The 63,587-nt window shown below is 35.5% G+C and overlaps 5 protein-coding genes and 1 long non-coding RNA gene across 6 annotated transcripts; 1 reads left to right on the plus strand and 5 right to left on the minus strand.

Annotated features, from left to right (window-relative positions):
• The first annotated feature begins 3,783 nt into the window (after positions 1-3,783).
• LOC133784466 (uncharacterized) lies at positions 3,784-5,385 on the plus strand. Its single transcript, XR_009871355.1, has 3 exons — positions 3,784-4,241; positions 4,945-5,181; positions 5,286-5,385. It is a non-coding gene; the product is annotated as an uncharacterized LOC133784466 (long non-coding RNA).
• Positions 5,386-28,667: 23,282 nt separating this feature from the next.
• On the minus strand, positions 28,668-30,596 carry LOC133785984 (receptor-like protein 43). The gene is made up of 2 exons (XM_062225195.1): positions 30,293-30,596; positions 28,668-29,980 (listed from the first exon to the last, which is right to left on the minus strand). Exons 1-2 carry the CDS (start codon positions 30,594-30,596, stop codon positions 28,668-28,670), a joined length of 1,617 nt encoding a protein of 538 aa, XP_062081179.1.
• A 4,723-nt stretch (positions 30,597-35,319) lies between these two features.
• LOC133784467 (receptor-like protein 9DC3) lies at positions 35,320-36,115 on the minus strand. The gene has a single exon (XM_062223804.1). It carries the CDS (start codon positions 36,095-36,097, stop codon positions 35,531-35,533), a length of 567 nt encoding a protein of 188 aa, XP_062079788.1. The 5' UTR covers positions 36,098-36,115; the 3' UTR covers positions 35,320-35,530.
• A 195-nt stretch (positions 36,116-36,310) lies between these two features.
• LOC133785986 (receptor-like protein 6) lies at positions 36,311-37,870 on the minus strand. The gene has a single exon (XM_062225196.1). It carries the CDS (start codon positions 37,868-37,870, stop codon positions 36,311-36,313), a length of 1,560 nt encoding a protein of 519 aa, XP_062081180.1.
• Positions 37,871-38,670: 800 nt separating this feature from the next.
• LOC133783173 (receptor-like protein 9DC3) lies at positions 38,671-39,467 on the minus strand. The gene has a single exon (XM_062222717.1). It carries the CDS (start codon positions 39,444-39,446, stop codon positions 38,880-38,882), a length of 567 nt encoding a protein of 188 aa, XP_062078701.1. The 5' UTR covers positions 39,447-39,467; the 3' UTR covers positions 38,671-38,879.
• A 639-nt stretch (positions 39,468-40,106) lies between these two features.
• On the minus strand, positions 40,107-41,624 carry LOC133785987 (receptor-like protein 6). The gene has a single exon (XM_062225197.1). The coding sequence runs from the start codon at positions 41,622-41,624 to the stop codon at positions 40,107-40,109; it is 1,518 nt and encodes a 505-aa protein (XP_062081181.1).
• Between the last annotated feature and the right edge of the window lie 21,963 nt (positions 41,625-63,587).

Below are 63,587 nucleotides of genomic sequence, written 5' to 3' on the forward strand. Positions count from 1 at the left end.
AGTACCATTAATTTTACTAGTGAATGTTAATTCATAAACTGATTTATGAATTTGAGTTCAATAACTTTTTAGTTCCAAAAGTCAACCCTTAAGAGAACCATTATTTAATTACTCTCGGAAAAGTATAGATTTCATATTCGTATATTATGTCCCCAACCATTTACATTAATGAGTTCTGAAAACAAAAGTTTTCATTCCGATCATTTTTCAACCATAGCATATATGCTAGCCTATGCTTTCATTACTGCAACAGAAATTGCCAAGACAGAACCAAACACTTACACATAAGCCATTTCTTGTAAAGAAGCAACTAACTGGAAGATGGCTATGGGCGAAGAGATGAGCTCACTTGTCAAGAATGAAACTTGGATACTGACTCAAACACCAACAAACAAGAGAGTTGTCAGCTGTAAATAGATTTATAAGATAAAGCCAGGAATCAAGGAAGGGGAATTGCCAAGGTTCAAAGCCAAATTAGTAGCAAAGGGGTTCAGTCAGGAAGAAGAGGTTGACTTTTTAATGAAAGTTTTGCTCTAGTAGTAAAGTATAAGACAATAAGAATCATGATGTCTTTAGTATCACAGTTTGACTTAGAGTTTGAACAAATGGATGTTACTACAACCTTCTTAAATGGAGAATTAGAAGAAGTTATATACATGGAGCAACCAGAAGGCTATGAAGTAGATAAAGAAAATGAGCAAGTTTGTTTGCTGAAAAGGTCTTTAAATGGCTTAAAGGAAGCTCCAAGTTTGATACATCACCAAACAAGGATTTAGACAAAGCATGCATGATACATGTCTTTATTATAAAGGGCCTGATATTATTCAAGCATAGTATTTACTTATATATGTTGATGACATATTGTTAATCAACAAAGATAAACAAAAGATTGAAAGAATTAAAAGAGTTCTTTCTAAGCTCGGAGTTGGAGATGAAAGACCATGAAGTAGCTAAAACAATTATGGGAGTCAATATAAAAATAAACAAAAGTTCTAGTGATCTGTTCCTTGGTCAAAGTGAATACCTGAATAAATTGATAGACGAGTTTGTAATAAGAGGAGCGCTTCTCTACCATTGTCTAGTCAGTTTCAAATATCAGCAAAGCAAAGCCCCAAAACAGAAAGTGAAAGCAGAAAGTGAAAGGAAAGAAATGGAGAAATTCCATACTCAAATACTATAGGATCAGTTTTAGACCAGATTTGTCTTATTCAACTAGCATTCTGAGTAGGTACATGGGAGATCCAGGGAAGCCACATTGGGTAGCTCTAAAATGGATGCTAAGATGCATAGCTATGACTACTGACTATGGTTTAAGATTTAAGAAGAAATATGATACAATTCAGGTTGAAGGCTATGTAGATGCTGACTTTGCAGGTGATAAAGATTCAAGAAAGTCATCTACTTCATTTGTGATCTTTAGCAATTGAATCAAAATAGAGAAAATCCCAAGTAAAGAGAATCCAGCTGATATGGGAACCAAAGTTCTCACACTTAGTTAGTTTCAACATCTTGAAATTACTAAGTATCGATTGAAAAAGGATGATTGTAGAGTAAAGTTTGAGCAGGGATCTTTGAGAAGCTTTTTTTCTTCTTCTAGTTTATATGAATTGTCAAGTGGAATTTGTTGTTGAGTCAGACCTCATATAAACCAATTAGATGGCACAAACACAAGTCACGTAGTGGATCACTCAAGATTCCAAGACCATTATATTAGTTATTTAGGTTCTTTTTATTTGCTAAGGGACTTCAAAGATTACTCTACCTTTGAAGTGTTGATACGAAGACTTATAACAGAGAAATGTTGTGTACTGACAATTATTAGTGATTGTAACTTGTGCCATTGATAGTGAAAGAGGCTGAACTCAAAGGGGGACGTGACCAAATCTTTTCTTTGGTTGAACCTCGAAACAAATCTGTTGTGTTCCTTTTCATTATTTTTCAATTACCTATTCTTGGTTTCTTTTGTTTCTGGTTTGATGTGTTCGTGTGTAGATTAAAGTTGAGGTTGTTGATTCACAACAGTTGCCTATGACGCTAATTTGAGCATGAAAATAAAATTACAAAAGCACTACTAAACATAGATTTTTGATTCAGAGACTTATATTACTCTGTCAATCCTAGGGAATGAGCTATGAAAACAAGTACAATTTTTTTGTTTCAGTCGTATCGGTTTATCATTTATGTTATATTAACATTGCTCTAATAATTGCAACTAATTTCTTACATAAATCGTCTGCAGAGAACAAAAGACTATTAGTCTTGTAAAATGTAAACTTACTCATCTCTAGATCTAGAGATTACTCTTTGATTAGTGAATCCTTACCAAGTCCTGGTGAATCTCAAGCAAGGATGATATTTTATAATGTAAAATGTTCCACGATGCTATATTTTGTTAGTTAGTTTAAAGGAAAAATAATAAAAATATTATATGCAAAATAAAAGCATTTCGATTGCTGCTCTGTTTTCTCTCTGAGTCAAACTCATTATTAGTTATTTGCATAAGATTAAGATCACAACAAGTGCTTAGTTAGGATTATAACATTGCTCTAATAAGGACAAAAGCAGGACACATGTCCACTATAGCTAAAACGGAAAAGGAAATGTAATTAACAGTAATACAAAGTGTAATTATGGTTTAACATCTCCTCAAACTCAGCAGCGGGCATGGAAGCACAGTGAGTTTGGTCCCATTGCCCACGTTTGGTGGTGGAATAATATATCATAAAGTTATATCTCATGAAATCTTTATAGGACTTTTAGAAATATAAATTATAACCCATTGCCCACGTTTGGTGGTGGAACTAATGACATGATGTGTGGTGTTTTTTCTCTTAATGCCTCGATAGTTGTTACATGATGTGTTGTAATTTTCAGTTAGCGGTAGTAAACTTTACTTTTTGTTATAACAGATATTAAAATTGACTTAATAATGTGAGAAAATGCAATTAGTATAATAATCTCATTTTTGTATTGAAGGACGTGCAAGGTTGCTTAATTGATCTTGAAAATTATTTTGTAATGTAAAAAAAGAAAGAAATGAAAAATTAAAGAATTTAAAAAAATTAAGAAATTTTTTTTAAGAATAAATTATAAAAAAATAATTTATTTTAATTCTTTTTAATATATGAAGTGCCTATATTGATTATTGATGTGTAAATATCATTGTTCTTTCATATTGAGTGATTATATTTGCACTTCAAAATTTGATTCACACAGTCTATTTTTATTATAAATTAATATATAACATATATTTTTATCAACTTATGCTTATATTTTTCTATTTTTTTATTTTTCGTATTCTAAAAATTACATATATATAATATATTTTAAATATTTAAATAAAATAAAATTTTAAACAAAAAAATATAACAAACAAGAGTTTTTTTTTCTAAAAAAAATATACATTATTTATAAAAAGAATTTAAAGAATGGAAAAAAAAATACTGAGAAAAAGTGTTAAAATTAATTTTTTTTTAATTAATGGAGTGCCTATTTATATTTTTTGGGTACAAATATAATGCCCCTTTGGAAATTTTTTATGAAATGACAATGATACCACTACAACACTAGTGAGTATATATCACATTGAAAAATGACATTTTTAACAAAGTATTATTAAAAAATGGGCTAATAACCTAAAACTAAACACACGGGAATCCTAATTTTGCCAGTAATAAAATAGTAAAAATTAAATGGAATACCCATTTTTAGAGAGCACCTTCAATTTTTTAACCAGTATTTAAAACTCTTTCATTTATGCCCAATTTTTTAGTGTCTCTTCCCATAATACCCTTTTTCTCACTGAAACTCAGCACCCATCATCTTCCCCAACAGGACATATACGTCATCTTCTTCACCCATCTATGGCGGATCTCCGTCAAGCTGTCGTCCGACTTCGAGACCACGTGCGCCACAAACTGATGGTCTCTCACCGACGCAAGCGAGGCTCAGAAATTTCAAGATCTAAGAAGTTATAATGAAATCCTCACTCACAAATGGCAGCTGCAGCCGCAGCCCCCTCCATCTTCATCTCCTCCGAGTCCTAACCATGAGCAACTCCAAGAGCTGAGAGATCTCCCAGCTATGGCTGGACCTCCATCTCGTTGCCAACCTCCGCTGTGGACTCTGCTACTTCTCCAAGTTCCACTCAACCTGTTACTTCAAGTCCACTGATGGCCACAACAACAACTGGTCATTCGACTATTCTCACCTTAATCTCCCTGTACTCGCTCACCTTGCTGGTACACCCTCATTCTTTATTTGTTTAATTAAGTGGTCATAACACAAAATTGGCACTGGAACTGGGACAAAAAATCTTAAAAATTATTATTAGAAAATATGTTGGGAGAGAAAGAAGGGTGTATCATATTGGATTCAACCCGTAAAGGGAAGAGATTTCTGGATAGCATGCACTGTATTGCAGAAACTGAGCTTGTAGTTGGCAGTGGTTGGTTGATTGCTTGGTTCGTTTAAATTACTATACACTTATTTCATATATATGACCCGTTTAAATTACTTGTAGTATAAGTATATTTATATATGTAAACCTTGTTTATATTATCTTTAACAACGAAAGATTCAATAATGCTTTACTGGTTTGCTTGAGTTGATTTTCATACCCTTTATATGTTTGATAAAATGCCTCAACTATATTTCATGTGTTTGACTTTGATGCTTAAAACTGCTTGGTGTGATACTATCTTTCTACCTTTTGAACACTAGGGAGATGGGTACCACAATAATGTCTTCTCATATTTGTCTCAACTTTTTATGTTGCTAATCTTGCTATTGCTTATAGTATAAGGTGCATGTGCTGTATGCAAGAAAAATGTAGCTAAACAAAGACATAAACTGAAATAAATACAAATAGAACATGAGCAAGAAACAATGAAAAGCCAGTAATACTGGGCCTTTTAACTATTTGGCCTTTTTCTTATACTGTAGCAAAACGTGACATTTCCAGATGACCATACGACCTAGGTCATCATCGCCTCCTCCGATCAGTCGTCGGGCTTCTCTGATCAGTGTTGTACGCCTCTGATTATCCTCTCCACGATCATCCATCTCATCTCAGGCTTTGGCTTCGGGGATTTTCCAAATCAACACCGCCGTCTCTTCCTTCTTCCGCCTCATCAATTCCCTTGGCACCCCCAAAGATACTCTTCAACTTCGAGAAAAACTGTAAACAAACCCTTCCCTCTTTATTAATCTATAACATTTTCATCATCATCATCTTCTGATTTCTCAATTTTTACTAATTATTATTTTTTTAAAAATAAAAACAGACACAAAACGAGGAACCATATCACACAATTGGTGATGGAGACTTCATCCAAACTCAGTCAAGCCAGTGAGGCCGATCACCAACATAATAATCAAATTACTGTAAGTCTTGTTATTATTTTTAATTCATGGAATGTCTTTAATCTCTCTTCTTTCTCATTTAATTTTGAATTTTTTTTTTAATAAATTGCAAACTGACAAGACAATTGCATATGCCAAGCTAGCTAATGATTTTCAGTCACTTCTGAAAGAATTTCAGAAGGCTTAGAGGCATTAAATCATTGATTTAATTAATTTTGGTGTACCGACAATTATTAGTGATTGTAACTTGTGCCATTGATAGTGAAACAAATCTGTTGTGTTCCTTTTCATTATTTTTCAATTATCTGTTCTTGGTTTCTTTTGTTTCTGGTTTGATGTGTTTGTGTGTAGATTAAAGTTGAGGTTGTTGTTTCACAACAGTTGCCTATGACGCTAATTTGAGCATGAAAATAAAAATACAAAAGCACTACTAAACAAAGATTTTTGATTCAGAGACTTATATTACTCTGTCAATCCTAGGGAATGAGCTATGAAAACAAGTACAATTTTTTTGTTTCAGTCGTATCGGTTTATCATTTATGTTATATTAACATTGCTCTAATAATTGCAACTAATTTCTTACATAAATCGTCTGCAGAGAACAAAAGACTACTAGTCTTGTAAAATGTAAACTTACTCATCTCTAGATCTAGAGATTACTCTTTGATTAGTGAATCCTTACCAAGTCCTGGTGAATCTCTTGAGGTTTATATGTGTTTTTAACTTTGCAAGGATGATATTTTATAATGTAAAATGTTCCACGATGCTATATTTTGTTAGTTAGTTTAAAGGAATAATAATAAAGATATTATATGCAAAATAAAAGCATTTCGATTGCTGCTCTGTTTTCTCTCTGAGTCAAACTCATTATTAGTTATTTGCATAAGATTGAGATCACAACAAGTGCTCTTAGTTAGGATTATAACATTGCTCTAATAAGGCACAAGGCCAGTACAGAGTACATAAAGAGACAAAAGCAGGACACATGTCCACTATAGCTAAAACAGAAAAGGAAATGTAATTAACAGTAATACAAAGTGTAATTATGGTTTAACATCTCCTCAAACTCAGCAGCGGGCATGGAACCACAGTGAGTTTGGTCTCATTGCTCACGTTTGGTCTAAGTAATTTAATTATGTTTATTTTGTGTAAATGATTGTTGTCTATTTAGAAAAGATAAAGAGACGTTGGAAAATTGTCCAACATGTGGAACTTCTTGTTGGATGTCAAACAAGCTTACTACTCTACTATTTGTTTTTTTATATATGTCCAAGTAATTTAATTATGTTTATTTTGGGTTCTAATGCAGTTGGTTGTGATGCCATACATCTTCATATAGTTAGGCTCTTGAGGTGTATTTTCTTTTCCTTGTACTCTTTATAATGGAAAATATCTTGTTGGCTTGCTTTAGTAGTATAAACCATGCATGAATATAATATTTATGTCTTTTAACATTAATAGTGCTTTAATATTGTTGTTGTTGTTTCATTTCTGACCAAGACACAGATAGATGGAAACAAATGGAAGGTCATGGCACACATTTTGAGCTCGGCAATAGGCTTTCAAATCTAGTGCAAATAACAAAGCATCAAAATATCTTTAGATTTCGTTGTTCACTTTTAAAGTGAAACATGGAAGTTTTTTCAAATTTTAGCTAAACCTTTTAACTAGAAGTTTATTATGATGACTTTGATTCTCTAAATTTTTTTGAAAGATGGTTCACTTAAGTGAAATATGTATTTAGACTGAGTTACCTAATATGATGATATTGACATTTTTTAAGATCCAATGCTTATTTTTAGGGATTTTTTTATAAATACCTATATATAAAACTTATCATTCATTTATACGGTAAACTAATACTTAATTCAATACTATATAAATAAAAGATTTTAATGCAAAAAGACGGTCTCTCTTATCACTTCTCAAAACTATATGATTTTTTTGTTTTTTTCATTTGCAATGCATGCATGATCATCTAGAGAGAGTTAATTAAAGCATATATATTTATGGTTTTTGTCACATATGATTTACAGGTAGTTAATTACTTTTAAACATATATATATAAATAATGATTATGATGATGGAATTAATATATATTGGTGAAGAAAGAGATGAAAATCTAGTTTTGTTGTAATAAAAACTCCATATATCTTTTAGATTATGCGAAGAAATATTTTACATAAATCAAATTGTAATATATGACAACGGAAGGTGATTTCTTTACTTTTTATTTTTATTTTTTTAGAGTTAAATTACAGAAGTGAGTTATGAGAACAAATCAAGCTTTGAATTTAGCAATGATGATATATATATATTTATAATCTTTCACACACTCTATCTCTCTCTTTCTCTCTCTCTATCTCAAGATTTGGCATTCGTATTGTAACTAAAAATATAAAACTCAAATCAACTTCAAAGTATAAATAAATTACCAATTCATTTTTCTTTCCATTTCCTCCCAACTCCAGTTTTCTATCAACTCTCTCTCAACACCTTTATATATATATATATATATATATATATATAATAAGAGACAAACAATTTCACTCCCTCCTACCACTTTCGTTGCCCCTATAAGATTATAAAGAAAAGTTTGAACTCACTCTATTCGTATAACATCAACGAACTCTTTTTGTCATATGTATATATATATACAACAATTTATATTTATTTTTCCCCTTTTTCAAGATATATTAGAGTGTGAAATCCAAGGACAAAAGAGAATGAGAGATGGGAGCAAATGCATATGTTTGAACCCAAATTAATTTTACTTTTCCTCTAGTAAAGTGCACTATGTATGAATAATATGTTACAGTTCACATGTACTATATATGGGATTGCATTGGATTGTATGACAGTTGCATTGGGTTGCATTTTGCAATTTGCAAAAGAGTTCTTTAAAGTTTTTTAGATTGCAATTACTTGCATGTGATATTTCAGTGAGTTGCTTTAGGTTGCATTGGACTTGCATTTCAGGTTGCATTGAGCTTGCATTTCAGGTTGCATTAATTTCATAAGGATGAAAGAGGTTGCATTTGAGGTTGGAGTGGGTTGCATGAGAATTAAAGTAGAATATTAGTTTTTTGAAGTTGATTTAGATTGCATGAAATTGCATTAAGCTTTCGTTTGAGATTGCAGTAGGTTGCTTGAGTTGCATACAAATGAAATTAGCATGAGTTTTTTTAAGTTGTCATAGTTTGCATTGAGTTGCATATGAATTTTCATGAGTTCTTTTAAGTTTCCATGTCTTGCATTGGGTTGCAGTTAGTTACATGGGCTAACATTTGAGGTTGAAATGGGTTGTTAAATTTTCCAAAAATGCATTTAGGTTGCTTTTGAATTTGCATGAAGTTGCATTAGGTGGTATTTGACATAAGAATTGGGTTGCATTATTTTGCATGTGTTAATTTAGCTTATTTGAGTTGCAGTGGGTTTATTTAGGTTACATTAGGTTCTTTAAGTTGCTTTAGGTACTTTAGGTTGCATTGAGTTGTTTGGGGTTGTATGTGCCTTTTTAGATTGGGAACAGCAGGTTGAATTAAGGTTGTATGGGGTTGTTGCAATGTATGCAACCTCTGTTTCAACTACTTTTGAAACTTTTGTAACTTCTCTCGCCACATCTGCAACATCATTTGCAACATATGCAAAACCTATGAAACATGAGTTGCAACCTCTCAACCTCTGTCACAATATCTGCAACCTTTGAGGTTGTATAGGGATGCATGGACTTGCCTTTAAGGTTGTTTTAGGTTCCATTGGGTTTGCATTTAAGGTTACAATGGGTTAGACGAGTTGGGTTCTTTTAGGTTGCATTTAAAATTGCATTCAGTTGCATTGGAATTGCATAGGCTTGCATGTGTTGCCATGTGTTGCTTTAGGTTGTATGAGGTTGTAGTGGGTTGCATTTGAGGTTGCAGGGAGTTGCATTAAAGTATGTTGCATGATTTGTATAACAATGAAAATAGAATATTAGTTTTTATGTTGCCATGAGTTGCATGGGGTTATAGTGGTTGCATGCATGGGCTTGCATTTGAAGTTACAGAGGGTTCCTTCAGAATGTTTTAAGTTGCATTGGGCTTGCATTTAAGGTTGCAGTGGGTTGCATTTGAAATTGTATTTGGTTTGTATGTTTCTATAGGTTTCATGGGTTTGCATCTGAGATTGCAGTAAGTTATCGTCTGGGATGTTTTGAGTTGCATTATAATGAAATTTCCAAATGAGTTTACAAGTTGTTTTGAGTTGCATTAAGTTGCATGGACTACTATTTAAGATTGCAGTGGGCTCGTGTGCTTCCATTTGAGGTTGTAACGTATGCAACCCATGCAACATTTTTCAAAACTTTTTCCATCTAAGGTAGCTTTTAGTAAGCAACCTATGCAACCTTTGTTGCGATCTCTTTTAAAACATCTTCCATTCATATTTTGATATCATGATCACTTCAATTAGTAATCACTATTCTTGATAACCATTTTTTGTTGAAAGAATTTGGTCATTTTTTAATTTTTTATTTATTTATGTGTGTTATTAAAGAAAATTATTACAAGTATGATTAATAAGGATTGAATTTGCTTAGGCCACTTCAAACCTAACAATTTAATAATTTATGCTAGAAATGATAAGGCTCATCCAACCAAGTATTTGTTTCAAATGGCGACTCTTTTGGCATAATATGCACATCTATTAATTGGCTCTTTCAACATTTACTTTTGGGACTTTGAATTTTTATTTCATATTAATTAGTTATGAATTTGTCAAAGTCTTTTCAAGTAAAACAAAAGTATTGTCATTGTGGATTGGAACATAACAATATGACTTGATCATATCATCAATTATATGAATCTTCTAACCTTATATTTTGGGTTGGAAAATTCTTGTGTCTGAATGCTAATTTGGACGGTGTAGAAGTAATGAATTTGACATCCACATACATTTTAAGGCCTTGTTTGGACCATATTTGTGTAGTTGCAATTCACTGAGAATCAAGAGTAATTTGATTTGTCTTTTCTATTTTTAAGAAATCTTTTCCTCGTACAGAAAAGATAAAAAAAAATGTATATTTTTATAAAGACAATTATTTTTTATGTGATTAATTATCTGATTTGCATATTTCATATGTCTCACTAAAAAGTGCAGTAATTAAGATTGTCGAAAATGAATATGGTTCTTATGGTGAATTAGATTCGTAATTGTTTGTTGAGTCAACTGAGTGAGTTGATCAGGCAAATCATGTTTCCTTGAAATATTGCCTATTTTGATTGTCTTTGATTTTACATAATCAATTTGATTGCTATGAAGGTTCTTGATTAGTTCTTGAAAATGTATATTTAATGTTCTTAATGTTTTAGTTAATATTTTCATGAACTTAAAGTAATATATTTTATTATTAAAAATATTTGATTTGATTTGAGTTTATGTTTATTTTGCATAAATAATAATGCATTATGGCAAATATGAAGAAAGAAATTAAAAAGAAATAAAGATGCAAGCTTTGAAAGAGAAATTGACAATTCTGAAAATTAAAGGCCCACAGAAATATGACATTTTTAGGGAAGAAGCCGAAAAAATAGAAGTGACATTTGTACAATGGATCCCTATATTGATATTTAAGGCTAGTTTGGCATGAATTTCAAAATTTAGAGTTGTTTTAATATTTAATGAGTTTAATTTTATTTTATTTTTAACTTTTTTTTTAAAAAGCTCTTAAATTATTTAGTGGCGTATTTCTAAAATTACAGTAAATGATATTTTCTATCAAAACTAAATCAATATATGTTTTTGTTGATTACAGTTCTTTTAAAAGTTTTAAATGGTATTTTTTTCCCTATATTGAGATAGTACTTTTTCTTACCTTTTTGATATGCATGGAAATGAAATATAAATCTTTTCGAAAAAGAAAACAATTTTTTTTAAAGTAAATGGTAAATAGTTACTTACTCATATCACGAGAACCTCTTGTGATGAGTAAAATGATGTAAATTGTTATATTATTTTATATAATATAATATTAAATTAAACAATGTGACATAATGTGATTTGTCACACCTTTTAATATAATATTGAGAATTACAAAATTTGACATACGTGTATGTCCAAATGTAACATATTTGGAGTTACAAAATCAGTTACAAATTTGTAACTCTCAAATGTTAGCCAATAATATGTAGATTGAGAGTTATACATTTTGTTCGAATTTCACAAAGTCATAATGTGTTATGATTGTTGACGATATGATTCTAACTCCCATTATGTGTATAGAGGTTACAAAATCAAGTGAGAAAGAGTTTGAGACATTTTGGAAAAAGTGGAAAATTTGGAAGGCTAAAATAGCACGCTGGCCCCGGCCACCAGCATCCCAGACTGCGGACTGAGAGTTAGGGACTAGCAACCGCGGCCGTGAATGTCACTGGCTGCAGACGGGTGTGCTGAAAGCCAAATCCCATTTTTTTCGTTTTTCAATTTTGAACGGTTTTAACATCCCAAGTAACTCTCAAAACTTCATTTTAATTCCATAAACATCCAATTAAACATTGATAACAACCAAGCGGGTTAGTGGAATTTGAAATTCAAAGGATATCTCAAAACTCTATAAATAAGAGTAAAATGCTCACTTGCATGAGACACAATTTTCTGTCCACAAAGTGTAACGACCCGACTTTTCTTAACTAGCCCCACCGAAATACGACTGTGACTCTCCGGGTCAACTGGACCCTTATAGTCAACTTTGGTAAAAATCGAACGTTAAGAACTAAATAAACTTTAAAGTAAACTTTAGAAAATTTTACATTGGAGTACTTTGAAATAAAATAGTGTTTGGATGGGATCCCATAGTTTTAAAAATAAAACGTAGTTAAACGTAACTTAAGAAATTGTCTGTGGCCATAAGGCCTTCTTTAAATAAAACTAGTAAACATGAAATTGATAAAACTGTTACTAGACTTAGCAGAAAACTTAAGAGAACCTTGACAACCCTGCAGGTCGGTTGTTTCACAGTATGCATACTTCAGACAGAATCCCCTCCAGCTTATTGCACCGCTCCTTAAGCTTTGCCTTTACCTACACACACAGAGTAACTGATGAGCTATAACGCTCAGTAAGGAAGCTAGCTACAACTTATGATTCTACTAACCAAAAAACAAGCTTTGCATAACGATAATGCACAACTGGAAACTGTAAGCTGAGCAATATGTCTAGCATATTCACATAAGTTAACGTATTGCATAACATACTGAAGACATAACTGAGCCATCGTGTTATCTGTGGGGTCTTAATCCTCGTGTGGCCTTCGCGGCCTAGAGAATACTCACCTCTCGTGCCAAAGGGGTACACTCCGCTAAAACACGATGACTTTACTGACTTGGCAGCTAACCCCACTACACGACTGCATGGGATCCACCCTCACAAGGTTTCCCTTGTAACTGAGTCATCGAGTTATCTGTGGAGTCATGATCCCCGGGTGGCCTCCGTGGCCCAGAGAATACTCACCTCCCGTGCCAAAGGGGTACATTTCGCTAAAACACGATGACTTTACTGACAAGGCGGCTAACCCCACCACACGGCTGCATGGGGTCCACCCTCACAAGGTTTCCCTTGACAATCACAAATATTGCACATTTGCATTCATGATAACTTTATTGTACTAAGCACATTCAAACCTGAAAGATGGGTATTATTATGCACATCTAGTCATATAATCACACACACACACACACACACACATATATATATATATGACAACTAGAATTTAACTGGCAGCATACAACCATGCAAACAATTCACTAAGATCACAACAAGCTAAGTTACTCTTGGTGTATACTTCCTTACCTCTTGTCCTTAACTTTCGCGAATTATGTCTTTGTGAGTATTTTCGATCGCGTTTAGACCCTATAATCATATTGGGACAATATGTCTTAGTTTATGCTTACTAAGATTTTAAATGTATATGTTGACCCACGATTTAGCCAACTGACACGGAGTCAAAATATGAATGATATAGATGAATATGTATAGATAATAACGTAATGACAAAAGTAAAGAAAACACAGTAATTTATAGTGGTTCGGCCCCAGAATCTGGTAATGACCTACGTCCACTTAGAATGATATTGATATGGGATCAAAAGTGTGATCAGAGAACTTGGGTTCAATGAGTTTCAACACTCCTCATAAACAATACAAGTTTTCACAGATAATTTCTATAATCTCTATGATTTCTGGGCTCCAAAAGTCCCTTCCCATGAGCCATCTCTTGCTTTTTATAGGCTCATCGAAGGTTGCCCAATATTGTTACAGTTATTATCCCCTGAATCATCGGATATTCAGAAGATTGCATGAGATAAATTTGGGATTCATAAGATCTTTCCGTAAATGTTGCTTTGCCAGCGGAACCACCGACCAGTCTGGTCGTGGTAAAGACAGGTCTGTCCTGCTTCTGGTGTGTCTCCTGGTCGATACTCTAGCAGACGCTCCAGGTGTCAGCCACGTGTCAAGAGATTATTCGCCACGTCACAAATGCTAATTTATTGGATAACATTTGCCCCCCAAAGTTTATTTACTACGAACAGTAAATAAACTTTGAGCGAACGACCCTTCGGTAACCCCTCCTGACGTGTCAGAGCCATTCGTGCATTTTTGAAAAAAGCGAACCACTCCTGTCTAATCAAGGCTTTTCAGTTTCCCAGAAACAATTTTGATGGCCATTACGCTTCCCCATACTTCGAAAATGGAAAACTAATGATCACGCCTTTTGAATACCAAAGACAAACTTATATAAGGTTACTTGAGGCACTTCTTCCTTTTTACGCACGTCATCTCTTTGTCGAAAAACCCTAAAAACCAGAGCTTTACTCTCTCCGGCGAACCTTCCTTTGTGCTGTAGGATCAGACGGTGGGCTCATTGACTCCCGAAACTCTCACTTCCATCTTCACGACCACTTTCCTTGGTAAGTTACTCTGAAACTCCATGCTTCTAACCTTTCGTGGTGCATGCTTTTAAATGGTGTACTGTTTGAATCTCTTGGTTTCTGATTTTTTGAACGCCTGTAGATAAGATGCTTTTGTAGGCAAAGTAGGCTTTTGAGTAGGTTTAAAACCCAGGATTAGTGCTTTTTAGGACGTAGGATCGAAGTAGCATTTCGATTTTTTAAACCAGTTGGAAATAATTTCTTCCCGTTGTAAGGGGAGTCGAAAAAGCTTTTCAGGAAAACTTTTCACTTTCACCATTTTGGTCCGTTTTTTAAACTGTTTGCACAGAGAGACTTAGTTAGACTGCTGTTATATAAAGGCTTAGCTTTTATACTCGACCAGCGCTACTTTAAGAATCTCCTAGATTCCTCTGACCTCGCCTCTCCATTCTTCTGTTTGCAGATTTTGATGCCAGATTTGTGGGGAGGTGAGAGACCCATCGACGACGACCTCCTCGCCCAACTGCTCGAGGGAGAAGAACAACCAGCTGATCGCATCCACCAGATACCTTTCTCACGAGCCTCATCCAGACCGCACCCTTCTCCTTCAATGGCCCGTTCAAAATCTTCTGGCAAGAAAAGGCCCGAATCTGAAAGTAACCCTTCTTCATCTGCCCAACCTGATTCGCAGGCGGGGGCTCCCTCGACCAGTGGTCGAGAGAATCTTGTTCCTGACCCCAATATCCAAACCAGGGCTCGTCCTCGTCATCGCAATCCGCCTGATGTCGAGTGGTACACTCCTCCAGCTAGTTCGATGACCCTTCGGATGGTCGCGAACTGCTTCAGAAAATACCCCCTAACGGGGGTAACCATTACACGTCCTACTGCGGAGCAGAGGGCTAACCGTCCAGGAGGAGCAAACAGCGCCTGGTCCCGGTATCACATTGAAGCGGGGGCTTATCTCCCTCTTCATCCTTTCTTTGTGGGGGTGGCCAATTATTTCGGCGTCGCTCCCTTTCAAATAACCCCTAACGAATATAGGATGTTGGCTGCGCTCTATGTCCTGTACAAACTTAACAAATGGCCAGAACCTTCACCTCATGAGGTTAACTACCTCTTTGACCTCAAGTCCAATCCTCAACACAACGGGACGGGCTTTTTTCACTTCTGTCATCAAGAAACTGGCCGGACGTTTTTGAGTGGCACCACCCACATATCAAACGTGGGACATTACAACAAGGAGTACTTCTTTACTCTGGATATATCTAGTGACAACTTGGCTTTTGCGAGAGGAGGTACAAATTTGTCTTTGCCTTGGTCGATACTTTATCATATAGTATTTCCTTTCGTAATTTCTCAAACTCGATCTGCTTTTCAGGCCCCTGGTTGCGCCCGACCCCAACACCAGACATGGTGTCGAGGTCTGACACTCTGGCCAAGATGTCCACCGCAACCAAATGTGTCAAGACCTTGACACTAGAAAAGAATTTGAGGTCGTCTGGCCTTCTGGCTCCTCGCCATGACAATAGAGGGTCTGAAACGGACGAACCCACTGCCGGGGGGTTCCCGAGCAGCAACTTCCTGTGCCCTCTCCAAGGAGGAGGCCAACAGGAGTTACGATCAGGGAACCCACGGGCAGCCCTTCTGCAGAAAGGCCTTCTGCTCCCCAAGGCAAGGGGAAAGAAAAGGCCCCAGAACCAGTTGTTGACTTGGAAGAGTCTTCTGATGACAATGGTAACGTTATTTCGCTTTTAAACGGTCTGCCAATCCCCTGTCACATGTTTGACGGGGATGGCAACTTTACATATGCTCCAAATCTAGGGCCAAACTTCTTCATGCCAGAAAATGAGTATATGATTAATAGAGTCAATAGTATAGCGACCAGTAGTTGTAGCTCGGGTATTCACTTTATTATCTTCTTTCTGTTGTATTACTTACTTTCACCTTTTCCTTCCCTTACTAACCTCTTGTGTTTATTTTCATGCAGATATGTCGACTCCCAATATCTTTGACATGTACCAGGCCGAAGAGGAAGAGGAAGTCCCTCAACTTCAACGGAGGTCAAAGAAACGTACTGGTGAAACCAGTCAAGGCCCTTCAGCCAAGAAGAGTCGACCAGAAGACCTTCCTCAGGGCACACCAACTGGGCAAAGTCCTGCGCCAACTGGGCGAACTCCTACCCCTCCTCCAGCTCCTTCTGAACAGCAAAACACCCCTGCTTGGTCCAACCCTCCACCTGCGCCTGCTAGGGAGCATCTTTCTCGCGAAGAGGCTCATGAGGCCAGGCTCGTGAGCCGTACCATCCGATCCGCTAAGGATCGAATTGAACGCATAGGCAAAGGTGAGCGTGTTGGTGCCGCCATGATCCAAGCTGAAGAGCTACCAGTCGATCAGATCCTGAACAGGACTCTGAACGAGATCTCCAGCGTAAGTATTTCTTTATTCCTTGAGTCTTTGTTTTTTCAGCCCTCGGGATAAGTCTTGACTTCTTTTTCTTTCGTTTACAGGCCTTACTTTCGGCCATTACTGCTCGTACCCGAGCCCAGGCCTACTTTGAGCAGATTGAGGCTAAAGTTCTCGAGAAACATCAGGTGAAGGCGGCTGAGGAGCTTTCGGCTGCTGAGGCCAAACATGCTAAGGAGTTAGAGGCGGTGGTCCGAGAGAGGGATGCAGCGGTGACCAAACTGTCCGCGGCTGAAGCTGCAAAAGATGCAGCGGTTAAGCTGAGGGAAGAGTACCGGTCGTACAACAAAACTCATCTCCGCGAAATCAAGCATCTGGAGGGGGTAGTCAAGTCTAAGGACGAGACTATTGCCACTCTCGAGGGCAAGGTGCAGCAGTCGGAGCTTGACAACTCCAAGAATCTGGAAAAGTACAAGAGGACGACACTCTGATGTTTCTATAACTTCTGGAAACACAATCAGGGTGCTGACTTTAGCTACCTTTCAGAGGAAGTCAGAGTTGCGGAGTTGGCTCGGTGCGCTGCTCAACTGGCTGAAGAGGAGGCAAGAGCCGCGATTCCTGCAACCCCAAGCGTCGTTGGTTTGGACGAAGAAACCATCGAGGAAGAGACTGACCAGGTTGTTGCCCAGGATCCTCCTGCCCCCCATGCCTCTTAATTTATTTAACTGTCTTTCTTTCTTTTTGAACATGTGACCCATGGGTCGAAACAGTTTCTTTTTAAACTTTTGCTGCACGGGCAGTAAATCTTTTTGTTTGAACAATTACATGCAAGCAGCAATGCTTGCAGTGTAAAGGCTTAACTCTTGGTGTTATAATATTTTTACTTATTATAACGTTTGTCCGTATGACCGAACTCAGCATAGTACTTTGTCATGATTTATCAAAACATATATTTTGAAAAAATACTCTAAGTACTTGAAGCATGCTTTCACTCATTTTGTTCATGTGTTTACATACCTTGAGAGTATGCTTTGCTATCGATGTGCCTTATATGCCCCCCAAGTGATCGAGGAGCTTTAGGTCCTTGGTCACTTGCCTTGACCATGGCCTGTCCGAACATTCCTGTTCGTGCGGAAAAATGATACTTGTAATACAGCAAAACAACACACGTAATGAACAAATACTTGTAAATGTAAATTCACAAAGGTTGGCAAGAACGACTGGCTGAGCACAGTCCCTTATAATTTCGTATTAAAAATGGACTAATCATGTCTTTACGAATGATTCTGAAACAGAATCTTACATATACGAGCAGTTAGCCATACACCGTGGCTAACCCTCTTTGCACAACTTGTAAAAATTAATAGAAAAATTTGAACAAGCCAGTCCTTTAAGAAGGGTTGTTTATTGGTAATACTTGCGCAGGTGTTCTCCATTCCAGTAACGTGGAACGAGATCTCCGTTTAAGCGTGCAAGTTTGTAGGTGCCTGGGTGAAGGACTTCTTCAATTTGGTAAGGTCCTTCCCAGTTAGGTCCAAGCACGCCAGCAGTGGGGTCGCGGGTATTCAAGAAAACTCGTCGTAACACCAAGTCTCCGACGTTGAATCTTCTTTCTTTAACTTTGGAGTTAAAGTACTGGGCCACTTTTTGTTGATAAGCAGCAACTCGGAGTTGAGATTTTTCTCGTATCTCATCAATTGAGTCTAAGGACTCCAGCATTAGCTGGCTGTTTTGCTCTTGATCGTACGTTAAACGCCGATGTGAGGGGGGATTTATCTCGACGGGTAACATGGCCTCATACCCATAAGCTAAGGAAAATGGGGTACGTCCTGTGGCTGTTCGATGAGATGTTCTATACGACCAGAGGACTTCAGGTAGTTGTTCTGGCCATGCTCCCTTCGCTTCTTCAAGTCTTTTCTTCAGAGTGTCCTTGAGGGTTTTGTTTACAGCTTCGACTTGCCCATTCGCTTGGGGGTGTGCGACTGAAGAAAAGCTCTTAATTATCCCATGCCTTCCGCAGAAATCGGTGAATAGGTCGTTGTCAAATTGGGTCCCGTTGTCTGATACTATTTTTCTGGGCAAACCATACCGGCACACAATGTTCTTGATGACAAAGTCGAGAACTTTCTTGGTTATGATGGTTGCGAGTGGTTCAGCTTCGACCCATTTTGTGAAGTAATCGACTGCCACAACTGCGTACTTTACTCCTCCTTTTCCTGTTGGCAGTGATCCAATTAAATCTATCCCCCATATTGCGAAAGGCCACGGGCTCTGCATCTGCTTTAGCTCGTTTGGAGCTGCTCGTGGGATTTTGGAGAACCTCTGACATTTATCACATCTTCGTACGTACTCCATTGAATCCTCGTTCATCGTTGGCCAAAAATAGCCCTGTCGGAGAATTTTTTTCGCCAAACTCTGCCCCCCAGCGTGATCTCCGCAGAAGCCTTCATGCACTTCTTTCATGAGTTCCTTAGCTTTTTCTGACGTGATACACCTGAGCAGTGGCATTGAGTATCCTCTTCGGTACATAATACCGTCGAATAGTATGTACCTAGCAGCTTGTCTTTGCAGAGTTCTGACCTTGTTTCTATCTGCTGGCAATGTCCCACTTGTCAGATACTCCAGGTAAGGCGCCATCCATGTATCTTCTATTCGAATTTCCATGCTGGCTTCGGCCGCATCAATGCTTGGCTCACTTAATCTCTCTACTGGGACTATGTTCAAGGTGTCAGCATCTTTAGCACTTGCAAGTTTGGCCAAGGCGTCTGCATTCGAATTTTGGTCTCGCGGAATTTGCTGGAGGGTGTATTTTGTAAACTGTGCTAGCAAATCTTTTGTTTTGTTAAGGTAGGCCATCATTTTTAACCCTCGCGCTTGATATTCTCCCAGGACCTGATTCACAACCAGTTGGGAGTCGCTATAAATATCGAGCGCTTTTATATTCATCTCCCTGGCCATTCTCAGTTCAGCGAGGAGTGCTTCGTATTCCGCTTCATTGTTTGACGCTGCGAAGTCAAACCTGATTGCGCAGTGAAATCGATGCCCGTCGGGCGTTATCAATATCACTCCCGCTCCAGCGTGAGATTCATTAGATGATCCATCTGTGAATAGTTTCCACGAAGGAGTCTTGTCTTGAGGCATGGGCGTTTCAGGCTTTTCGCACAACTCGTTGCTAGGGAGTTCGGTGAATTCCGCAATAAAATCGGCTAAGGCTTGCCCTTTTATTGCTGCTCGCGGTGAATAAGTTACGTCGAACTGTCCCAATTCGACTGCCCATTTTAACAGTCGTCCAGCTGCCTCGGGTTTTTGGAGGACTTGCCGAAGGGGCTGGTCGGTCAGAACCGTGATAGGATGGGCTTGGAAGTACGGTCGCAACTTTCGGGAGGCTAGAATTAGGCAATATGCTAATCTTTCGATCGGTGGATATTTTAATTCTGCACCGATCAGCCTTTTGCTGACGTAGTAAACAGCTTTCTGCACGCCTTCTTCTTCCCGTATCAGTACCGCACTAGCAGCAACTTCGGTAATCGCCAGGTAAATATACAAAGTCTCTCCTTCGATTGGTTTTGATAGGATGGGAGGTTGCGACATATGAGCCTTTATTTTCTGGAATGCTTGCTCGCAGTCTTCCGTCCATTCAAACTTCTTATTTCCCCTAAGTAGATTAAAGAATGGAACGCACTTGTCAGTTGATTTTGAGATGAATCTACTAAGGGCAGCTATCCTTCCGGTCAGACTTTGGACATCCTTGATCTTTTCTGGCGACTTCATATCGATCAGGGCTTTTATCTTGTCGGGGTTGGCCTCGATGCCCCTTAAATTCACTATAAACCCTAAAAACTTTCCTGACCCGACTCCAAAGGAACATTTGAGGGGATTCAACTTCATATGGTACTTGTTTAACACATCAAAGCACCTTCGCAAATCCCTCACATGTCCTTCAGCCTTCTTGGACTTTACCAGCATGTCATCCACATATACCTCCATGCTTACTCCGATCAGCTCCTTGAACATGTGGTTGACTAGTCGTTGGTAAGTCGCACCTGCGTTTTTTAGTCCAAAAGGCATTACCTTGTAACAATATAAGCCCGTATCGGTCCGAAAGCTGGTATGATCCTCATCAGGTGGATGCATGCTGATCTGATTGTAGCCTGAATACGCATCCATGAACGAAAGGATCTCATGCCCAGCAGTTGCATCGACTAGCTGGTCGATCCTCGGGAGTGGGAAGCAGTCTTTTGGGCAGGCTTTATTGAGGTCTGTAAAATCCACACAGGTCCGCCATTTGCCGTTAGGCTTGGGGACCAGCACCGGATTGGAGACCCATGATGGATAAAACGCCACCCTGATGAACCCATTCTCTTTAAGTCTTTCGACTTCTTCTTTCAAGGCTCTTGATCTGTCTTTATCGAGCAGCCTTCTTTTCTGTTGCACCAGTGGAAAGACTTTGTTTATGTTCAGGACATGGCTGATCACTGTAGGATCTATTCCGACCATGTCTTTATGCGACCAGGCGAAAACTTCCTGGTTCTCTTGCAAGAATTCCACCAGCGCCTGCTTTGCGGTAGGTTCTAAATTCTTCCCAACCCTTACGATTCGGGTCGGGTCTTTTTCATCGAGCTGGACCTCCTCCAGGTCCTCGACAGGTCCAACATTTTCTTCAAAATCCCCAAAGCGAGGATCCAAATCTATATCCTCACTTTGGGCAACACCCTATTTGGTGACTTTTCCACCTGATTGGGTCTATTTGTTTTCCGTCATCTGCAATCGTTCTGGGGTAGCGCTCCTCGATGCTCCGCTTTTTGCCTTTGTGATCGAGGCGTTATAGCACTCCCTGGCTTCCCTTTGGTTTCCCAAAACGCATCCTACCCCTGCGTCCGTTGGGAATTTCATGGCTAGATGCCACATGGAGATGATGGCCCTCAATTCAACCAGTATGGGTCTTCCAATAACGGCGTTATACGCTGAAGGACAATCGACCACTACAAAAGTGGCGAGTAATGTCCTTGAGGCAGGCGCTGTACCCGTTGTCACTGGGAGTTTGATCATTCCGGCTAGTGCGAGTCCTTCTCCAGAGAAACCGTATATGGTTTGATTGCAGGGCTCCAAGTCCTTCATGGACAGCTTCATGCGTTCCAGCGTTGATTTATACAGGATGTTCACTGAACTTCCTGTATCAACCAGTACTCTTTTTACCATCATATTGGCCATTTGGATATCCATGACCAGCCGATCGGAATGTGGGAACCGGACGTGTTGGGCATCGCCCTCAGAGAAGGTTATCCCGCATTCCTCTGAGCGGGCCTTTTTCGGCGCTCGGTCCTCCATAGTCATCATCTCGATGTCTTGGTCGTGGCGTAGGGTTCGAGCATATCGTTCTCTAGCCTTTCCGCTATTTCCTGCGAGGTGTGGGCCTCCACAGATGGTTAGGAGTGTTCTGGCTACGGGGGCAGGCTGTAATGGTGGCGAGCGTTGGCGTGTGGACGTCTGCTCGTTGCCACCTGGAGCTTCTCGTTGGGAAGTTCCCGAGGCCCGTACGTACCTTCTCAAGTGTCCTTGTCTAATGAGGAACTCAATTTCGTCTTTTAGCTGGTTGCATTCATTAGTGTCATGTCCGTAGTCGTTATGGTAACGACAGAATTTGGTAGTGTCTCTTTTTGAAATGTCTTTTCGAATGGGCCCAGGTTTCTTGTAGGGCACACTAGAGCTTGTGGCCTGGTAAACCTCTCCTCGAGACTCAACGAGGGCAGTGTAGTTAGTGAACCTAGGTTCATAACGATTACCCTTGGCTCGTTTATTGTCGGAGGTGGAAGGCTCATTGTGTGGCCGTTTCCCACCATTCTTGCCATTACCGTTGCCGTTTCCGTTGCCATTTGGTTTGGTGCCATTGGCGGCTTTGGCGGGTTCGGTAGCCTTCTTACCCTTGTTCGAGGGTTTTCCATCATCGGCAATGGCTTCTTCGAGCTTGATATACCGATCAGCTCGGTCTAAGAACTCCCGGGTGGTTCTAACCCCATCCTTACGAAGACTTTTCCATAGGGGCGAACGGCGCCTCACTCCCGCGGTTATAGCCATCATTTTTCCTTCGTCCCCGACTGTCTTTGCTCCGGCTGCCGCTCGCATAAAGCGCTGGATGTAATCTTTTAGTGATTCTCCATCTTGCTGGCGGATCTCAACCAGTTGGTTTGCTTCGGTCGGGTGGACACGACCTGCGTAGAACTGTCCGTAGAACTCCCTTACAAACATTTCCCAGGAAACTATGCTTGCAGGTGGGAACTTAAAGAACCATTCCTGCGCGGCTTCAGAAAGTGTTGCAGGAAAGATTCTGCACCGAGCGTCTTCGGACACTTTCTGAATGTCCATCTGGATTTCAAACTTATTCACATGCGAGACGGGATCCCCGTATCCATCAAAATTTGGGAGCGTAGGCATCTTGAACTTGCCGGGAGTCTATGCGTTGGCTATTCTTTGGATAAATGGAGTGCCTTTTCTTCTATCGTGGTCGATGTAAGAGGTCCTTCCTCCGACCAGCTATTGTACAACCTGATTTAGTGCGTCTATCTGGGCTTGCAACGCAGCAGGAATAGCTATGGTCTCAGCTGCTGGGGGGATGTTCTCACCATGCTTCTCTCGACGATCATTGAGTATGTCTCTTAAATCTTCCTCTCTTCTCCGTTGCTCGCTACCTCCGAGCCGGTTGAAGACATTATTTTGCCTGGGTTTCCCCCCAGCATCTTGTCTATTTGGTTGATCATCTTGAGGTATTTGGCTCCTGCTTTTACCTATATTTCTGTTCCTCCCATCAGCATTGTCCTTGCCTGAGTCAGCCTCGTTGTAGCCGTGGCCATCTTTGAACTTTGACTGGCTGTGGTAAGACTGGTTGTTCCCTCTATTCCCGTCTCTGGCAGAAACAGCCCGAGCGTTAGAGGGTGGCCTGCGCTGGTCACGATGTCCCCGTGCATTATCATGCCGTTGGGATCCACGGACCGCAGAGCCTAACTCCGAGTCTCTCCTGTTACCAGGAGGGTAGTGACCCCTGTTCGCTTGGTGTGGCCCATCATTCTCGCGGCGTCTAGGACTACGAGGCTGTCGCTCGGCCCTATTCTGCCTTTGCTGCGGGGGATTATCTCGAGCAGCGTGAGATGGTGGGTCTGCCCCGGGGTCCAGTGGGACGTCGTCATGGGGCATCTGGGGCTGTTCAGGCCTTTGCGGACTTGAAGGATGGACCGGTGGGCTAGGATTGGGACCTCCCTGGGGTGGCCCAGTTTCAGGTTGATTAGGCTGCGAGGCAGGCGCGGCCTGATTTCTGGCCAACAGCAAGGCCGCTTCAAGGGCTGCCATGGCCTCAGTCTGGCGGCGATCCACCTCCGCTTGTCTCTCGCTTAACTCCGCCCGCTGACGATCAAGTTCCAGCTGCTGCCTGGCCATAGCTTCTGCGGCAGTCTCTTGATTGGCTCTCAGACTAGCCAACTCTTCCTGCAACGTGCCCAAGGTGCTCCTCAAAGTCGCATCGTCCATTTCCTCCTCTTCAAAATCTAGTTGTGGCTCATCTTCCGCCATGCTTGCAGGTGGAGGAGGAGGTGGCGGATTCAACGGTGCAGCGGCAGCGGTCTGAGCAGCTTTCTTCCCTGCTTTCGCCATTAGTTTTATCAACAACGATGAATCGTCCCTCTCAACGAAAGCACCAGAATGTTGACCCACGATTTAGCCAACTGACACGGAGTCAAAATATGAATGATATAGACGAATATGTATAGATAATAACGTAATGACAAAAGTAAAGAAAACACAGTAATTTATAGTGGTTCGGCCCCAGAATCTGGTAATGACCTACGTCCACTTAGAATGATATTGATATGGGATCAAAAGTGTGATCAGAGAACTTGGGTTCAATGAGTTTCACCACTCCTCATAAACAATATAAGTTTTCACAGATAATTTCTATAATCTCTATGATTTCTGGGCTCCAAAAGTCCCTTCCCATGAGCCATCTCTTGCTTTTTATAGGCTCATCGAGGGTTGCCCAATATTGTTACAGTTATTATCCCCTGAATCATCGGATATTCAGAAGATTGCATGAGATAAATTTGGGATTCATAAGATCTTTCCGTAAATGTTGCTTTGCCAGCGGAACCACCGACCAGTCTGGTCGTGGTAAAGACAGGTCTGTCCTGCTTCTGGTGTGTCTCTTGGTCGATACTCTAGCAGACGCTCCAGGTGTCAGCCACGTGTCAAGAGATTATTCGCCACGTCACAAATGCTAATTTATTGGATAACAGTATATAAGGGAATTTAAAAACAAGAACTGAAATTCCCGACCCTGGCCCAAACCCGAGCCCTTGGGGTAAAATGACCATAATACCCCTCTCAAAATCCTGAAATCAACTTAGAAAATTATTATTTATGATAATAATTTTATCTTAAACTATGTCCGAAATTTCAAGTCAAAACTCCAATTATTTCTTAAAATTCCATTTTCTGATGCTTGAGTCCAATTCACGAGCCCCGAGCCCACCTCTTGACCTTGAGACTTAAAATTGGTAATATTGTACTTGCTAAAATATTTTCTAAGTCCTTCAAAATATTTCGTAGGTTCTAAGTCATCAAATCTAAACTTTGAAACTAACTCCCAAATCTAGAATTTTTCTTGAAGCTTACATAATAATTCCCGAGCCTAGCTTGTAATAAATCATTATACTTGGACAATTAACTAAAGAATTTTTATCCTTAATTCTCAATAATAAGATTTTGATCTTAGAGTACCTGATCCCAAGCCTTGCAGTAACTTTCTAAAGTTTCGGGACCAAATACCACTATTTGTAACCAGTTGAACACATGCACACCACTACATGCACACGTGACCACCAATGGTCACCATCTTGACACACACCTTCGGCCTCTCCCTTCAAGTCTTGCCCGACCCCATGGTTCAACAACAAGGCAATCATGGCTTCCCCTCTACACCACCACAACCATCCTCTCGGCCACCACAACCACCCCATCACCACCACCGGCCTTTCCTCCCTTCCCACGTCGACCACGGAGCCAAACTTCCATATCCGCCTCTACCATTCATCACCCATCACCAAAACACCCCCAAACTTCAAGCCTTATCATATTAAACCATTCACAACCCCTTAATGAAAGTTTCTAGTCCCTAAACACAGATTAAAACTATATATAACGCCCCACAAATTCATAGCCATCCTAAGAAATGAAAACGAAAAATCGGAACCGTAAACTACGAAGGAAATCTATGAATTTGTACCTCTTACTGTCAGGGCCGACTCTAATGGTGTGCAAGCTTGGCTACTGCATAGGCCCCAAAAAAGAAAGGGCCTAATATTTTTTTTTAATGTTTTTCAGATTTTTTTTTTAATAAACCCAGTTAAACAACCCAAAATATAGGGCCTAATTTGATTTTTTTCTCTCTATTTTAGTGATTTTTTAGTTTTTTTTTTCTTTTAGTGTTAAAAATTTTATTTACAAATTACAATTTTTTTATTAGGGGCCTAATTTTTAAAATTAGAACAGGGCCTCCAAAATATTTAAGACGGCCCTGCTTATTGTGGCCGGTTCTTAATGGTTCCTTCTTCTCCTCAACTTAGTCCACAACGCTATGAACACAACAAAACCATTTGACATGAATTTGGTACTCAGAATCTAAGAGAAAAATCAACGCAAAGTAGGTTGGGACTTACATTTTTCTTCTAACTATTCTTGTATCGAACTTCCAATAACACTCCCTTCTTTCTCTTGCTTTCTTCTACAATCAAAACAGAGATTCTAAGGACGTGTCTAAGGTCTGTAACCCAAGGAAAAAATAAAGAAATGACTCACCTTACCTTTCAAAAATAAAGAAAGGTCTACAAGAACACAATGTATTCTCTTGCTCTAATCTCTCTCACGTTCAAAGATGGCTGAAACAAATGAGGAAAGACAACGATTCTAATTCCCTCCCTGGTAACCTCTAAAAACTACCATGGCTATACAAACTATGTTTCCCTCCAATATGTGTGTGCAGCCGAACACACTGTACACTTTTCAAAAATAAAACATTAAAACTATAGCTTAAGAATGATAAATATAAACTATAGTCGAAACACCAAAAATGCAACTTTGGTTTAAACTTCTTTCTATGATTTTATGTGAGTCCTTTCAACATAAAATCATAACTTTATTCCCATAAAATTCCTCTTGAATTATTTATAGACTCTTAGTGAATAAGTCACAAAATCATAGTCTAAAATGATACTAAGATTTTATGTGGATTTCAAACACATAAAATCATATACTTAAACTCTTTGAATACGATATACATCTTAAATTTATTTCACATCTAAGTCCCTACACTATGGTCTAAAGCAATCAACTCACACTTCTTTAATTAAAATAATATTCACCAAATATTATTTTAATTATTATTCGTACTCTTAATAATAATAAAAAAATTTCACAGAATAATGTTTACATAAAACACAATAAATAAATAAAAAAATTTCGGGTTATTACACAAATAACTTGGCTGGAAAATACACCAAAATACTTGATAATTTCATAGAGCTATTTCCAAACTTGAGAGTCACTTAGTACTTAGAGAATATGGGGAAATAAGCTTTTGGACACTTTGGTGATCTTCACTACTCTACACATTGGTTGTGTGAGTGTTAGAGTGTTCTTGTTATTTTTACTTTGTTTTCTATTTACTATTATTCTTATTTCTTTCTTCATGTTCTTCTTTGTTCTTTATACTTACATGTACTATTTTCTTTGAGTTTGTAATCTTCTTCTCCTCTACTTCTTCTACACCCCTTCTATTTATTTGTATTTTTAGCAATTGGTGTGACAATCTAAGCTCAGTTATGCTTGCTGCGAATCTAGTCCTCCACACTCGAACCAAGCACATAGAAATTGATCTCTACTTTGTTAGGGACAAGGTGCTGCAGCATCAGCTTTTGCTCAAGCATGCTTGTGCACTTGATCAAGTTGCCGACTGTTTAACCAAGCCCATTTCCTACCATCATTACTCAGATTTGAAAGAGAAACTCACTGTGGTTTCCTTATCCACACTAAGTTTATTTGAGGGGGCTGTTAACGAGTAGCTATTGTGTTAGTTAGTTATTAGTGCTTGTTATAGTCTATTAGGTTGTTAGGTTTGTTATTGCTTTAGCTTAACAACTTCTTTAGTTTTAGTTGTAAGTAACTCTACTGATTGTATATAAGGGGTTGATTCTTTTTTAATCAGCTAAGTCAATACAATACAATTCTTCAATTCATTCTTTCTCGAGAAATCTAATACTATTGAATAATTAATTAAAGATTATTTGAGAAATGATGTTCATACTTTGAAGTTATAAACAGAAGAAAACAGAGAAAAACAGGACAAAGTTCAAAAAAACATTTGAGCTAAGAGAAAAAAGAATTAGTAGTCGAAACCCAATTTGGATTTTCCATCGGTCATGAGAGGATATAAAATGTTGATATGAGGATGAGTGGGGATGATGGTGATAATGAAGATTTGTTTACAAAAACTAACTAAATATTACTCTAACTTACACCAAAGCATTATTTTATAAATTAATTCCATCCATAAAGACAAAAAGAAGAAAAAAAAGGAAAAACTGAGTAAAGTTGTAAAAACACAAAATCTACAGCTAGAACATGAACATTATTACAACATGAAACTAAATATATTAAAATCTAAATAAATAACGTTGCTCTACTATGACCACTTCGCAAACAAAATTGCTCTTCCATTTGAGAAAAAATTAATATAACCTATGAAGATCCCAAACACAAAGCCACATCCATACCCCAATAGCACAACTTTCCAAGTAAATCCATTTGCATCCTCTGATTCATTTTCTTGGAAAACCACACAAATCTAAATTTCCTTTGAATGAATCATTGCTAAAAGTATTGAACTGCTTACCATTGGGTATTGGTCCCACGAGTTGGTTTTCTGAAAGGTTTAAGATTTCGAGCCATATTAAATCGGTCAACACTGCAAAGGAATATTCCCACTTAGCTTGTTAGCAGAGAGGTCTAACCACTCAAGGTTAGTCAACTTTCCCAGCGATGATGGTATGACACCTCTTAACATATTATGAGAAATGTTGAGGCCCTTGAGCGACTTAAGCCTTTCAAGCAACCCTGGAATCTCTCCAATAAAATTGTTGCAGGAGAAATCAAGACTTACAAGGATAGTTTGGATATGCACCAACTCTAACTCATATCCTTTCATGGTCACTGTTATAGAGTCTTGGTAATAATACTCTCCCATGTAATTCAAGACTGAAAGCTGTTTGCTAAATTTTCCCATGCATTCAGGAATGATGCCACTCAAATTATTAGAAGATAAATCAAGCACTGCAAGGGATGTCGTTTTGCAAAAGGAAGTTGAGATCTCTCCCTCAAATTGATTTTTGGCTACTGAGAAGAACCATAGAATTGATGATGAAATAATTGGAAGAGTTCCTGAAAACAAGTTGGAGCTAAGATCAAGGTATCTTAGCCCATTCCATGGAAGTGGCTCTATGTGTGTTAACAAGTTGTGAGAGAGAGTCAAGTTGGTTAGAGAATTGTTTCCCACTTCCCATAACCATTTAGGAACACGTCCTTGAATATGATTATGGGAGAGGTCTAAGCCAAATAATGTTTTTGAAGATTTTAAAATGTGTGGGAACTCAGTAATGTTGCAAGAAGACAGATATAATCCCTCAAGATTATCCAGTCTATAGTTTTTGGAGTTTCCAAAAGTCACTGAAATATTATTAGAGGAAAGGTCAAGATATACTAACCTTTTGAAATTTAAAAGCTTTTCCAATTCCAAAGTACCACTCAACTTGTTTGATGAAAGATCCAAAGGTTGAACGCTTGGACTTTGAAAGCCACCAATTATCTCCCCAGTGAATTGGTTGTGACTAAGGTATAAATCCTCCAAATAAGGTATGGCATATATCCACGATGGTATTGTTCCGTTGAGTAAGTTATTTGATAAATCCAAACCAATGAATTTTGGAGCACTACCAGCAAGAAAATGAATGTTGTCTGGAAGTGGACCAACTAAGTTATTGAAACTTAAATACAAAATAGACAAAGATTTTGGTATATTTTTCAATAAAAGAGGTAGGTCAATGGAGAAGGTGTTGTTATAGATATCTAAATACTCTAGTGCACTACTCCAATTAGATCTTGGAAAAGATCCATTTGGTGCTTCATTCTCTCGTAAAAAAAGAGATTGGAGTTTCGACAATACGAAAATATTCTCTAGTTGCTTCCCATGCAGCTTACACTGCCTGAGATCCAGGCCTGTCAAAGAAGAGAAGTTTTTGAAAGAGAGCATTGCTGGGCAGAAGACAAATCAATACCTTTTAGAGAGAAATCTTCCAAGCTAGTCAAGTTTTGAGAAAGTTTTTGAGAAAGTGCTTTAAATGTATTTTCTCCTACCATGACTCTATAACCAATTTGGAAAGATGAGATATTTCTGAAGGGACTTGACTACTGAAGTTGGAGTCGGTTAGATCAAGAAAAGTCATATTCTTGAACTTACCAAATTCTGATACAATAAAGGAGCCTCTAAAATCATTACCAGAAAGATCAAGATCCTTGAGCTTATAGTGCCTTGAAGGCTGCCACAACTCAGATCTAAAACGATGACATTGCCAAAAACATCACAACTAATTCCCTCCCATGTGCAACAATCAGTTTTCTCATTCCACAAGGCTGTTGCATCGTGTGAAGTTCCATTTTTGTTCAAACGAGCACAGCTCAAACTTCCATCAGCAACAAATTTGAATGAGGTCTTGAGTTGGAGAAGGGCGGATCTTTCATCAGGATTGCACTGGAGTACTGGAGGAGAAGACGAAGAAGATGAAATGAGAAGTTGAGAATGGATGAGCAAGAAGAAGAACAAATCTGGTAACATGTTCATATTTCTTCCTCTCTTTTTTAATGGCAAAAATTGAAAAATCTATATCGTTGACTAGAGTGTATAATGCATTGCCATTTGGAGGAAAAAATATTTGTTATTTTTATATAAAAGAAAGAGGATTTCATTCTCGGGCTTTTAGTGCCAATATATTCCCTAGAAATAAAATTAGACAATTTAAAACAAACAGAAGAACAATTTTACAGGGTTAATCCAACGAAGTTTTGCTTCGATCTTGTGCATCAAAGTTATGAATAATCAATAAAAAAATGAAATAAAATTACAATTAATAATTATATAACTAGCCAGCCATTTTAAAAGACATTAAAAATTTAAATGTTGACACTCTCCTTTTAGCTCTTTGGTCTTTCCTTTTTGAGTTTTGAATTTGAAAACATTGATTGGGACATAACTACTGAACATGATAAGATAACTTGACCATATTTATAATCATAACTAATATATGAATAGAAATAGTGGATAACCACGTTTGAGATGGAAATTATCTACCAAACAAAAAGGAATTTAAGATAATTAAAAATAAACAAAAAAATAATTATTTTCATTTCTGGGTGCATTAATACAATATTCCCCAATTAATACTTAATGTTTTTTGCTATAAAACAAACTACATAGTGATTTATGTGCAAATTTTTAGACTACTAAATAATTTTTAACACTAATTTATTTAAATAAAATTTCTTATATGAAATGTACCCGGCCATTATCGTACTTGCTCCGTTGTAAGCTTTGTAGCTCTCTCTGAACAGAGTTTAAGTTATGTAATCGATTGGTTTAATTAGAAATAATTAAGTTATCCCATAACTATAATACTTTCCACTATCAAATTAATCATGCTTTGTCTACTTTGTTACAGCCACGTATATAAAAATATACGTGACATAAAAAATGTGCTTTTTAAAATTTATTGTTAAATAACATTGTTTGTATGATGAAGCTTTATAAAAGAAAATATTTCAAATAATAATCTTACCAATCACTTCTCCGATTATAGTTTGTTCACTGTAAGGGGAGATTACATTTTATATAATTTTTTTAATAAAGTTTGCAAAAATATGATTTTTTTTTTTAAGAATTTTCACTTTATGAGTTTAGTTTTTTATATTTTTATATAAAAGTTGGTTTATAACATATTTTACTCTTAATCAAGTTTTTTATATTTAGTTAGTTATCAATTGTGTTTTTTTTTTTTTTTTCTTTAATAAGTTTTCTTCTAAAAATTAATAAAAATATAATCCTCGTATTTTTAGATAAACGCCATATTTATAAAAAATCCCTTATGTAATCTTTAGTCTTTATTACCAAATTTATAAATATCCACTAGATTTATCTTATATTTATTATTTTGATAGAAGAAGAATAAAACACATAAAAAATGTTGAAAAAAGAAGAAGAAGAAGCATGATTCTGTTATTCTATTATTAATGAAGTGTTCATTAATTAAAAGCCATAGCAAACTAACATCTTTATTGCAACAGTAACTAACTACAACTACCAAACCTCTATAAAAAATCTACAACTACCAAACACTAATTCTGTTTATATAATTCTCGGTTGAAAAAACCTATGAAACTTGAGAACCAAATTAAAATAATGATAGGTTTTGTTACAATAGTTTTTTTTATGTTTTAATAATTATATCGGGAACACGCATAAATGAGTTATTTTTTATGTTTGAATTTTTGTGTTGAATAATTAATTGAAGATGGAGTGAAAAATGATGCTTGCAGCTGTAAAATCATACTTTTGAAATTATAAAAAGAAGAAAACAGAGAAAAACAGGACAGCTCCAAAAGACCATTTTAGCTAGAAATGAAACTAACATTACGGATGAGGATCCTCTGTTTAGAATTTGTGTACCATTGTGTGTCCACCAATGATTTTGTGACAAATCATTTAATGATTTCTCTAATAAAACTTAACACTCAATTGCCGTTTGTTACTCCGTTACTTTTTGTCCAATTTTTTATTTCCTTTTTTTCTTTATTCATATAATTAATTATTTTTACTACAACCACCACTCTTACCATTTTTGTTTATATGTCTTACTTTACTACTGCATTATCTTATTCTATTTTTATTGATATGTACATACACGTCTACATGTATTTGTAACCAATACCATTTTTGTTTTCATAATATTCTACATTTTTTGTTTCCTTTATTTTTTTAACTCAATGATATATATAATATAATATAATATATATTATTACAATATTTGGATTTATTTAATTTTTGTTAATTACTCTTTTTTTAACGTGCTGTTATATAACTTACTCAATTTTTTTTTTATATTTACAGTAGCTATTTCTTTTATATAAATATTATTATCATTTAATTAAACCAATTATTATTTCATTTCTTTTATATAGACCGTGACTCTTTTTTATATATAAATGTTATTGTTATTTAATTAAACTAATTCTATTTTTTTTCTTTTATACCATAATTTTGTGGTAAAAAAATTTTTATGCCTTTTTTTTTAGTGCTAAAATGTAGACACAAAAGCCAACAGCAGTAGTTTTGTAAAATAAAAAAGCCAATAATAGTATTTAAAAGAGTAGTTGTGAAAATATCATAAAGATTACTATAGAAAAATAAAAAAAGAAATAAGGAGTGAAATTAATCAAAACTTAAATAATAACATGTTGAAGAATTGTCAATAAAATCTTTGCATAAAAAGTGATTTAGTTATTTTACTATGAGCGTCTATCTTCAACTTTTAATATAAGTGTCTTCCTTCAAGAGTTTGATGGATTTTGAGGAAGTTCAAAGCTTGTATGAAAGGAATGAGTCTGGAGATCATAAAATAGACAAACATAATTAATAGATTAGATATGTATAAGATAAATATATATTTATTCAGTAAATAAAGTATGAAATACAAATGTACTTGTTGTAGCAATTCCATCATACTCATATTGTTATTTAGATTAGTGTAAGCATTTTGACTTTCATGCTACAAAATAATAACGTGTTATTCTCTCAACACATTATATTAATAAGAAGAATTATATATATATATATTAAAATAAATAAATAATATACGTACTTGGTTAAGATTAAGTGGAGATATACATAACTCTGAATTTTGCAATGGTTGTTGAGCAAGAGGGACTTCAAAATGAAGTTGTCTATCTCTATCAAAAAGAGATGAAGCCTAAACAAAGAATCTTACGTCAATTAAAACAATAATTGGCATAAAAATTAGATATTAAAATTGTATTATTCTCAATAAAAAAAATAAAAAATTGTATTCATTAAGTTTTTAAATACATATATAAATATCGTTTATATTGATTTAAGTACTAATATAATACACATGAATATAGAAGAGATATCACTTAAATATGAAACTAAAAAAAACTTAACTCAAAACTATATAAGCTACAATTATAATTATTTTTATAAATATAAATATGTCATATATATTGTTTGTGTCCATCAATGAAATAAAAGTGAAACAAAAAAATGCAGAAAGTAATGGAAACAAAAATAGGATGTATAGCATATACATATAGAGTCATATATTTAAACTCAAAAAACTGGAGAACTTACCGTGGGAAAAAAAATGTGTTCTTCAAAGCCTGGAAAAAAATAGCTTAGTAAATAAATTGGCAGTGCAGTTGCATATGTACATATAAATAAAATAGTAAGACAGTTGTCAGTAGTATAGTAATTAATTAAATGAAGAAAGAAATGATAATAATATTTTTATAAAAGAAATAGCTGCTGTAAAAGAAATGAAATAAAAAATAATTGGTTTAATTAAATGATAATAATATTTATATAAAAGAAATAGCTATTGTAAATATAAAAAAAAAAATTGAGTAAGTTATATAACAACACGTTAAAAAAAAGAGTAATTAACAAAAAATCAATAAACTCAAATATTGTAATAATATATATTATATTATACTATATATATATATCCTTGAGTTAAAAAAAGAAAGAAAAAAAAAGAAAATTATGAAAACAAAAATGGAATTGATAGCAAATACATGTAGACGTGTATGTTCATATCAACGAAATTAGAATAAGACAATGCAATAGTAATGTAAGACATATAAATAAAAATAGTAAGATTGATGGGTGTAGTAAAAGTAATTAATTAAATGAATAAAGAAAAAAAAGGAAATAAAAAATTGGACAAAAAGTAACGGAGTAACAAACAGCAATTAAGTGATAAGTTTTATTAGAGAAATTATTAAATGATTTGTCACAAAATTATTGGTGGACACACAATAGTACACAAATTCTAGCCAGATGATCCTCATCCTAACATTACAATAATAATAATTTCCTATTTCTCAAGAAAAAAAATATGACGTGTAAAAACTTTTATTGGCTAAATTTTATTTTAGACAAAATATTTTAAATAAATTGAGAAAAATTAGTAGCATATCCTTAATTAATCGTCACATGATTCAGCTGATTTTAGTATGCAAATATGTTTTAGTGTGAATACAATAATTTTACCATATTTATTACAATGAATTTTTATTGATAAAATATTGTATTTAAATTATCTTGTGAGAATATTTTCAGACATTATGTCCATTCAGAGAATATGGATGGTAATGATGTGGTCATTATTGATCAGCAAGGTGAACTGAGGATGAGTGGTGATGATGTAATAATGAACATTTGCATACTTAAATTGCAAATGATGGTCAATCTCAAGTACAAAAACACATAATAATAAGGAAACTAATTACTCTTATTTACTCCAAGGCATTATTTTATAAATTTATACCACCCAAAAAGACAAGAAAAAAAAAAGAGGAAAATAATAAAAACACAAAATACTACAACACCAACATGATCTTTATTACAACATGAGACTAAATATAATTAAATCTAAATAAACAAGAGACACTCCTTGCCAATTATGACACCACATTGCTCTACTACAACCACTTCACAAACAAACCTGCTCTTCCATTTGAGAAAAAATTAATATAACCTATGAAGATCCCAAACACAAAGCCACATCCATACCCCAATAGCACAACTTTCCAAGTAAATCCATTTGCATTCTCTGATTCATTTTCTTGCTCCATGGTTGATCCTTCATATTCCTCATTGCATGGTTTGGACAGTGGAAAACCACACAAATCTAAATTTCCTTTGAATGAATCATTGCTAAAAGTATTGAACTGCTTACCATTGGGTATTGGTCCCACGAGTTTGTTTTCTGAAAGGTTTAAGATTTCGAGCCATATTAAATCGGTCAACTGCAAAGGAATATTCCCACTTAGCTTGTTAGCAGAGAGGTCTAACCACTCAAGGTTAGTCAAATTTCCCAATGATAATGGTATGGTACCTCTGAGCATATTATGAGAAATGTTGAGGCCCTTGAGTGCGTTCAGCCCTCCAAGGAACACTGGAATCTCTCCACTAAAATTATTGCATGAGAAATCAAGAGTTACAAGGATAGTTAGGATATGCACCAACTCTAACTCATATCCTTTCATGGTCACTGTTATAGAGTCTTGGTAATAAGCATTTCCCATGTACTTCAGTTGGACATTCTCTGTATTCATCATAGCTTTGAAGTTGACAAAGTATTTTGTTGGAAGAGCACCATCAAACTCATTGTGGGACAAATCTATAATCCTTAACTCAGGAAAAGGATATTTGATTTTAGGTTTTCTTATCGAACCGTAAAACCTATTAGATCTCAAGACTTAAACCCGTAAGGTTGGAAGAAAGTCTAGCCAGTGAGGAAATGAGTCGTTGAGGATGTTATTTCCAAGATCTAGAACTTGAAGATTTCTGCAATATTCTAGTGATCTTGGCAATGAGCCTTCTAAATGATTTCCATTTAGATTGAGATTTCTCAAAGTACTTCCTACTGAAAATGTGTTGGGGATAGTACCATATAATTTGTTCCTAGCAAAATTCAAGACCGAAAGAACTTTACTATGTTTTACAATGCATCGAGGAATGATACCACTCAAGTTATTCGAAGATAAATCAAGCACCGCAAGGAGTGATATGTTGCAAAAGGAAGTTGGGATCTCTCCCACAAATTGATTTTTGGCTACTGAGAAGAACCATAGAAGAGATGATGCAATAATTGGAAGAGGTCCTGAGAACGAGTTGGAGCTGAGATCAAGATATGATAACCCATTCCATGGAAGAGGCTCTATATATGTTAAAAAATTGTGAGAGAGATCCAATGTGTCGAGAGAATTCTTTCCCACCTCCCATAACCATTTAGGAACACTTCCTTGAATCTGATTATGGGAGAGATCTAAGGTAGATAATATTTTTGAAGATTTTAAAATGTGTGGGAACTCAGTAATGTTGCAAGAAGACAGATGTAATTCCTCAAGATTATCCAAACTATAGTTTTTGGTGTTTCCAAAAGTTACTGAAATATTATTAGAGGAAAGGTCAAGATATGCTAACCTTTTGGAAATTAAAAGCTTTTCCAATTCCAAAGTACCACTGAACTTATTTGATGAGAGATCCAAATGTCGGAGGTTTTGACTTTGAAATGTGGATCTTGGAGTGATGCCCAAAAACACAGTTTCACCGAATGAAGTAGTTTCAAAATCACGAATTATCTCCCCAGTAAATTGGTTGTCGCTGAGGTCTAAATACTCCAAATACGGCAAGGCATATATCCATGTTGGTATTGTCCCGTTGAGTAAGTTGTTTGATAAAATCAAAACAGTGAAATTTGGAGCACTATGCACGAGATGGTTTGACGAGTCATAAAATTGAATGTTGTCCGGAAGTGGACCAACTAAGTTACTGAAACTTAATTGCAAAGAAGATAAAGATTTTGGGATATCTTTCAATAAAAGAGGTAAGTCAATGGAGAAGGTGTTATTACGGAGAGTTAAACGGTTAAGTGCACTACTCCTATTAGATGTTGGGAGAGAGACATTTGGTGCTTCATTATCTTCTAAATAAAGAACGGTGAGATTCGACAACTCAAAAATACTCTCAAGTAGCTTCCTACTCAACTTACAATTGTCGAGATCTATATAGATTAAAGAGGATGAGAAGTTTTTGAAAGAGAGTACTGGTGGGAGAGAAGACAAATCAGTACCAGCTAGGAAGAACCATGTCAAGTTGGATAAGTTTTGAGAAAGTGCTTTAAAGGTATTTTCCCCTATCATGACTTTATACCCCCAATACCCACCAAGTCGGAGATAAACCAATTTGGAAAGATGGGATATCTCTAAAGGGACATGACCGCTGAAGTTGGAGTTGTGCAGATCAAGAGAGGTCATATTCTTGAATTTGCCAAACTCTGGTAAAATAAGGGAGCCTCTAAAATCATTATAAGAAAGATAAAGCACCTGGAGATGGTGGAGTTTGAAGAGAGTGCTGTTGGAACTGATAGTGCCTTGAAGGCTGCAATCAAACAAATCCAAACCTATGAAACTTGAGAACCAAATTATAATAATGATAGGTTTTATTACAATAGTTTTTTTTATGTTTTAATATTTATACCGGGAACACGCATAAATGAGTTATTTTCTATGTTTGAATTTTCTGTGTTGAATAATTAATTGAAGATGGAGTGAAAAATGATGCTTGCAGCTGTAAAATCATACTTTTGAAGTTATAGAAAGAAGAAAACAGAGAAAAACAGAACAGCTCCAAAAGACCATTTTAGCTAGAAATGAAACTAACATTACAATAATAATAATTTCCTATTTCTCAAGAAAAAAAAAAGATGTGTAAAAACTTTTATTGGCTAAATTTTATTTTAGAGACAAAACATTTTAAGTAAATTGAGAAAAATTAGTAGCATATCCTTAATTAATTATCACATGATTCAGCTGGTTTTAGTATGAAAATATATTTTAGTGTGAATATAATATTTTTACCATATTTATTACAATTAATTTTTATTGATAAAATATTGTATTTAAATTATCTTGTGAGAATATTTTCAGGCATTATGTCCATTCAGAGAATATGGAAAGGTGAGCTGAGGATGAGTGGTAATGATGTAATAATGAACATTTGCATACTTAAATTGCAAATGATGGTCAATCTCAAGTACAAAAATACATAATAATAATAATAAGGAAACTAATTACTCTTATTTACTCCAATGCATTATTTTATAAATTTATACCACCCAAAAAGACAAGAAAAAAAAGAGGAAAATAATAAAAACACAAAATACTACAACACCAACATGAGCTTTATTACAACATAAGACTAAATATAATTAAATCTAAATAAATAAGAGACACTCCTTGCCAATTATGACACCACATTGCTCTACTACAACCACTTCACAAACAAACTTGCTCTTCCATTTGAGAAAAAATTAATATAACCTATGAAGATCCCAAACACAAAGCCACATCCATACCCCAATAGCACAACTTTCCAAGTAAATCCATTTGCATCCTCCGATTCATTTTCTTGCTCCATAGTTGATCCTTCATATTCCTCATTGCATGGCTTGGACAGTGGAAAACCACACAAATCTAAATTTCCTTTGAATGAATCATTGCTAAAAGTATTGAACTGCTTACCATTGGGTATTGGTCCCACGAGTTTGTTTTCTGAAAGGTTTAAGATTTCGAGCCATATTAAATCGGTCAACTGCAAAGGAATATTCCCACTTAGCTTGTTAGCAGAGAGGTCTAACCACTCAAGGTTAGTCAAATTTCCCAATGATGATGGTATGGTACCTCTGAGCATATTATGAGAAATGTTGAGGCCCTTGAGTGCGTTCAGCCCTCCAAGGAACACTGGAATCTCTCCACTAAAATTATTGCATGAGAAATCAAGAGTTACAAGGATAGTTAGGATATGCACCAACTCTAACTCATATCCTTTCATGGTCACTGTTATAGAGTCTTGGTAATAAGCATTTCCCATGTACTTCAGTTGGACATTCTCTGTATTCATCATAGCTTTGAAGTTGACAAAGTATTTTGTTGGAAGAGCACCATCAAACTCATTGTGGGACAAATCTATAATCCTTAACTCAGGAAAAGGATATTTGATTTTAGGTTTTCTTATCGAACCGTAAAACCTATTAGATCTCAAGACTAAAACCCGTAAGGTTGGAAGAAAGTCTAGCCAGTGAGGAAATGAGTCGTTGAGGATGTTATTTCCAAGATCTAGAACTTGAAGATTTCTGCAATATTCTAGTGATCTTGGCAATGAGCCTTCTAAATGATTTCCATTTAGATTGAGATTTCTCAAAGTACTTCCTACTGAAAATGTGTTGGGGATAGTACCATATAATTTGTTCCTAGCAAAATTCAAGACCGAAAGAACTTTACTATGTTTTACAATGCATCGAGGAATGATACCACTCAAGTTATTCGAAGATAAATCAAGCACCGCAAGGAGTGATATGTTGCAAAAGGAAGTTGGGATCTCTCCCACAAATTGATTTTTGGCTACTGAGAAGAACCATAGAAGAGATGATGCAATAATTGGAAGAGGTCCTGAGAACGAGTTGGAGCTGAGATCAAGATATGATAACCCATTTCATGGAAGAGGCTCTATATATGTTAAAAAATTGTGAGAGAGATCCAATGTGTCGAGAGAATTCTTTCCCACCTCCCATAACCATTTAGGAACACTTCCTTGAATTTGATTATGGGAGAGATCTAAGGTAGATAATATTTTTGAAGATTTTAAAATGTGTGGGAACTCAGTAATGTTGCAAGAAGACAGATGTAATTCCTCAAGATTATCCAAACTATAGTTTTTGGTGTTTCCAAAAGTTACTGAAATATTATTAGAGGAAAGGTCAAGATATGCTAACCTTTTGGAAATTAAAAGCTTTTCCAATTCCAAAGTACCACTGAACTTATTTGATGAGAGATCCAAATGTCGGAGGTTTTGACTTTGAAATGTGGATCTTGGAGTGATGCCCAAAAACACAGTTTCACCGAATGAAGTAGTTTCAAAATCACGAATTATCTCCCCAGTAAATTGGTTGTCGCTGAGGTCTAAATACTCCAAATACGGCAAGGCATATATCCATGTTGGTATTGTCCCGTTGAGTAAGTTGTTTGATAAAATCAAAACAGTGAAATTTGGAGCACTATGCACGAGATGGTTTGACGAGTCATAAAATTGAATGTTGTCCGGAAGTGGACCAACTAAGTTACTGAAACTTAATTGCAAAGAAGATAAAGATTTTGGGATATCTTTCAATAAAAGAGGTAAGTCAATGGAGAAGGTGTTATTACGGAGAGTTAAACGGTTAAGTGCACTACTCCTATTAGATGTTGGGAGAGAGACATTTGGTGCTTCATTATCTTCTAAATAAAGAACGGTGAGATTCGACAACTCAAAAATACTCTCAAGTAGCTTCCTACTCAACTTACAATTGTCGAGATCTATATAGATTAAAGAGGAGAAATTTTTGAAAGAGATTACTGGTGAGAGAGAAGACAAATCAATACCAACTAGGTGGAAACTTGTCAAGTTGGATAAGTTTTGAGAAAGTGCTTTAAAGGTATTTTCCCCTATCATGACTTTATACCCCAAATACCCACCAAGTCTGAGTTCAACCAATTTGGAAAGATGGGATATCTCTAAAGGGACATGACCGCTGAAGTTGGAGTTGCACAGATCAAGAGAGGTCATATTCTTGAATTTGCCAAACTCTGGTAAAATAAGGGAGCCTCTAAAATCATTATAAGAAAGATAAAGCACCTGGAGATGGTGGAGTTTGAAGAGAGTGCTGTTGGAACTGATAGTGCCTTGAAGGCTGCAACCAAACAAATCCAAACCGATTACATGGCCTGTAACGTTGTCACACGTGATTCTGTCCCACGTGCAACAATTAGTTTTCTTATGCCAGACGGCTGTTACTGGAGTTTCATCATCGTATGGGCTAATAAATTTGAATGAGGTCTTGAGTTGGAGAAGGGCAGAGCTTTCATGAGGATGGCATTGGGGTGCATGGTCAGGAGAAGACGAAGATGATGAAATGGAAAGTTGAGAATGGATGAGCAAGAAGAAGAATACGAAACAATATAACAACATCCTCATATCTCTCTCTCTTTTATTATACAAAACTGAAAAATCTATATATTGTTTGATGAAAGTGTATAATGGCATCTCATTTTATAATGATGAAGATTCCATGTTCAAACCATGGGAGTCCAGGTGGTGGTTGGACCTTTATCTAAAGATTCAACGAAGAAACTTCAAGAGCATTATTAGGCTAATACATAATTGGATATATGTATATTCGACAATAATTAAGATAAATGCTATATATATATCTATTATATACAAGATAAATAAAAAATCAACATTAAAAAGACATTCTGCATAACGCTTGTTGGTCAATTATATATGATTTGGACAATGTTTAACGAAGTGATATGTTGCATGTATGTTTTTTTTTTATGTGTAAATCAATTTCTTTAAATTAATTTGTGTACTATATATATATATATTATAATAATTTTCTAAAAATGACTAGATACTTATTTTACAAAGATAAAGGTAAAAATACCCTAACGGAAAGGGATTAAACTAAGATAAATGTTATATGTAAAGTGACACTAAAATAAATAAAGGTAAAAAAACCCTACGGAAAGGGATTAAAGGGATTAAACTAAGATAAATGTTATATGTATATCTATCTATATAATAAATGTGGAGATAAATGAAATTTTTAGTTTTAACGGTTTTTTATTTTTCTGATGTTAACTTTAACAAAATATTCTTACATTTAAAGGTAATTTGTAAATACTTAAACTTAAATTAAATAAAATAAATAATTAAAAAAATTAAAATAAAATATTTTTGAGATATTTTACAATGATAATTATTTAAAAATAATAAATAATTAAAGAAATTAAAATATGATATTTTAAAGATATTTTACAATAATAATTGTTTTAAAATAATAAATAATTAAAGAAATTAAAATATGATATTTTTGAGATATTTTATAATGATAATTATTTAAAAATAATAAAATCATACTTTTTATAACTTAAATAAAATTTAATTAAACTTAAAATCACTTATTAGAATAATATTATATTAAACATGTAATATAATACTAGGCAGAAACAACGTGCAATGCACGTTTGCTTAGTTTTAAAGTTGTAAACATTGTCTATAATTTTAACGAAAACTGGTTCAATGGTTTTTTTTAAAATATTTATATATATATAATAGAATGAATTATAGTTCTATAGTATATATAGATATTTATAGCAATAATCTCTATATATATATATATAACATCTAAGCATAATGTTGACATAGATATATATATATATATTTATATGACTACATGACATATATATAAAATACAATAATATATAAAATTAGATTGAAAAGAAATCTCCAAATCTTCCATGTAAAAAAGCAAGTCGTCCACTCAATAACAATATGTGAACTCAATATATATTCTTAAACATTATATACAATTACATATATTAAAATTGAGATTTGCTATTTTAAAAATCAATATCAAGTTATTGGGTGTAATATTTAGATACATATATTTCGGGTGACATAACATTACTATTTATAGATTTTTTAAGTCAATAACTACTGCATATTCACGTGATCATATCTTTTCATTCCCACTCACATTTTTTTGATCAATTAAGTTTACCCCAATTCACACCTTTCTTTTTCTAAATAAAAAATAATTTTATTACAACACCAAAAGCAGGATAATTATTTGTGAATGCTCTTGATAATCATCGAACTTTATAAATATAAAGTTGTTTTCATAGTTCTTTATATACAGTGTTTCCACGAAGTACTAAACTTTTTATGTGTTTGGTAAAAAAAATTATTTTTGAATTTTTTAAGCATAAAAATGAAAATATAATTTTATTTTTGTTTCTTTATTTTTAAAAAATAAATATGTGTTTGGTAACTATTTGTGTTTTGTATTTTTAAAAACAAAAAATAATAAACGCATTTGATAAATTTTATTTTTATTTTTTGTTTAATAATATGAGATGTTGATTTGAAGAATAGAAGAAAAAAAAGAAAGAAAAAGTCGAAAACAGTTTAAAAAAATTTTGAAAGTGAAAAAATTCTATTTTCAAAATTTAATAAATTTTAATTAAAATTTAAAAAAATAATAAATAAAAATAGAATTACCAAATATATTTTATGTTTAGTTGTCAAATTTTTAATTAATTAAATAAAAAATTATTTTTTTATGTGTTACCAAACAACATTTTTGTAAGTTATAATAATTCAAACATTCTTGGATGAAAGGTAAATATGTATGTGTTGACTGCGTTTTTAGCCAATGACGTGAGAACGTCAAATACGACAAACATTCAAGAGAATAAAAACGAAACAGACGGTTTAAACAAGAAAAATAAATAACACAGGAGAATTTTATAGTGGTTCAGCCCCGACTGTTGGTAATAGCCTAATCCACTTAGAGTTATGATTTATAGATCTGTACTCAAGATCAGATGGACTGAGCCAACTGAGTTTCTTCAGTACAGATGGCAAAAATACAAGAATTCTCTCTCTAGAATACTCAGACCCAACTTTCTCTCTCTAGAATACACAGTCCCAATTTTCTCTCTCTAGAAAGAAGAAGCCGAAGAAGAAGCCTCTCTCATCCCATAAGCTCTCTATTTATAGGCCTGGGATCCTCAACTGATATCCCCTTATGATAGGGATATTTTATTATATTTATTACATTTATTACATTTAAACATTCAAAATTCGAAATGTAACAAACCCCCCATTTGTGGGAAGAATGAGAGATTCCTGCGTATGTTGTTGAAGCTGTCTCTGGGAATCTTGACCTAGTCTCCTCTAGCTAGTTGATCCACCTCCTACTGACTACTCATGCAAGTGTTGGTCGGACGTGCATGGTGGTAGGACATGTTTTCGTGAGTTGAACGTGCATGGTGGTAGGACATGCACTTCTCTCCTCTAACATGGCACTCTCCTCTAGCATGCCATGTTCCTCCTTGAACCAATCTTCTTGGCTTCTCCTCGGACCAAGGTGGTCTGAGGCAACCTCCTTGGCACCTCACCTTGGACAACATTGAGGCAACCTCCTTTAGCATCTCCCAAACATGTCCGATCGAACATTGTATAGGCTCTCCTTATCAAAATCTAAGTCTCCATCCTCTTGCATGAGACTCCTCCTCCTTAGCTACTTACCTTGGACACGTTCGAGCCAACACTTAGGAAACCTTGGGAGGCTTGCCTCCTACACACCCTTGGGGTCTCTTAGGAGCACATCCTCCTTGGGGTCTCCTAAGACCACTTCCTCCTTGGGGTCTCCTAGGACCACCTTCTCCAATTTTTGGGTATAACAGTATGTGTTACAAATTAATGGGTTGATCAAAATTATACTATAATTATGTGGTTACAGTCCATGTATATATAAAAATTATTTGAAACTTTATTAATAAAGACATCTAAGTTATCCATGTAATATACTTACCTAACATAACATGAATCAAATGAGAAATAGGGTTGTCATCATTTTAATTTGTGCATGTTCGCGATAGTTATGTTAGTTGAATTTTCTTAGTTCGCGATAGTTACTTTCACTCTATATCTCAATGTTTACTTGATCAAAATTATTTGAATGGATTTTTTTTTACTTCTAATTAGCACTTTTTTTATTAAATAAAAATCAAATGAGAAATAGGGTTGCCATCATTTTAATTCGTGCATGTTCTTGTTAAGTAAGTATTGATTTATATATAAAATTTGGAGTAAAAATGTTAAAATTTGGCAGTCACATAGAATAATAGATTAACAAAAAAAATTATAAAATTACCTTTGAAGTAAGTTCTTTACTTTTTGCTGCAGCAATTGATTTTCCAGTTGGTTAAACACTTTGTTTAATAAGATTTTTGAATTTTTACATAAAATTTTACTTTCCAGTTCCATTGCAAGGACATATATATAGATAAGTTCTTTGTTTTTTGTTTTTTAAATAAATTTACATATATATAAAAAAAAAAAGCATAAATTGTTTTCACAAAGTTTCTTATTATTGATATTTTGATATCATGATCACTTCAATTAGTAATCACTATTCTCCATAACTATTTTTTGCTGAAAGAATTTAGTCAGCTTTTTTATCTTTATTTTTATTTTATTTATGTGTGTTATAAAGAAACTTATTACAAGTATAATTATTAAGGATTGAGTTTGCTTATGCTACTTCAAACCTAGCAATTTAATAATTTAAGTTAGAAATGATAAGACTCATCCAATGAAGTATTTGCTTCAAATGACGACTCTTTTGGCATAATATGCACATCTATTACTTGGCTCTTTCAACATTTATTTTTTGGACTTTGAATTTTCATTCCATATTAATTAGTTATGAATTTGTCAAAGTCTTTTCAAGTAAAACAAAAGTATTATCATTGTCAATTGGGACATAGCAATATGACTTGATCATATCATCAATTATATGAATCTTGTAAGCTTATATTTTGGGTTGGAAAATTCTTGTGTATGAATGCTAATTTAGATGAGTATTATGTGGTGTAGAAGTAATGAAACTAACCTCCATGGTACACCATTATTATATATATATATATATACACCCAGGAATTAAAATTGTTCGTGATTGGTTTGCTGAGTCAACTGAGTGGGTTGCTCAGGCAAATCATGTTTTCTTGAAATATTGCCTATTTTGTGATTGTCTTTGATTTTATATAAACAATTTGATAGCTATGAAGTTTCTTGATTAGTTCTTGAAAATGTATATTTAATGTTCTTAAGTGTTAAAATAATTAAGTTTTAATCAATATTTTTATGAAATTAATGTAATATATTTTATTATTGAAAATATTTGATTTGATTTGAATTTATGTTTATTTTGCATAAATAATAATGCATTGGGGCAAATATAAAGAAAGAAATAAAGATACAAGCTTTGAAAGAGAAATTGAATTTTTTAAAATTAAAAGCCCACAGAAAAATGACGTTTTTAGGGAAAGAAGCCCAAAAAATAGAAGTGACATTTGTACAATGGATCCCCATATTCATATTTAAGGCCAGTTTGGCATGAATTTCAAAACTTAGAGTTGTTTTAATATTTAACGCTTTTGAAATTTCTTTTATAACTTTTTTTTTAAAAAAAAAAGCTCTTAAATGATTTAGTGACGTATTTCTAAAATTACATATTTTCTATCAAAACTAAATCAATATATGTTTTTGTTGGTTACGGTTCTTTTAAAAGTTTTAAATGTAATTTTTTCCCTTTATTGGGATAGTATTTTTTTGTTACCATTTTTATATGCATAAAAATGAAATATAAATCTTTCCAAAAAAGAAAAAGAAATATAAAAAAATTCATTAAATAAAAAAGAAAACAAAATTTTTAATGTAAATGGTGATTAGTTACTTATATCACGAGAACCTCTTGTTATGAGCAAAACACGATATAAATTGTTATATTATTTTATATAATATAACGTTAGATTAAACAATATGATAAAATGTGATTTTTCATGCAAATATGATTTGTCACACCTTGTAACATAATATTGAGAGTTACAAAATTGAACATATGTGTGTGTCCAAGTGTAACATATTTGGAGTTACAAAATCAGTTAAAAGTTTGTAACTCTAAAATATTATCCAATGATGTGTAGATTGAGAGTTACACATTTTGTTTGAATTTCACAAAGTCAGTGATATGGTTGTTGAATATATGATTCTAACTTTCACTATGTGTTGGAGGTTACAAAATCAAGTGAAAAAGAGTTTGAGACGTTTTTTAAAAAGTGGAAAATTTGGGAGGCTGAAATAGCACGCTGGCTGCGGCCACCAGCATCCCAGATCGCGCCCTGAGAGTTGGGGACTAGCGGTCGTGGCCGTGAATGTCCTTGGTCGCAGCCGGGTGTGTTGATAGCCAAATCCCAATTTTCTGTTTTTCAATTTTGAACGGTTTTAACATCCCAAGTAATTCTCAAATCTTCATTTTAATTTCATAAACATCAAATTAAACATTGGTAACAACCAATGGGTTGGTGGAATTTGAAATTCAAAGGATGTCTCAAAACTCTATAAATAGGAGCATAATGTTCACTTGCATGACATACCATTTTCTATCCACAAAGGACTCGGTCAATTTTTAATTTTTTTTTATTTATGTGTGTTATTATAGAAAATTATTACAAGTATAATTAATAAGAATTGAATTTGCTTATGCTACTTCAAACCTAACAATTTTATAATTTAAGCTAGAAATGATAAGGCTCATCCAACGAAGTATTTGCTTCAAATGACCACTCTTTTTGGCATAATATACACACATCTATTACTTGGCTCTTTCAACATTTACTTTTTGGCTTTGAATTTTCATTCCATATTAATTAGTTATGAATTTGTCAAAGTCTTTTCAAGTAAAACAAAAGTATTATCATTGTCCATCGGGACATAACAATATGACTTGATCATATCATCAATTATATGAATCTTCTAGCCTTATATTTTGGGTTGGAAAATTCTTGTGTCTGAATGCTAATTTGGACGAGTATTATGTGGTGTAGAAATAATGAAGCTGACCTCCACATACATTTTAAATGTCTAAAGGACTTTCCAAAGTTAGTTTCATGGTGCACCATTGTTGCATATATATATATAGGACAATTCTCCTATAGGGGCTTCACTTTAAGCCCTACCGGTAGGGCTCTCACTGTTTCTCGACCTCTGAACAGTTTTCGACGCGGTTTTTTTTATGACTGTGTATATTGTAGCTATTTAGAGCATCCTGCAAAATTTCAGAAAATTCTGAATAGTTTACAGTACTGAAAACTAGGTTCAAACATGTTGTTTTCCACGCGCATAAAAAAAAATTAGTCACGCGTGCAACAACATGTTTGAACCTAGTTTTCGGTACTGTAAACTATTCAGAATTTTCTGAAAATTTGCAGAATTCCCTATATAGCTACAATATACACAGTCATAAAAAAAATCGCGCCGAAAACTGTTCACGGGTCGAGAACACTGAGGACCCCACCGGTAGGGCTTAAAGTGAAGTCCCTATAGGAGAATTCCCATATATATATATATATATATCTCCTATATAATAAGTGTGTAGATAACGAAAATTCTTGTTTTTAACAATTTTTTATTTTTTTCCGTTAACTTTAACGGAATATTATTATATTTAACATAATATTCTTATATTTAATAGTAGATTGTAAACATGACTTAAATTTAAATAAATAAATTAATTAATTAAACAAATCAAAATATGATATTTTTTTAGATATTTTACAATAATGATTATTTAAAAATAATAAAACAATATATTTTATAACTTAAATAAAATTTCATTAAATTTAAACTTAATATTATATTAAACATATAAATTTAAACTAGAACAAATATAAACTTACACAAAAATAAATTAATTAATTAATTGAAAAATGATATTTTAAAGATATTTTATAATAATTTAAATAATTAAATCATATTTATTTAAAAATAATAAAGTCATACATAATTTTATTTTATGTTATAAATTTGTGTGATAGTTTATTTTTTATCAAGTGATTGAAGCTCTTTTTCTTCATCAAATTCACCAAAGGACATTGTGAGATACATTAGAAACTAAAAATAGTTGATGCATTTATATTAGTGTCTACGTACACTATGATTTTTTCTATTCTTATTTTATTTCTATTATTAATTTTTTTAAAATATTATTGTATTTTATATATATGTCATGTAAATATATATATTTATGTCAACATTGTGTTTAGATGTCATATATGTAGAGATTATTGATATGAATATTTATATATACTATAGAATTATAATTAATTCTATTATATATATATTTAAAAAAAAATAGTGAACCAGTTTCTATTAAAATTATAGACAATGTTTACAAATTTAAAACTAAGCAAACGTGCATTACACATTGCTTCTACGTAGTATATATATAACATTCACTTTACCTATTTCACTATTTACTAATTGTTATGGAAAATATACACCCAGGAATTAAAATTTTCAAAAATGAATATTGTTCATGTGGTGAACTAGGTTCGTGATTGGTTTGCTGAGTCAACTGAGTGAGTTGCTCAGGCAAATCATGTTTTCTTGAAATATTGCCTATTTTGTGATTGCCTTTGATTTTACATAATCAATTTGATAGTTGTGAAAGTTCTTGATTAGTTCTTAAAAATCTATGTTTAATGTTCTTAAGTGTTAAAATAATTAAGTTTTAATCAATATTTTTATGAAATTAGTGTAATATATTTTATTATTGAAAATATTTTATTTGAATTGAATTTATGTTTATTTTGCATAAATAATAATGCATTGTGGAAAATATAAAGAAAGAAATAAAGATGCAAGCTTTGAAAGAGAAATTGATATTTTTTAAAATTAAAAGCCCACAGAAGAATTGACATTTTTAGGGAAAGAAGCTCAAAAAATAGAAGTGGCATTTGTACAATGGATCCCCATATTCATATTTAAGGCGAGTTTGGCATGAATTTCAAAACTTAGAGTTGTTTTAATATTTAATGCTTTTAAAATTGGGTCTTGGTGCAAAATAACCCTTAATGGTATGTGGAAGTAAGTAAATGTCCATGTTTTTAATTTTGTAGTAAAATAGGCTAATCACCTTTTTAATATTATATATTACCAAATATGCCCTTTAGCAAATTACTATTTTATTCTAAATATTTTAATATTATGGTATATGTATATTAGTTTTGTTTAATTAGTTTTTATTTTAAAGTTATTTGGATTTTTTTTCGTTTTTTATGAGTTGTTGAATGATATGTCATACCACAAAATACATATACTGAGTTGAAAAATAATATACCAACAAAACTTACAAAATTATTACTCAAAAATATATATAGTATGCTAGCAAAATTATATACTACTATTAAAATGTATATACCATGATACAAAATTATATACCACTATTATGTATAATAAGATAGAAACTATATATCATAAAAAAATATATACCAAACTATAAAAAATATATACACTAGTTGGAAAATAATATACAAACAACCCATAAAAAACTTTAAAAAATCAATATAACTTAAAAATAAAAACTAATTAAATAAAATTAATATACATATACTACTATATTAAAGTCATACGCTCTTATATAAATAAATAAAATTATATAAAATGACAATTTAGGTAATCAACAATGTAAAAAAGTCATTTCTCTACAATTTTAAAAATGAGGACATTAACTTCTTGGTGCTATTTTTTTTGAGTCATTTCTTATAATTTCTCTTTAAAATTTATTTTTTAACTTTTTTTAAAAAAAAAAGCTCTTAAATGATTTAGTGGCGTATTTCTAAAATTACAATAAATGATATTTTCTATCAAAACTAAATCAATATATGTATTTGTTGGTTACGGTTCTTTTAAAAGTTTTAAATGTAATTTTTTCCCTTTTTTTTTTTTTGTTTACCTTTTTGATATGCATGAAAATGAAATATAAATCTTTTCGAAAAAGAAAAAAAGAAAAAGAAATATAAAAAAATTCATTAAATAAAAAAGAAAACAAAGTTTTTAACGTAAATGGTGATTAGTTACTTACTCATATCATGAGAACCTCTTGTTATGAGTAAATTGGTATAAATTGTTATATTATTTTATATAATATAATGTTAGATTAAATAATATGACAAAATATGATTTGTCACACAGATATGATTTGTCATACCTTGTAATATAATATTGAGAGTTACAAAATTGGACATATGTGTGTGTCCAAGTTTAACATATTTGGAGTTACAAAATCAGTTACAAATTTGTAACTTTCAAATATTACCCAATAATGTATAGATTGAGAGTTACGCATGTTGTTTGAATTTCGAAAAGCCATAAGGTGATATGGTTGTTGAAAATATGATTTTAACTCTCATTATGTGTAGGAGGTTACAAATTCAAGTGGGAAAGAGTTTTTCACGTTTTGGGAAAAGTGGAAAATTTGGGAGGCTGAAATAGCACGTTGGTCCCAAGCCGCAGTCGGGTGTGTTGACAGCCAAATCCCAATTTTTCGTTTTTCAATTTTGAAAAGTTTTAACATCCCAATTAAGTTTTTTCGCGTTTTGGAAAAAGTGGAAAATTTGGGAGGCTGAAATAGCACGTTGGTCGCGCCCACCAGTATCCCAGACCGCGACCTGAAATAGCACGCTGGTCCCAAGCCGCAGCCGGGTGTGCTGACAGCCAAATCCCAATTTTCCGTTTTTCAATTTTTAAAAGTTTTAACATCTCAAGTAACTCCTAAATCTTCATTTTAATTTCATAAACATCCAATTAAACATTGGTAACAATCAAGGGGTTGGTGGAATTTGAAATTTAAAGGATGTCTTAAAACTCTATAAATAGGAGCATAATAATGCTCATTTGTATGACACACAATTTTCTATCCACAAAAGACTTGGCTGGAAAATACACCAAAATGCTTGACAATTCCAGATAGCTATTTCCAAACTTGAGAGTCTCTTAGTGCTTAGCAAATAGGGGGAAATAAGTTTTTTGACACTTTAATGATCCCCACTTGTAATGCCCCAAATTTCCTAATAAGGTTTAGGACCTTGATTAGGAGGCCGGGAGGGCCATAATTGATTTATTATAGTATTTAATGATTATATGCATGTTTACGTGAATTATATTATTATATGATGGTGAATGCATGCATATGGGCTCATGTATTAAGTATGAGGGTAATTTGGTAATTGGGCCATTGTGGGCGTAATTGTATATTTTGGGTGCATGATTGTGATTAATTAATATAGCCACATTATAAGGTGGATTGGTTTGAGCTATTCGACATGAGCGATCATGAGATGTAAGTGTTCGGTCTAGTCATAACGGGTTAAAGTTCGGGGCTCGGGGAGAGTCTCGGGGTGAATTTAACGATTATAGCGTTACTGGGGATTTTAGGGTAACGAGATATGAATTATTGGAATTTGAGGATATTGAGATTAGCGGGAATTGGGAAGCGTTAATTATGATTAACGGGATAAGCGGAAAGTACCAATTCTACCCTTGAATTGGTTTTGGAGGCTTTAGATGACACAAGGGTAATTTGGTCATTTAAGGGTGGATATATATGACCTTAGTGGCTGGTGGCTGTAGAAAGTGGTAGACTAAAACAGAACAAAACAGAGATTATCTTCTTCCCTTCCCGTACACTTTCCTCCCTTCAATCTCCTTTGGTGTTCTTGAGTTCTAGGAGGGGTTTCAAGCTAGGAAACTCAAAGGCTGGATTGGTGGACTTGATTCAGCTTGTGTGGGAGGTTCAAAATAGGTTTCAAGGTGAGTTTTAGTCTTTGGTTTCAGGTGTTACTCTGTTTTCCCTTTTAGTTTTCAGTTCATGGTTTTTGATGTGGGAAGTGGGAATCAAAGGGAGTTTTTGTGTTGGTTTGATTGGGATTTGATGAGGGTGAGCTATGGGTGTTATTTGGGGGTTTAATTGTATATTTGGAGGAGGATTAGAGATGGTTTGAAGGACTGGTTTGAGAGGAAAGAACACAGGGGAAAAGCTGGGTTCATTTGAGGGCGTGTTGCTGGTTTGGGCTGGGCGTCGCGGCGCAGCTGTGGTGCGCCGCGGCCCTTGGCGTCTGGCAGAGGGAGAGCCCTCTCTGTTTGAGGGCGCGCCGCGGCGCAACAGGGGAGGGTCGCGGCCCTTAAGGTCAATTTTGCCAAAAACATGTTTTTAGCTTGGGGATTCAAACCTTAGGCCTCGGGGTTGAACCTAGTACCCGGTTGGGTAGTATTTGTTGTCTCGGGGGCTGGGTTTTGGTTTGGAAACCCTCAATTATCTTTTTATTGATGAATCCTATAATTTGGTTATGACTAGGTGACCGCTAAGGGACTAAAAGTTGATCATTCTCAAGGGTCGTTCTTTTAATCGCTCTAGCTCGACTTTGAGGTAAGAAAACTGCACCCTGTGTATATGTGACATGTATGGCTATTATGATGCATGTTGGTTGATTATTGGATATGTCATGCGTGGTTATTATTAATGCATGTCGGTTGATTATTATGTATGACATGCATGGCTATTCTTGATGCATGATGGTTGACTATTAAACGTGACATGCATGGCTGTTATTGGTGCATGTTGGACTGCTGGATATATTGCATATGATGCATGAGAAACATGTGATTAGGACATGCTTTGTATACTGGGTATGATATCGTTCAGAGCTTGAGTCTCTGTGTTGAGCATGGTTCTAATTATACTAGTATCTGTTAAGTAAGCATGCTGAATACCTTGTTTGTGGATATTGGACATGTGGTATATGTTTGGTGGCATGGCTTACTTGTGTATGGCGCTGACTTATTAGTCAGAATCGACAATGGTGTCAGATCCGTCTGTGAAGCTGTGACTTATTAGTTAAGTTCACCACAGGCTGAGCACTGGTCGTGTTTTACCGACCCAAGGGTCAGAAGTGGCAGTGCGTTGTGAACGCTGGGCCAAATAAAGATTAGTTCTAATCAAGGTCGACATTGAATGACTCATATGGGGTATTAATGCTGGACCGACCGGGAGGTCAATGAGAACTATAAGCGCTTGCCTGGTCTAAGACCAGATGAATACTAGCCAAGGTATATGACCCCGGTGACTGTTTGTCACATGGCCAGGGGACGATGTCCATAGCACGACTCTAGAGTCGGGAGGAAGGTTATGTTGGTGACCATTCACCATTCACCTGTCCTAATCAAGCTTATGAAGGAACCACTAATCAGTTAAGCCCTGGTGACCCTATCGTCACATGGCATGGAGGAGCTGCTTCCACTTTTGTGACTTTTGCTACAGTCACCTATCTATTTTGGACTGATAGTCCTGGATGACTACTGTGGTTGTTGTTGATATTATATCATGCTTTATTGTGTTTTCTTGCTGGGCTTTGGCTCACGGGTGCTATGTGGTGCAGGTAAAGGCAAGAGGAAGCTGGACCATCCTTGAGTTGGAGAGCTTAGGTGATGACGTGTACATATGCAGCTGCTCGTCCGCCACGGCCGAGGTTTAAAGTGGAACTAGGGTTAAACCCTGTTTTGCCGCTTAGAACGGCCTGTTGTAAATACTTTCTGCAATAGACTCTGAAACTTTATTTTCGGGATCCCATTATATATATTAAACGTTCTAGTGAAACGTTACATCTTAACCAAAATGTTTAAACCCTAAACCGCTAATCATACATAGTTACACGATTTGGCCAAATGACTCGATTAGCGAGTTTAGCACTGTTTACAAGGCACACCGTAACGGTCCCTGGAGTTGGGGCGTTACACCACTACTCTACACTTTGGTTGTGTGAGTGTTAGAGTGTTCTTGTTATTTTTACTTTGTTTTCTATTTCCTATTATTCTTATTTTTTTTTTCTTCATGTTCTCTTCTTCATTCTTTATATTTACATATATTATTTTGTTTTGAGTTTGTAATATTCTTCTCCTTTACTTCTTCTACATCATTTTTATTTATTTGTATTTTTAGCAATTGAGTTGTAACATTTGTTTTAATCAAACATCTTATCTATTGTATTTGGTTCTTAGAGTTGTATCTTGATTCCTACATATTCCATTGAATAATATATTCTCAAACATAAATGATTAATGAACATACAAATAAAACTTTATTTATTGTTTAATAGTTTGTTTTTGGTCTTTCAATCTCAGCCATTGGATTTAGTTTTATTTATTTATTAATTATTAAAATCTAACGAAAAATTGAATATTTAAAGGGAATAACAAACAAAAATATTGGGTCAATGAGACTGTCTAAGTATAGAGACTCGGTCATTTAGAAGAGAAGCCACTCTCACTATAACTTTGCTCTTTCGCACACATTTCACTCACTCCACCTGTCCAAAATTAAATCTTTGAAAACACCCCGAACTCAGATTCATCAAATGAGACTTAGAATCATCATCACCATCACCATCACCATCACCATCACCATCTTTTTCTTTTATTGGGTATAAATGAACTAAGAAACTTTTATGGTTCAAGCAAAATGTCAATGGATTCTTTACTTCCGGGCTCCATTACAACTCCTTGTATACTATCAAAATGCAACTACCCATAATTACAATATATTCTCTTAATTACTTGTTGATCATTACATTTAATACATGAAATCATATATTTTTCTTTTCGAGAAGTAAATCCCAAAACCCAAGGGATCTGCTTGCACATTTTCGAGAAGTAAATCCCAGAGCCTGAGGTATATTATGTGGTGTAGAAGTAATGAAACTGGCCTCCACATACATTTTAAATATCTAAAGGACTTTCCAACGTTAGTTCCGTGGTACACCACTATTACATATATATTCACTTTACCGATTTCACTATTTACTAATTGTTATGAAAATATACATGCAAGTATATCAATTGTAATCAAATAATGAAGTAAAATTATCATTTTTCAAAGAAATTGTTTACTAATCACCAATATCCTTATATCTATACTATTTGACAAACGAAAATTGAATGATGAATAATTAATCATAATAAATTATTTTAATTGAGTAAAGAAAGTAAAAGAATATGTAAAACTATGAATTAACATTCTTTTAGAAGAATTTGAGTTTTCATTAAAAGTTCAAGTTGCTCCGACAGGATTGCATCATGTTACAGAAATCACGGAACACAATTTTATCTATTTATTAACTTGTGTGATCTTGTGAGTTAAATAACTTTTGCAAATGCATCAATCATGATTCCTTTAAATATTGCAAAATAATCTTACTGTGTGATTAATTATGTGTGATTAATTATCTGATATGCATGTTTCATATATCTCACTAATCAAGAATTAAAATTTTCGAAAATGAATATGGTTCGTGTGTTGAACTAAGTTTGTGATTGGTTTGCTGAGTCAACTCAGTGAGTTACCCAGGGAAATCATATTTTCTTGAAATATTGCTTATTTTGTGATTGTCTTTGATTTTACATAATCAATTTGATAGCTGTGAAGGTTCTTGATTAGTTCTTGAAAATGTATATTTAATGTTCTTAAGTGTTAAAATAATTAAGTTTTAATTAATATTTTTATGAAATTAATGTAATATATTTTATTATTGAAAATATTTGATTTGATTTGAATTTATGTTTATTTTGCATAAATAATAATGCATTGTGGCAAATATAAAGAAAGAAATTAAAAAGCAATAAAGATGCAAGCTTTGAAAGAAAAATTGACATTTTTGAAAATTACAAGTCCACAGAAAAATAGCATTTTTAGGGAAAGAAGCCCAAAAAATAAAAATGGCATTTGTACAATGGAACCCCATATTCATATTTAAAGGGGAATTTTTAAAAAATATGATTTTTATACTATTATTATACAAAAATATGAAAATTATATATTTTTTAATTTGTATAAGAAAATTTATTAAAGAAAATTAAAGTATGGGAAACGCAATTAGTAACTAACTAAAATATGGAAATGCCACATTTTTTTATCATAGTTATGTTTTCTTTAATTAATTTTTTTTTTTCAATTTTTAAATACTTCCTTCATTTTTAAATTATTTTTTCCTTCAGTTATTTTTTTTCCTTACTTTTTTTTTTCATTTTTTTCTACCAATTTTTTCCTTCATTTTTTTTCTTTCCAATTTTCCATTCTTCTTCTTCTTCTTTTCAATTTTATTCATTTATCTATTTTTTTTTTCATTTGTATTGTTTTTTTTTCATATTTGTTCAGTTTTCTTTCCTTTTCCTTTTTATTTTTTTCCTTCTATTTTTTCTTTATTTTTGTATTTATTATTTTCTCTTTCCATTTTTTTTCTTTTTTTTACACATATGAGCTTTTTTTCTTCTTTTTCCATTTTTTCATTTTTTTTTGTTTTTTTCTACCAATTTTTTCTTTCATATTTTTTTCTTTCTATTTTCCATTATTTTTCTTCTTCTTCTTCTTCTTTTCATTTTTATTCATTCATCTGTTTTTTTTCCTTCACCATTTCTTTTGTTTTGTTTTTTTTTCTTCATATTTTTTTTATGTTACACTCAGATTTTGAGACTTGAGGTTGTGACATCAAAAGCTGGATTCGTTAGGTGTGAGCTCGCGATAGCTAAAGTTCATGTTCGTGATCTAGATGAAAACCCTCGAAAACAGGTGGCAACCTCGAAGATAGGTAGTCTCGAATTTCTTTCTAAGCTCGAAAGACATAACTTTGGGGTATATCCATTGTCGGGTGTCTTCAAATCAGGTAGCCCGAGCTTGGCATGGGTGTGAGCCCGAAATGAAGTGGCCTCAGTGGTATTTACCCGCTCTAAGCTGATCTTGGGGAAAGTTATACAGCTCGTAATTCACCTAGAGGCCTGGACTGACATGATGCTGATTGCTAATCTCGAACGGCTTAGTGGGTCATCTAATGAGACGCAGTCCGTGCATTCAAGAGATATTTATTGTTGTAACTTCCCTACATCAAAGGGATATTAACTAGTCTGTTATGTGTCTCTTGGTCTTCAGGGGATGTTTCCTTGAATATAGGAGTTACAGAATTTAATGTCATTATTCCCATCAATAAAGAAGAGTATCTTCCCGAAATATGTGGGAACGAACTCTGAAAATTCTCTATAAATAGAGATGTCATGAACACTTGAAAGGGACGGAATTTTGTGATCTTAAGAGAATTTATGGAGAATTCATCTAAAGGATTTCTAGAAAACTCCAAAGTCCTAATAAAAAAGACTCGTGGACTAGGCAGAGTTAACTGCTGAACCACGTAAAAAATCCTCATTGTTCTACTATTTTATTCATCTTTGCCATAGTTTTTATTGTTTACGTGCTCTACATTTTAAGTTGACGAAAAATGGCGTCAACAGTTGGGTGCTTTCATTGAGAGTTGAACTTAAGCAATACAATCCCCGATTAGCTATGGCCGCGAATGATCAGAATATTCCTGAAGAAAACTATCTGCGGCGCCCTGGGAAGCAACCGATGACGAATCCTGAAACTGAAGAGAGAAGTGAGTCCTTCGATTCTCGAGGACCTCCAGCACCTCCGGCTCCAAGGGATGATGAGGACATGTACTATAATCCTGAACGGTACGTCCCCATTGTGGAACTTGAAAACTGACAGTTAAGAAAATAGTTGGCTGAGGCCAATAAGCGGAATGAAGAGTTTGCTAGGTTAGCCGTAGATGCGCAGGCGGCTCAGCCTCAACCTCCGCAGGAGAACCAAGACCCACCTCCGCGGGACGTTCATGTTCCTCCCCGCAGGCCTCGTGGGAGACCTCAGAAAAACGCTGCCACAAGAGGAGTGGAGCAGCCTCCACCACCAGCAAAGCAACCTACACCCTCGAGACCCTGAAGAAACACTTGGGATAGGGCTCCGGCTAACTCAACTGCGGGGTTACCAGCAGAAACTGGGAATAACCGAGCCCCTGCAGAGGCTCGGACTCAGGTTCCTGGTAACACACAAAATGTTACCGGGTCAGCACGGGCGAACTTGGGGCCATTTAGGCCCCGAAATAATTGGCAGCCACCGTCACCAATAAGATACCTCTCACCACCTTGGAGGAACACACAACCAACTCGGGGTGATGAGGCAAGGCGAGTAGGACGAAAACAGGGGAATAGAGAGGCTTCTAGAGAACGGAGAGGCGACCAACCTGCGAGAAGCCAAATGTCTCGATCTCGCACTGCAGAGACGAGGCAGCATGAAAGAACTCCATCTCAGAACAATCATGCGACAAGCCTCGCCAGTGACAACTCAGGGGACGGCAGATCGGTCAGCATGTATGATCAAGGTCGAAGAAATACTGGAAACCATAGGAACCGCTCCGACCTGCGGGAGCGCCTGAATCAGAATCGGGGTAGTGGTAATCTATCGAACCCGGACCTGAGAGATCGCCTAAATGGGCGCAAAGATCCCCTGCGAAGGCGTGAGACTGGAATTATGATCAATGATAGCCAATTTCAGGCAAGACCCCCTGCGAACCTGATTCAAGAAAGAATTGATCAGTAGGAAAGGGCATTTAGGCTCTTGCAGAATGAGCGAGGTCAGAGTCGGGATGAAGATTCTGATGAGGAGCTCGAACCATTCGCTCCCCATATTTCCAACACTCCATTTCCTCAAGGGTTTCAGATTCCTCATGTCCCTCTTTTTGAAGGGAAATCCGACCCGTACAGTCATTTGAGTACATTTAATACCATAATGAGAGCAAGTAATGTAGGTTACGAGCTCAGAAGCATGTTATTTCCAGCATCGCTTACAGGACCAGCAAAAAACTAGTTCGAAAAATATAAGAGACATTCAATCCCTTCTTGGGATCAGATTTCAAAGGATTTCAAGAAGCAGTTTAGAGGCATGATCGGGGTAAGACCCGAAGCATCGACCCTGAACAACGTTCGGCAACATCTGGGTGAAACGTTGAAGAGCTACCTAACAAGATTTAATCTGGAAGTCGCCTGAGCTTGGGATGTAGACGACAGCGGTCATCTAATGGTTGTCCAAGCTTGGGTAATGCCGGGAAGTCCCCTCTGGGATGATATGCAGAGAAAACCTATGAGGTCCTTAACCGAGTTTAATAGGCGAGGTCAACACTGAATATGACCTCTCAGCTCGTAACTACAACGATAAACATAAACTTTGCCTTGGCCTCGGCAGACCCATCAGCCTCAAAACCTCCTGCAGAAAACCCTTCCAAAAGGGAGAAGAACGAAGGAAGTAACCCTGAGGCGAAATGGAGAAAGAAGAAGAAGGGGGAAAGGTATTTCTCCGTGTACAAAGTGTACACTGAGCTCAACGAGTCTCGGGAGAATATATATCTGGCTAATGAGAACCAGGTCCCTTTTCGACATCCAGACCCCATGAGAAATCAGAAGTCCAAAAAGGACTCCAGCAAGTACTGTCGATTTCACGGAGATACTAGGCACACTACTGATGAATGCAGGCAGTTGAAGGATGAGATCGAAGGACTGATCTCGAGAGGATACTTCAGACAGTATGTTAGGAACCAGGATAATAATCAGGCTTCTACTAGCCAGAGGGCAGCTGCGCCACAGCCTGCTTAAAATAATAATTCCCGAGCTAGAGAAGAGGATAGGCCCACTCCGATTGATGGAGAAGATGTGATAACCATCTCGGGCGGGCCTCATCTCACAGGGACGGGCAAGAATGCCCAAAAGAAATATGTGAACGAGCTAAAAACTGGGGACGGGTCCCCCTATGAACCCGAACCTAGAGCTCCAAAGTGCCAAAAGATTGAATCTCAGTCGATAACCTTTACTGAGGATAATGCATCCCATGTTCAGTTTCCCCACAATGACCCACTGGTCATCACTCTCCAGCTCATGAATAAGAGATTTCATCGAGTTCTCATTGATAATGGGAGCTCAGTGAACATTCTCTATAAGGCCACCTTAGAAAAGATGGGACTCGCGCTTCGAGACCTAAAAGCTTGTGCAACGACCTTGTACGGTTTTTCAGGAGAGGGGATTGCCTGTATGGGGTCCATTGAACTCCCTGTAACCTTGGGAGAATATCCAGTCTCAGCAACCAAGATGATGGAGTTTGTAGTAGTGGACCTGCCATCGGCCTACAACGTGCTGCTCGGGAGACCCGCCCTAGTAGGGCTGGGGGCAGTCTCGTCTGTAAGGCAATTGGCCATCAAGTTCCCGACTTCTAGTGGCATCGGGACATTGAAGGGAGACCAGTTGGCCGGGAGGGAATGCTATATCATTTCCATGAGAAGAAAGAAGCAGGTAAGCGCACAAACGCTCGTCATTATTCAAAATAAAAACGGGACAATCTTGGAGATAGATGAAGAAATCGACCCAAGAGTGGAGGAAAGAGCTGATCTCAAACCATTAGAAGAGCTCAAAGAAATTAGGCTCGAAGAATCAGACCCCTCGAAAACTGTAAAGGTCGGGAAAAACCTCCATGAAGAAACTAAATAGCAATTAATTTGCTTTTTGAAGAAAAACCAGGATGTCTTCGCGTGGTCACATTCGGACATGGTAGGAATGAGTCCAAATATAGTGAGCCACGCGCTAAATATCGATAAAAGCTTCCCGCCGAAGCAACAAAAGCGAAGACAACTGGACGACGATAGGAAAAAGGCCCTAAAAGAGGAAGTCGGCAGGTTAAAGGCAAACCGATTCATTAGGGATGCTTTTTACTCTGATTGGGTAGCCAATCCGGTACTAGTCCCGAAGCCTAATGGAACGTGGCGAACCTGTATAGACTACTCGGACCTCAACAAGGTCTGTCCTAAGGATTGCTTTCCCTTACCATAGATTGACCAGCTCGTGGACGCCACGGCAGGGCATGGACTAATGTCGTTTATGGATACCTATTCTGAATATAACCAGATTTCCATGCATGCCCCTGACCAGGAGCATACGAGCTTCATAATAGATAAAGGGTTATATTGTTATAACGTCATGTCATTCGGGCTCAAAAATGCTGGAGCCACTTACCAGCGACTCGTGAACATGATGTTCTCCGAGCAAATAGGGAACAGCATGGAAGTTTATGTTGACGATATGTTAGTCAAATCTCAACTTAACAATAACCATGTTGATGACCTCGAAGAATGTTTTGCCGTGCTCCGGAAATATAACATGAAACTTAACCCTCAGAAGTGCTCTTTCAGAGTATCTTTAGGAAAATTCCTGGGTTTCATCATAAATGCTCGAGGAATAGAGGCTAATTCGGATAAGATCCAGGCCCTGATCGATATGCCTTCACCTCGAAAACACAAAGATGTCCAAATTTTGACAGGCAGGATGGCGGCACTAAGCAAGTTTATATCAAAATCTACATATCGTTGTCTTCCGTTTTTCAACCTGTTGAGGGGAGGCAAGAAATTTGAATGGACAGAGGAATGCGAGTTGGCTTTTCTGGAACTCAAGAAACACCTCGCAGAACCCCCTATATTGTCAAAACCTGTTACGGGAGAAGTTCTGTACTTATATCTTGCTACGACCGAGCACGCCATAAGTGCAGTACTCGTACGAGAGGAAGAAAAGGTGCAAAGGCCCGTGTATTACATCAGTAAAAGGTTACTGGGGGCAGAATCAAGATATTCCTTGATGGAGAAGCTAGCTCTCAGTTTAATTCACTCATCTCGAAAACTTCGACCCTACTTTCAAGCGCACCTTATCCATGTACTAACTGATCAACCACTAAGACAAGTCTTGTCCAAGTCGGAAGCTTCAGGTCGGCTTCTTAAATGGGTCGTTGAACTCGGACAATTCGAGATCACCTATCATCCAAGGACGACCATTAGGGCGCAAGCCTTAGCAGACTTCATACTGGAGTGTACTGGCATGACCAACGATGAAGTTATAACCTCAGCCCATGAGCTGTGGAAACTTTACGTTGATGGGTCATCTGATGAAAATGGATCGGGGGCAGGAGTAATTTTGATCACTCCTGCAGGAAGCAGATTTCACTCTGCCTTGAGATTTGACTTCAATGCGTCAAATAACGAGGCCAAGTACGAGGCTTTACTGGTGGGACTTCGTATAGCCAAAGAGCTCAAAGCTAAAGCAATACATTGCTACAGCGACTCCCAGCTAGTGGTTAACTAGATCTTGGGAGAGTACCAGGCTCGTGGTACGAGAATGGCAGCGTACTTAGAAAAGGCAAAATCAACATTGGAACATTTCACGTTGGTCGCGATAGAGTAGGTCCCTCGAGAGCAGAACTCGAATGCGGACGCCTTAGCCAGGCTCGCTACCTCTATCGAAAATGACGAATTGAATGTTGTGCCAATTGAACATCTCTCGGAACCTAGTATTGACGAGCCAGAGCATGAGGACGTGTGTATGATCGACTCCGAGCCTACCTGGATGACTCCGATAGTTGAATATCTCGAGATCGGCATCCTTCCGAAAGAACGGTCCAAGGCTCGAAAGTTGATGTATCAAATCCCTCGTTATACCATTATAGATGGAAGACTGTATAGAAGAGGATATTCCATGCCATTACTTCGGTGTGTGACTCCACCCGAAGCTAAGAAAATCATAGAAGAAATTCATGAAGGGTTTTGTGGAGACCATATTGGG

Source organism: Humulus lupulus, chromosome 6, assembly GCF_963169125.1.
Source record: "Humulus lupulus chromosome 6, drHumLupu1.1, whole genome shotgun sequence".
In the NCBI taxonomy this organism is placed as follows: Eukaryota; Viridiplantae; Streptophyta; class Magnoliopsida; order Rosales; family Cannabaceae; genus Humulus; species Humulus lupulus.

Coding starts and splice junctions, on each gene's coding strand:
- LOC133785984 (XM_062225195.1), bottom strand. CDS start 30,596: ATGTTACCAGATTTGTTCTTCTTCTTGCTCATCCATTCTCAACTTCTC. Junction 29,981..30,292: donor GAGTTGTGGCAGCCTTCAAG/GCACTATAAGCT, acceptor CTTCTTTGACAG/GCCTGGATCTCAGGCAGTGT.
- LOC133784467 (XM_062223804.1), bottom strand. CDS start 36,097: ATGAAAGGATATGAGTTAGAGTTGGTGCATATCCTAACTATCCTTGTA.
- LOC133785986 (XM_062225196.1), bottom strand. CDS start 37,870: ATGACCTCTCTTGATCTGCACAACTCCAACTTCAGCGGTCATGTCCCT.
- LOC133783173 (XM_062222717.1), bottom strand. CDS start 39,446: ATGAAAGGATATGAGTTAGAGTTGGTGCATATCCTAACTATCCTTGTA.
- LOC133785987 (XM_062225197.1), bottom strand. CDS start 41,624: ATGAGGATGTTGTTATATTGTTTCGTATTCTTCTTCTTGCTCATCCAT.